General features: G+C 40.4%; 2 protein-coding genes across 2 annotated transcripts; both read right to left on the bottom strand.

The window, feature by feature from the left end:
• Nucleotides 1-15080: 15080 nt before the first annotated feature.
• On the bottom strand, nucleotides 15081-16419 carry LOC147901120 (uncharacterized). The gene is made up of 3 exons (XM_087376368.1): nucleotides 16116-16419; nucleotides 15752-15872; nucleotides 15081-15549 (listed from the first exon to the last, which is right to left on the bottom strand). The coding sequence occupies exons 1-3, from the start codon at nucleotides 16209-16211 to the stop codon at nucleotides 15446-15448; spliced, it is 321 nt and encodes a 106-aa protein (XP_087232494.1). The 5' UTR covers nucleotides 16212-16419; the 3' UTR covers nucleotides 15081-15445.
• A 5601-nt stretch (nucleotides 16420-22020) lies between these two features.
• Nucleotides 22021-23580, bottom strand: LOC147901121 (uncharacterized). The gene is made up of 3 exons (XM_087376349.1): nucleotides 23186-23580; nucleotides 22824-22944; nucleotides 22021-22621 (listed from the first exon to the last, which is right to left on the bottom strand). The coding sequence occupies exons 1-3, from the start codon at nucleotides 23279-23281 to the stop codon at nucleotides 22518-22520; spliced, it is 321 nt and encodes a 106-aa protein (XP_087232475.1). The 5' UTR covers nucleotides 23282-23580; the 3' UTR covers nucleotides 22021-22517.
• Nucleotides 23581-72089: the final 48509 nt, after the last annotated feature.

Genomic DNA, 72089 nt, shown 5'->3' on the forward strand with positions numbered 1-72089 from the left:
AATCTAGTCAGTGGAACTAACTTGTCATCCATGAAATATTTAGGGAATATTTCCTATACCGTTGCTTGCAAGGATCGCGCCCCCGAACCCCCACTAGGGGGGCCGTCGGCCCCCCTAGGACGCCCTCAGCTGGGGGCTAGCCGTCATCCGAAACCCCAACAAGAGCAAGGGGCTCCCATACAATCAAGATAATGTGCCTCGTTGTGCTACCATCTTACCTACCCTACCTAGCCCATATGCTAGACTCACATAGATCACCTTTCTACCATCAACGGTCTCATTGATAGACCTCATCTGACATGCAAGTCAAGATCCATCCAGTGTCTCAGGCTCAAACATGGATTCTCCTCATATGGGGGCCTTACAACTTGAGCACCTTGGACCACTAGTGGTTACCAGGAGGGTGGGGCATTGAGCATATCTAACAGCTACTCCATGGAATAGGGAGCTACATGCTATCCACCACATGGTGGATAGATGGCTACAACATAGTGGTAGCTACCTCATGGGGGATACATAGCTATGACTTGACGTCTAGTACCTTCCACATGGTGCATAGATAGCTAAAACTTAAGGAGTAATGGTCACCATGGTAGCTACCTCATGGTGGCTACAACACCATGGAAGGCACTACATGGTGGATACATAGCTACAACACAATGGTAGCTACTCCATGGAGTAGGGAACTACCTACTGTCCACCACATGGTGGATAGATGGCTACAACATAGTGGTAGCTACCTCATGGTGGATACATAGCTATGACTTGACGTCTGGTAGTGGTAGCTACTCTATGGAATAGGGAGCTACCTATTGTCCACCACATGTGGATAGATGGCTATAATAAAATGGTAGCTACCTCATGGTGGATACATAGCTATGACTTGATCTCTGGTACCTTCCACACGGTGCATAGATAGCTACAACTTAAGGTAGTGATAGCTACCTCATGGTGGATACATAGCTATGAATTGATGTCTGGTACCTTCCACATGGTGCATAGATCATAGCTACAACTTAAGGAGTAGTGGTCACCATGGTAGCTACCTCATGGTGGATAGATAGATATGTCACAATGGTAGCTACTCCATGGAATAGGTAGCTACCTATTGTCCACCACATGGTGGTAGGTACTACATGGTGGATAGATAGCTATGTCATAGTGGTAGCTACTCCATGGAATAGGTAGCTACATAATGTCCACAACATGGCAGATAGATGGCTACAACACAGTGGTGGCTAAAATTCCTTTTGTAGGTACCTCTTCATGGTGTTGGATTCCGTATCTAGTTGTAGCTACCTATACTTCTGATTTGATTGGCAAGTAGATTTGTGTCTAACTGGTACCTTGTGTGATACTTTGCCATTCCATATCTCACAACTATCTTCATGATTGCAGAATTGCAGACACCTAAAAAAGAAAGCTATGAGCTGAAAATAGCTGTTGTTGATGAGGGTCCTCAAAATGGTATAAGACATGACTGGTTATTCCTTCTTCCCTTTTGACAACATGATTGAATGTATATAGATGTTACTTGAAGTAGTTCATATATCTTTTGATTTTGGCTGTATGGAAGTGGGTGAATCGGTCAATACTACTACTATTGATGGAGATTCGCTTGATTTTCTCAAAAACTTGAGAAATTACATCGCTTAAATTGAGCTGGATTCTCTAAACAAGGCAGATGCCAATCATACTTCTAGTGAAATGGAGCGAGTAGAAGCAGGTGTACCAAATCCAATTTCTCCTACCAATAGCATGGGGGTGTTGGGAGACAATGTGAGAAAGACACTTGGTGGTTCAAATTTGGGAGATATAAGTGATGGGGTCCCTCATATTTTTTAGAAGACACCTGCTGGTTCAAAATCAAGAAATGGAAGTGAGGGGAGCCCTACACTTGCAGAGACCTTAACGCTGTTATGAAAAACAACGAAATGAAAGTTTGGAAGAGGTCAATTCAGTTGGCTTTTCTTTGGTAATGATGGACGCGTCTTCTCTTCAATTACTAATTGATTGTTCTTGCAAGAGAAATTACCATGACAATTGAACCTACCACGAAGAATGACACTGGTCAAGATGCAAGGAAGGTGGTGCTACTTCCAAGGCCAAAAAATGCTTGCCTTCCTAGTTGTTTCTGCCAAAAGCTAGCATTGTAACCAAAAATCTCTATCAAAAGACTATGGCTACTTTTGGCTTTGTAATATCCCACCAACAATCATTTTCAATGGAATTTTGTGTTCTTCAATTTCTTTTCTCCTAGCCCATTATCTAGTAAAGTTGTCTTGCGCATTGTAATGTAGCACTTTGACATATGTTCCTTGTACTCCCTATCTTGTACATCATGAATATATAACCTTGATTGTACAAGTAGTTGTAAAATAATGTCGTGTGTCCTAATACATAGATTTATGTTATAAACTATTGCTAGAAATGGCCATGGGGAGTGAAGGGCATGGCAATGCTTCTGGACACTTGCAAGGACAATGGTTTTGTTGGCTTGGACTTGCATCGTGTAGCCAGCAGAGATGTACTGTGTGCCATAAAATCTGCAGCAATAGGGTGTGATACACATGGCTCACGAGAGGAAGGAAGGGATGCATATCAGCACACCAAAGCAATGAACAAGAGGGGAGTGTTGAGGATTGCTCAGAAGGCACAGAGTTTTTTGCAACAAAATTTTCTTGGAAGTTGCCATGGGGAGTGAAGGGCATGGCAGTGCTCATGGACGCTTGCAAGGACAATGGTTTTGGCTTGGACTTGCATCGTGCAACCAGAGATGTACTATGTGCCATAAAAGCTGCAGCAATAGGGTGTGATACACATGGTTCACAAGAGGAAGGCAGGGATGCATATCAGCAAAGCAATGAACAAGAGGGGAGTGTTGAGGATTGCTCAGAAGGCGCATAGTTTTTTGTAATAAAATTTTCCTGGAAGTTGCCATGGGAACAGAGAGGCATGGCAGTGGTCCTAGACTCTTGCAAGGACCAAGGTTTTGGCATACACATGCTACATGTATGTGCGGATGTACTCAATGCCATAAAAGCTGTGGCTATTGGGTGTGATCCACCATGCACACAAGAGGGAGGCACAGCTACATTTCAGCCAAAGAATGAACTTGAAGAAATTTTTGTGGATTCCCCTAAAATATCACCAAGGAGTAAACGAGAAGCAAGTGATCAGGATTCCACACAAGGAACACTTGCAGTTGTGGAAAGTAGACTTGCTCATATTGCAAATGCTAGTGGCTCTGTTTGAAGGCAAGAAAGAACAGAAAGAACTCCACCTACATTAAACATATTAGTTTGTTAGTACTAGTTAAAGTTATTGGAAAACATTAATAGATAGGGAGTTTCAAGTTTGCCTATGACAAGCAAAAGGATGAAAGGGATAGTTGTTTTGTTGTTGTATGTACTGGCAAAAGAATATATACCATTGTTTTATTAGTGGCAAGCAGTTGCAGTTGGAAAGTACCACTATGCTAGTGCCTCCAACAAGCACATGAGTAGCTACTATTCTATCATGCAAATTGAATATCTATAACCTGAATTAAGTGCCACCTATTGAGTGAAAACACGTACTCAATCAATGTAGCTGATGAAAGCATCTCGTAAGTTATTTTTTTAAATAAGCATTGAATCTTGAGTGCACTGTGTTCCATCCAATGATGTTTAATTTGGTCACCTTTCGAGATGTACAGATAAACCCTTTAGTAACAAGCAGTTGCAGTTGTGGGAAGTATCACTATGCTAGTGCCTCCAACAAGCATGTGAGTGGCTACTGTTCCATCATGCAAATTGAATATCTGTAACCTGAATTAAGTGCCATGAACTGAGTGAAAACACGTACTCAATCAATGTAGCTAATGAAAGCATCTCGTAAGTTATTTTTTTAAATAAGCATTGAATCTTGAGTGCACCGTGGTCCATCCAATGATGTTTAATCGGGTCACCTTTGGAGATGTATAGATAAACCCTTTAGTGGCAAGTAGTTACAATTGGGAAGTACCACTATGCTAGTGCCTCCAACAAGTGGTGGCTTCCACTAAAAAAATTGGCTCACTTATTGGCAACAAGTGGTAGCTTCCACTAAAAGAATTGCCTACTACATGGTAGCTACCACACAATCAAGCGGTAGCTACCACATATGGATTCAATGGACTGGTAGCTCTCTTGGCATTGTCACTAGTGGTAGCAACTGATAGCTACTGATGGCAATTTCTACTGGTAGCTCTTGGTAGCTAAACACATCATTCAGTAAGTAGTCATAGCAAGTCATAGCAATTTATGCAATCATAGCCACCATGTAGCTACCGAAAGGTAGAGCAGTGATTGTCTAACAAAACAACAATAATGAACAAGTACTTATTCGCAACAAGTCATAATGATAGCTACCATGTAGCCAATGGTAGCCAACATGTAGCTAACAAAAATAGAACCTAAAAGCCACCATCAACTTGTTAACAACATACCATAGAGAACTAAGAAATGACCTTATGATTCTTGAAGGGATACAACCTGGCGGAATATCACCAACCTGAGGCTGCTCAAGAAAATGCACTGGGTGTTTCATGCAAGTCTTTCTCCCTGTACGCTTTTGATAGACATCCTTCTTATTGGGCAAGATACGTGTACTACTGGTCTAAAATGATAGCACTAACTCCTTCACCTCTTTTGTAATTGCACCCTTTCTACGTGGCTTTCATTCACACAAATGCAGTGCTATCATCTCTTGACACATTCGAGATCTAGCAGCATAGAAGTTCCTACAATGCACACCTAGAAGTCTTGATGCATCCACAATATTTGGTTTCCTGGCTTGGGCATTGGTATTCATAACCATCATCATGCTCACCCTCTTCAAAAACAACTCTTTAGAGCTTTTGGGATTTTTCATGTACTTGAGGGTGTTTTGAAGGCTACTTATAAAAAATAAACCTTTTTCATGATCCGCAACCTCCTATGAACATGAACCTTGTAGCTCTCAAAATACTAGGTGCTCAATAACACTCCTGGCAATTTCAACCTTTGCCTCCTCATGTAGACCTTGTGTACGTTGCTTGAAGTACCTCACAACATCAAGAGAAATCTTCCAGCGCTTTGCAACATTCAAGTCCATAGAGTTTGCTTGCAGCTTCACCTTAAGTCGGTATTTGCGCTTTCTCTTTGCCTCATACTCCTTGGATAAGAGCCTGTTTGCATGTCCCACATTCTAGTGAGCCACCAAAATGACACACAGTGCATAGGTTCATCTCGATATGCATTTTTGCAAGGAAAATAGCCAAAGCGGAAACAAGCTCCCCACGATTGTATAGTTGCAATAGTTTTTGAGCAGTCCTTTTTTCTTTTGCTAAGAAATTATGGTATTTGTATTTATAATTCATGAATGGTCATAACATTTAGCACACAAGCCATACAGGGTAGTCTTCCAAGAGAACTAGAAAACCAAAATAGTAGAAGCAGCCTGAATTGTAGCAATTTTGAGTCACATGGTCTAATATCTTTAGATGAGCACAAGCCAAGCCACATCTAGCTCGAGGTTCTCAGTAATCTTGTTGATGGACTCGACACACTCTCATAATTTTTGCAGTCTATTGAGCCACCATTCTCTTAATTTTCACAATGTTTGTGCCTTCAACCATAAGCTTTTAGGTGCTTTTAGTTGCACCCAAATTCATTTGGCATCAGAAGCGCACTGCTATGTTAGAAAGAGCCAAATACAAACAAAGATTCCAAGAAATGCTGTCACTTCTCGATGCACTGAACACTCTCTTACCACATTTTTTGCATGCCTGCATTTTCAGCATTTTCTGTCAAAATGCCTTCAAAGCTTAGCTCTTTAGCATGGAGTTTCATACACAAGGAAATAGCGGTAAGCTGAATAGAAAGCGAGAGGTTTGAAAACATATAAAAACTAAGAGGTCTATGTCATAGAGTTTCACCACATAAGGAAATAATGGTAAGCTGAATAGAAAGGTGCAAACATCTCATTTTGATGATGTCCTGAGAGAATGCTAGTAATGATGCTGCCGTGCACACCGATTCACAGTGGAGAGGTCTTGGAGACAGAACAGTGTGTGGAGAGGGAACAACGTGATGTGGATGTGGAGAGAGAATAGATAGATCTGAGAGACAAATCACGTCTAAGAGAGAGCTTGTGTGTGAGAGCGAGATATTTGAGCTATAAACTAAGCAAAATTCAAACCATGGGGCGGGAGAATTTAGACCTGCTGCCAAGTAGCTTTCCACGTGGTCATTGCTATACATAGTAGATTCCCTTTTCCAATTTCATGGCTTTCCCTGTACCAAGTAGCATCACGGTGGCTACCACTTTGCTAGTGATGTCCGAGACATAGCTATCAAGTCCACCTAATCATGCACACACCCTTATGCTCTAGTAGCAAAGATGGATTCCATACGGTTCTTGAAATCACTCGCGACACTTAGCAGATGGAATGTGTACTAGCTTGATGTCAAGAATGCATTTCTCAATGGTTACCTAGATGAGGAAGTCTACATGCAATAACCAATAGGTTATGTTGAACCAGTAAAGGAGAATCAGGTTTGCCATCTCAAGAAGAGTCTCTACGGCTTAAAGCAAGTACCAAAAAGTTGGTACAGCAGAATCAACAAGTATTTTTCTAATCTAGGATACATGAAATCCAATGCATATCATACTCTCTACTACAAGGTTCAAGGGGAAGACATCACTATTGCACTTTTGTATGTAGATGATCTAATTATGACTGGAAGCAAGGATATCTTCATCAAGAAATTGAAACAAGACTTATCTGTAGAGTTCGACATGAAAGATCTTGGACTTATGCACTATTGTCTTGGAATTAAGTTTGGAATTAAGTTCTGGAGAGATTTAGAAAACACCTTTATGAGTCAACTCAAATATGTTGACAGTCTCCTGAAGAAGTTTCGTATGGTAGATTGCAAGATTGCAGCCACACTCCCATGGAACAGATTTTGAAACTTACAAAAGATTCATAAAATCCTACAGTCAATGATAGGTACTACAGGTAGCTCATTGGATCTCTTATATATCTGACTATCACACAGCCATATATTTGTTATGTAGTAAGTTCACTAGCACATTTTATGGCAAAAATCCGAAATAGTCTCACTGGAATGCAGCCAAAAAAGTCTTGAGATACATCAGAGGTACAAGATAGCTTGGGATAGAATATAGAGGAAGTCATCCAACTTTGCATGGATATTATGACATTGATTATGCCGAAGATCATGAGACCATGAGATCGACACAAGGATATGCATTTTTCCTTGGTCAAGGTGCTATATCATGGTTGTCAAACAAACAACCAACTATTTCTTTGTCTTTGACTAAAGAAAAATATAGGGCACTCATTATAGGTGCATGTGAGGCTATATGGCTCAGAAGACTATTGTCAGAAATAGATTACATTGATGAATCAAAGCCAACAACAATATACTGTGATAATCAATCAGCTCAAGAATTGGCCAAGAATCCAGTATATCACTCTAGGACAAAGCACATTGATGTCAGAGAGCACTTCATCAGAGAAAGAGTGACATCACATAGCAGCATTATGATAGCAAAGAGAATGTTCCAAACATCTTTACCAAACCACTCGGTAAAGAACTTTTCAAGAAACACCGGCGAGCTCTGGGTTTGGATGTAGAGGAAGGACATTCCCATTAAAGGGGTGTGATGGAACGTAATGCTCAGTCCTTCTTCGATTCCACAGAATCATCATCTTGAGAGAAGGCCTACTTCATGATGTTGATCTTGAGGGAAGGTGTTGGGAGACCATGCTCAGCATCATGTGATTACATGTGCATAGCACTAACACATATAGAGTGCTATAAAGGAAAGGGTCAGATGTCCTAACCCTAACCCTAAATGGGTTTGTATATATTCTACATTTTCAACTAAATCTAGTGTACCATTAGTCATTTGTGGTGTGCTCTCTAGCTATGCCCTCTCTCCTCATCTCCACTCTTCTCCTCTCCCCTCTTCATATTTTGTTAGGTGCTCTAAGCTAATGTATGTTTTTCTTTATTAGCAGTGTGGTTGGAAAAGAACCTCCTTGCCTTTCCTTCCCCCATGGACACTCTAGCAGGAAGATTTTGTGTCTTTCTTGACTATTTCTTCTCCTACTTGAGTTTCACATTGCCTCCATGAAGGCCCGTAAGTGAGACTAGTTCTTCATCTTTTGCAATGCATTGTGCAGATACTTGCTGTGGCCTCAAATTCTAAGCATAAACTAGATGGAGATAGAGTAACTTGTCAAGTATATGCAAATTAGCATACAAAGTACACACATGTACCTATTCCAATGGAATCAACAAAATGGGGTACCACTTAGGATACCTTTTGTTGACGATCAAGAAAGGATTTTCCTACTGGAGGCTTTCCTTTTGCATCTTCTAGGAGTGGGTGAAATACAAGCATGTCCATTTTGCATTTGCACATATATCACAACCATACAAGCACTTGAGGGTCTTCAAATCACTAGCTAGATGCCATTCAACCTAAAACATTCCATGCCCATCCACTGTTAATGTTTGCCCTACCTCTTGTCTTTGAATAATCGATCGCATGCCGGTTCTCTCCAAAACCCACTTCAATTTCTCGTGGCACTCCTTTGGGGTCTCAAATGCTACAAGCCACCATATGTCCTCCTCAGATTGGACTAAGAAACTCTGCTCAGCTTCCAGGCATTGTCATAATACAAACGGTCACCCTGTCTAGCTTGTGCTCTTTTACCAAACTGAGCTTCATCCATTTTTACTTTTCATCTACACAATGAAAGAGAAATACAGTAAGGATAAAGAAATGAGAAGAAGTTGAATGTGCATAGGGAATTTCTCTTACCTTCTTCTCTAATCTCATAGAATTAGACCATGTCTCTCTGCAAACTCTCTACATCCATGCAAAGATTATTGAAAGCATTCATCTTGAACATTTGGATGCCATATTTCATTTTACTCTTCCAATTCATTGTGCTACTTACACAATGGTATCCTCCAAGCTTTTCTCTAGCGCATTGGTTTGTTTCTTGACATGCAATCCTTATAGTCCAGGGTGTTGGCAATGGCATCGTGTAGATGTCTTATACTTTTCCTCCATAGCAGACTTGAAATTTTTAAAACAAAGTTTTAAGTTTCATGATTTACACCAGCAACATCACAAGATCCAAGCACCTCCTTTGCTTGCACGAGGTCCCTGAAGTCCACCATCTCTGTAGCAACTTGTTCATGCAAGCAACCCTTTTTGTCTAGGGTCCTTCAACAATTCAATGACATCACTTGGCTTTATTAAACTTCTTAAAACATATGAAGGGTCTCTTTCAACGAGCTTATGGATTGATTCTTCCAATTCCTATCGCTCCAAGTTCAGTGTATAGGCTTTGTCATTGATTTCCTTATTTTGCAATTGGAGATCTTGCATACTACTATGCATTACCACAATAGTAATATTTCCCAAATGTGCTAGTTCTTCTGCTTGGGCTCTCTCCACCTCGTTTTCTTGCATAGAGAATGTATGAGCATGGTTCAATCAATTTCAATAACTAAGCAATCCAGCATGCCCCTCACCAACAAACTAAACAACAGCATGTACAAAATGGTAGACTCTTTTGGGTGGCAGGGTCTAAAGGATACAAGGTTCCATCCACCGAAAGGTCAAGATTCTTCTGTGGAGTACACTTTGGGGAGTTCCCCTAAATTCCAAATGGTGTGTGATTGCATATTCAGCCTCCAGTTTTAAGTTCACATGGTACTTGTTGGATATGTCCTCAGATGGTGCCATGAGTACTCAGAGAGAGGTATTAGTACTGCAGGCTGAAATGTAGGGGAGAGCAAGCAAAGGAGAAGCTGGCAAAGTGGGAGCAGTAAGAGGGAGGGAGTAGCAAGGAAGAGGGAGGAGGAGAAGTACGTCAGGAAAGATGAAGAGGAGGAGGAAAGTAGGGGGGCTGGTGGTGCACAAGGGAGGGAAGGAGCTAGCTATAGGAGGGAGGAGGGCAGTAGAGCTACTGCAAGAGGGAGGAGGGTGTAACAGGTGGCCCATTGACAAGGGATTGAGTCTCAGTCCGCCCCTCCTTCATCATCACCTTTGGATTCGACATCGGCAGCAAGGAGGAAGTCCTTGCCCTCTTTTGGGTCAAGGGGGAGCAACCCTTTGACTTCCCTAGAACCTAACCAAGGGGAGCAGCCCATGGTAAGGTTGGACTCCCAACTTTGGCTCTAAAGGGCTCAATTCAAATGGGAGGATTTGAATTGATTGGCCTTTCAAAGTAACTATTGGAAAAAAAGGTACCAAGGAGGAATGAGGCCTTAATGAAGGTGGCTGGAAGTTGGAGCCAAGGGAGACTCCCTCCAAAATTCAAACACACACACACAGGGATTCAAGGAAGTCCAGGACCAGAACTGGAAGAGAATACGAGAGTTGTGAACTCCTGCTGTAATCCTGAGAGAGTGTGAGGCTTTTTGCTTCTGCATCAAATAGATGCTTACAATGTAATCTTTACCCTATGGCGTTTTCACCACAGGGTCCCTTCTTTTTGGAATACAAAGCATTCGTGTCTGCTCTAAGTGTTTTGGTTCTGAGAATGGAGGTAGATAGATTGCAAGCTCATTTTTCCTTGCCTTCATTGAGTACTGAGTGTGCAAGTCATTTCAGAAGCTCTCCTTCGAGCCAAGGCTTCCCCTTGGCCTAAGGAAGAAACCTACCAAAGGGCAGACCGAGCAATAGTTTGTGGAGGACGTGGTGATCGTCGAAGTGCTGCAGCAGAGCTATTTTCGTCCAATGCAAAGAGCAGTGTGACCTGTGTACTACTCCGTTCGATCCAAGCTTTAGTGAGGGCCAAGAGGCCCCCTTGGATATCACACCTACCAAGTGGCAGGACCCATGAAGCTTGGACCTCAGAGAATTGAAGCTCTGAGATCCCACCATCGACGGACAAAGACGGATGGAACTGCAGTTCCATCGCGCCAAAGTCCTGGACGCTTCGTACAGGCCCATCACAGCTCCTTTGATCAAGCCTTTGAGTACAAGGAGGTGCCCCACCATTGAGATCACAGGGACGGGCCTGTGATTATAGCAGTGCTTCGGATTAGGCACACGAGATCGGTGGACTTCTAGACCATTGACGAACTCCCTCGATGGAAGACGATGGAAAGATCGAGAAGAGCTCTCACGGCCGAACCAGAGCACCATTGCCAATACCCTTGTACATACACATCCCCACAGGCCTGAGGAACCCGGGCGATGGCAGAAGCCTACCTTTTGACGTGTGCATGGGATGGGGAGGTTGCCATAGCTCCAACTACCCAAGTCTTCTATAAAAGCATATGGGCAGGAATGGATCACAAGCAAGGCTACGGCCCCGGTAGTTAGCCGGGCCGTGAGGTATTCTGAGCATCTTCGCAGAGGTTCTGGGTTCAAGTCCGAGCAAGGAAGCGCAGAGCACAAGCCGACGAGGGGGTCGATCTTCTTTTGCTAGTTATCAGAGGATACAATATAGCCAAGGAGCCGCGGTTGGTTACACTAACCAAGTCTTGGCTCTGTGGCCAGCCCAACGACAGGCACTGCCGGTTAGTTCCTAGGGGTTCTGAGTTCGAGTCCTGAGCGCGGTGGTGCACGACCTTTTTGCGAGCACCCGTGTTCGGGCAAGGATAGAATATAGCTCGAAGGCACCCTCGGTTACACTAATGAAGAGTTGGCTCACTGGTTGGCATTCCAAGTCTGTGCAAGGAGGTCGAGGGTTCGAATACCCTATTCGGCGGTGCAAGGTGTTTGGGATGCCTGCGTGGAAACAAGCACACTATGTATATAAGTGGGTGGTTTAACTAACAATAACTAAGACCAAGCTACTTGGCTAGCTCAACGACAGGTCCTGCGTGTAGTTACTTTGAAGTCCTGAGTTCGATTCCCAGCGGTTGGCCATCCTTTTGGCATAGTCCGCTAGATCTAGAGGTACTACCAGTTTATTTTGGCGGTTTGGATAGTTTAGTCCCGACTAAATTTGGTTAGTTCAACTAGCTAGACAAGGGGTTTTTGGGAACAAACTTCACAGGTGTATTCCCCCTTATGTACTAAGTTTTTGGAGTAAGCCTCGGGCATTACTTTTGCTACACAGAGATTCGGCAAGCGTTAGATGAAGGAGAGGTTCTCCAAAGCCATAGCTCTCAGAAGGAGTTCTATTCCATTCCTCTGAGCGTCTGAAGAAACAAGAAATCCTTGTGAAGGTGAAGGACAGTCAGTCAGGTGGAAGTTCACATCAGCAAGACAGTTGCACATCTAGAGTTCAAGCAGGTACTTTGGGATCCTGATAGGGGACTAAATCGGGGAGCAAAGGAAAAGAGAAAAGAGAAAAAAAAAAATTAGGGAAAACTTTGCCCTCGTGACAGAGGGGAGAGAAAGGAGGGAGGGGGAGCAAGGTGGCTAGAGGAGGGGAGAGGGAGTAGGGCGGCTGGAAAAGGAGGGGAGATGAAGGAGAAAGGAGGAGGAGCCAGAAGGAGCAGGAGGAGGGGAGAGGGAGGAGGGAGGAGGAGCAAGAAGGAGGAGGGTTGAGGTAGAGGCAAGGGAGGGAGGGAGAGGGAGAGGGAGATGGAGGGAGGGAGAAGGAGGGTGAGAAGGAGGGAGGAAGGTCGAGAGAGAGGAGTGAGGGGGAGGGAGCGAGGGAGATTCAAAATTTGAAAATTAAAATTTCAAAAGATGTCCTTGTCCCCTCATTGATGGGGGAGTGGTGGGCTCAATTTTGGGCTTAACCCACCTAAGTTGGGCTGGTTAGACCTCCTTGGGACCCTTTAAGTCCCTTGCATTTTTGAGACCCCAATTCTCCCCTAATATTCTCCCCAATCCTAGTTTGTGCTTCAAAAGCACACTCCATGTGACCATGGGTATGCAAGGGCTATGCATAGCACACAACCCTTCAAATATGTATTTAACTAGTGGAGTTTTTCACTCCCTTACGGTTTGGTTCTTCCTAAACACTTTCATGTGACCACGAGTGTGTAGGTGTGTGCCTAGCACAACTCTAAGATTTGTATTTTCTGTATCTTTCTGAAGTGACACTCTCATCACAATCACATTATCCAGTTCACATTTATTGTGACCATGATTCCCTATGTCTACTTGTTTTCCCTCCTCCAACAAAACATTCCTTTAGAGAGGGTACAACTTACACCTTTGCTCTTCCCTTTACAAATGAGCTAAGTAAATGCCATTGATCTGGAAAGTAACAAAAATTTTGTGTCATTCTTGGTCGACGTTTGAAAAGAACAATGCAAGATATGGTGATTAGTACTAGAGGATAGTAGAAACTCTACATCAACATTTTCAAAGACCGAAGAGAGAAACGGTTGTTTAAGTTCACCCTTGTTCCAAAGAGCTAAGAGAGAAAGTGTTATGTGGTTTAATATCTACAAACACTTGAGAGAGAAAGGATTGTTTGCATCTCCTCTCCTCAACATTTCAAAGACATTTTAAAAAGGGTGGTTTCCATTCACTGTTCCATCGCCATGATAAGTGTGTAACTGTGCCACATGAGAACACAAAAAGCTAACAGCACGTGTTACTCCCAGTTTGTTTCTAGATTCTTGATTAACTATCCAATTCACCTAGGATAACAACTAGATAACAAACTTCTATTCACTATTAACACATGCATATTCAAAACCACTTCTTAAAGCTTCATACAACCCTCACATAACCGGTTAAAAGGGCACCACCTAACCATGCATATAGCCTTCGGTGATACACTCATGCGTGATCAGATCCAAGAAATAAACTTTGTTGATAGCTAATCCATTTGAAGATAAAGGACTTAAACAATGTGACAAGCTCAATTTCCTATACAATAGACATAGCAGTCTAAAGGTGAAGGATGATAATCAAATATAGATATTTCATCTAAGAGACATCTAGGGCGATAACCACGACCACAAAAGGTTGGAACTAGTGGTCTAGCTTCATCATCAACAACCATGGTATAACAAGAAATTTCTACAACAATATCATTTAGGTGTTGTTAAGAACAAGAAGGTTAATACACCCACACATCAAGAAATCCAATCCAAAGGGAGTCTGTAAACACACTTCCATTCCTTACAATTGTGATGTTGATCTTGAGGGTAGGGGTTGCAGATGACAAACTCAACATCATTTTATGTAAATTGTGTGCATACACTTGAGAGTGCTGAAAAGGCACACAGGGATGATGACATTAACATCAAATCGACCCTAATAAGAAGTTAGAGCATGTATATAAAACCATTTCAATTAGAAAGCATGCACGCACGCACGCAAACACACACACACACAAACAAACACAAACACGCACATGAGCACGCACGTGCATGTGAACACACACACACACACTCTCTCTCTCTCTCTCTCTCTCTCTCTCTCTCTCTCTCTCTCTCTCTCTCTCTCCCTCTCCCAAATTCGCGTAGGAAGGAAATACAACATTGGATGACATGTACTACGAGATGCCTGAATTTTTTCAAATGTTTTATTTAAAAATCTTTAACTTTCCCTGAGTAAGCAATGTTCATTCTATGTGAAAAGCATCAGGCATTCTCATTAAGCTCGCACTTAATACAAGTATTTTTTGAGCGGACATACACAAACTGGTGGTTGTGACTCAGTGCATGTAGTCATGCTGGAAGAGATATACAAATTCTTCAATAATTTTTTTGAGAAATTGTGTGTATATAACATCGAGAAAAGGAATCTCTAATCACTCTCATGATGTGCAGATATATAGATTCATTCTAAAGCTGTACTTTAGCACATGATGTTGTTGAAGTCTTTCACTTGAGCCTTTTTAATAGTGGGATAAGAAAATACATAATAATTTGAATTTTTTACATGCTTTAGTATTGAGAGTTAATCAATAGCCAAAACGTTTCGGGGATTCCCACTAAATCATCATTTTTAATGGCAAATACATTCCCACACCAATGTTGCATGACACATTCCATAGACCTTTACTATACTTCCCTATGAGGCTAAGAGTCATTGGAATCCCATGACGCTTCTTAACCTTTTCATGGTACAATGCATCATTTATGCATAATGATTGCCACCTTCCCACCAATGTTGCATAACACATTCCACAAGACCTTCACTATACCTTCACTATATTTCCCTCGTGGGGCTAGAATATTCCATGAGCCATTGGAATTCAAGTATATTATTTTATGTGTCATAGCACAATGAATCATTTTTGCATTGTATGCCTTCTCTTCATCCTTCTCACATGCTGAACCTGTGTAGAACACCAAGTAAGTGATTGCCGAAGTACAAACCGTTCATGTACACAGCTGTGCTTCTATGCTCATTGCGATTCTACGGCCTTTGGCATGCCACTTCGGAACTCAGATAGGAAGAGTTCATGAATTGTCTGAGAGAGGGATGTAGTGAACTAGTTCAATAATTGGCATGCAATAATCTAAGCTAAGGAGAGATCCATAGCACGCTGCGTCGATCTTGTTGCCACACAATCGTTGATTGGACCCCCTTCCATGTCCTTCACTCTATCTTCGTTGTTACCGCCTGCGCATACCACACAAAATTCTGGCATCAGCCCAGATTTATTTCTGTACAGAAGCTCACCGGCCAGCCAAAGTGGCTTGAAATATACAATTTATCGACCAGCGTCAAGCGAGGTGTACGATAAAACCTGTCGCGGCTGCACACGGGGTTTGGATCGATCCAATTGCAGTGTCTAAATTCAAAGAGGTCAGTAAATACGCACCAGAGCAAAAGGCTTGATCCGCTCCAAATGGGCGGAACGGCAAGGCTGCGACGTGGGGCTCGTGCTGGTCTTCGGTTTCAAGCTCGGACATAGCCATGTTTGGGTCTTCCACGTTACCGACCTGGAGAATATCCAAGTTCTTCGATCAGTTATAATGAAATTGAGAACTCTAGCCGCTAATCGGTTATTTTGAACAATCGATCCTAAGGATTTGAAACATCTCGCATCTAAATTGAGCATCGAAAGAAGCAAACAACAGAAACATGCACTTGCAGGCTCATTGCCTTCAACAGCAAACTCTATAAAAACGAGCTTTGCTAAGAAGAGAGTCTGTTTCGATAAAGGCATCGCCTAGTAACGGTACCTTTAACTGATAATCTGCCACGAGATTTTGTGAAGAAAAACACATTTTGGCGACGAGGAGACCGATGATGACGAGGGAGTAGGAAGGAGACCACATTTGAGATTGCAATCTCTTTTGGTCCAGCTATAAGTAAAACTACAGGCTTAAGCAAAGGTTTGAAGGTACCCAAAGATTTCTCTGGTTCCTCCAAGGAAGAGTACAGGGTTAAGCAAAGATTTGAAGGTACGCAAAGCGTGAGGGGAATGGAGATTCGATGGGAACAAGGAAGAGAATCGGAGACGAGAGGAGACGGATTAGTGAGGAAGGGAATGCAAAGATACAATTAAAGGAAGGCAAGGCAAGAAGCAATTGCCATATAGATATGGAATTCAAGGCGAGGCGGTCATCATAAGGAGCTGGAGCGATGGCGAGATTCTATCCGCAAGAGCGCAGTCAATGGTATGACATTGCTCACAGAGTCGGACTAACGTGAGATGCTATAACACTTTAACAAAGAAGACGTCTCCACGGCATGAAATTAAGCAGCATCATCTATGGCATATTCCGTCCTCTCATGTTTGAATATGCTCCTCTTGGTGCTCCTTCTCATTAGCTTTAATCTCAATCCACGCCTCCAATCCAATCCGCAATTTTTATTAATTCTTCAACTCTACTTTCATATCGCTATTGGCTTTTCAGCTTTTAGCTTGTGTGTGGCTGTTGGCTTTTTAGCTTTAAGCTTGTGTGCGCTTTCTACCCCCCTCCAACACGGCCACTCTCCCTCCATGCTTGAGCTCTCCCTCTTTGCTTTCTCCAGCGACAACTCTTCAAGTCACTTCAAGCCACGTGTTCATTTGTGAGCATGGCGCGCTTGTTAACTGCTCAAGCCATTGCTTGAAAAAAAAATTGCATCTAGAAATCTGTTTCCCAAAAAAGCAGGTTCGTTGTTTAAAAAAATCAGATTTCCTGTTGACAGGGCTTTATGCCTGCCGGTGTAGAGATTTTCGTCTATTGGATTTGTTTATAAAAATAAAGCAAAAAAAAACCCAAGACAGTTGACATCAAAACTTTGCAGGTATCATTTGCAAATAACAATAGAACCTTGGCAAAGCCTAATGGATCTTGCGAGTCCTCAAAGTGCTTCTTTTTTATTATTTCTTACTAAATAATCAATAGTGTCTAAAGACCCGTAAAACCCACAAGTTGGAGCCAAGTGCTTTTGTACATACATGCACCCTTGTTAACGTAGTCGGAGTCATGAATAGAATGGAAACACGACAGAGAAAATATCACTGCCACCAACCATCAGAGAACATCACTAAGTGCAAGAATCTTCACATACCCCATATACAATAGGCAACCAGACTCGAGAACAACAGAGAATTATGAAGAGCATGAGGCTAAGATGATCTCGATAGGATGAAGAGAAGGATAGTGGAGACGTCTACTAACATACTAACGGACAAATCTAAACTAACACTAACAACAATCCTAAAAATAAAATCACTGAGAACTAACTAAACTTACTCAGCACTCTAACTACAATTAGCATCCACTACTAACCAAGACAATGATAATGGAAGGAACCGATCCTCCTTACCAAATTTCAACCTCCTTTGCTTGTCTCTTACACATGTTAAAATAGTTAGTACTCCAACTTTTTGCCATCCTCAACTGTCAAATGGTATGCATAATCAGCACTTCACATGTAACAGTGTACCAATGTAAGTCGTAATGAAATTTCTAATCAACTCAACATGATAGATCATAGATGTGAACCAACAAACCTCTATTTCTAGTGAAACTTGAACTTTCATGAAACACATGCAAGTTTCTTAGTTTAGACTTTTACCAAGAGTAGTAAGTCTTCTTACATAAATATGTGCTTGCTTGATCACACCCAATGTCACATCAATGATCAATGCAATGATGACATCCAAAAACTTGGCGTTTTATGGTTTGGGAAAGGGGAATTTTTTTATTGATCATTGAGAGAGAATTTAAGTAATAATGCTATCACTAATCAGTACCTCTCTCTCTCTCTCTCTCTCTCTCTCTCTCTCTCTCTCTCTCTCTCTCTCCACACACACACACACACACATTTCACCCTTGGTCGGCTCTAAATTATGGAATCAATTTTATCTTACAGGACCTTGGTTAGGGTCATCTTCTTCTTCTTTTTTGATGGAAACTTACAATAAAACTTTAAATTAGGGGAGAAAAGGGCCTCTTGCTTTGGGAGCTTAAGAAACATCTAATCTTAAGATTAGGAAACTATTCAATAGGAAGGCTTAGGTATTAAAAGCATGGAGGATTCCATATTTGTCTCTCATTGGTAGAGAAACCTCCCTTGGTCCACACTCCCTACCACTAACCCACTCTTGTTTCCATCACTTAACTTGGGGCATTTACTCATGTGGTAGGTACCCACTTGCCTTTTCTGTGCCCCCCCTAACTCTCCTTGCTCTCTTGGTAGGCCTCAACCTTTTCCCCTAACAAAGTCTTAAGTTTCATGATTTACACTAGCAACATCACAAGATCCAAGCACCTCCTTTGCTTGCATGAGGTCCCTGAAGTCCTTCATCACCTCTGTAGCAACTTGTTCAGGCAAGCAACCCTTTTTGTCTAGGATCCTTGAACAATTCAAAGACATCACTTGGCTTTACTAAACCTCTTATAACATATGAAGGGTCTCTTTCAACGAGCTTATGGATTGATTCTTCCAATTCCTATCACTCCAAGTTCAGTGTACAAGCTTTGTCACTGATTTCCTTGTTTTGCAATTGGAGATCTTGCATACTACTATGCATTACCACAATAGTAATATTTCCCAAATGTGCTAGTTCTTCTGCTTGGGCTCTCTCCACCTCGCTTTCTTGCATAGATAATGTATGAGCATGGTTCAATCAATTGTAATAAGTGAGCAATCCAGCATGCCCCTCACCAACAAACTGTACAACATCATGTACAAAATGGTAGGCTCTTTTGGGTGGTAGGGTCTAAAGGATACAAGGTTCCATCCACCCAAAGGTCAAAATTCTTCTGTGGAGTATACTTTAGGGAGTTTCCCTAAATTCCAAATGGTGTGTGATTTCATATTCAGCCTCTAGTTTTAAGCTCACATGGTACTTGTTGGATATGTCCTCAAATGATGCCATGAGTACTCAGAGAGAGGTATTAGTACTGCAGGCTAAAATGTAGGGGAGAGCAAGCAAAGGAGAAGCTGGCAAAGTGGGAGCAGTAAGAGGGAGGGAGTAGCGAGGAAGAGGGAGGAGGAGAAGTACGCCAGGAAAGATGAAGAGGAGGAGGACAGTAGGGGGGCTAGTGGTGCAGAACGGAGGGAAGGAGCTAGCTACAGGAGGGAGGAGGGCAGTAGAGCTACTACAAGAGGGAGGAGGGGAGAGGAAGGAGGGAGGGGGAGCAAGACGACTAGAGGAGGGGAGAGGGAGTAGGGCGGCTAGAAAAGGAGGAGAGATGAATAAGGGAGGATGAGGAGCGAGAAGGAGCAGGAGGAGGGGAGAGGGAGGAGGGAGGAGGAGCAAGAAGGAGGAGGGGCAAGGCAGAGGGAGGGGGAGGGAGGGAGACGGAGAGGGAGATGGAGGGAGGGAGGAGGAGGGTGAGGAGGAGGGAGGAAGGTGGAGAGAGAGGAGTGAGGGGGAGGGAGATTCAAAATTTGAAAATTAAAATTTCAAAAGATGGCCTTGTCCCCTCATTGATGGGGGGAGTGGTGGGCTCAATTGTGGGCTTAACCCACCTAAGTTGGGCTGGTTAGACCTCCTTAGGACCCTCCAAGTCCCTTGCATTTTTGAGACCCCAATTCTCCCCTAATGTTCTCCCCAATCCTATTTTGTGCTTCAAAAGCACACTCCATGTGACCATGGGTATGCAAGCATTGTGCATAGCAGACAACCCTTCGAATATGTATTTAACTAGTGGAGTTTTTCACTCCCTTACGATTTGGTTCTTCCTAAACACTTTCATGTGACCATGGGTGTGTAGGTGTGTGCCTAGCACACAACCCTAAGATTTGTATTTTTTGTATCTTTCTGAAGTGACACTCTCGTCACAATCACATTATCCAGTTCACATTTCTTGTGCCCATGATTCTCTATGTCTACTTGTTTTCCCTCCTCCAATAAAACATTCCTTGCAACTTCAACACATTTGCTCTTCCCTTTACAAATGAGCTAAGTAAATGCCATTCAGCTAGAAAGTGACAAAAACTTTGTGTCATTCTTCGTCAACGTTTGGAAAGAACAATGCAAGATATGGTGATTAGTACTAGAGGATAGTAGAAACTCTACATCAACATTTTCAAAGACCGAAGAGAGAAACGGCTGTTTAAGTTCACCCTTGTTCCAAAGAGCTAAGCGAGAAAGTGTTATGTGGTTTAATATCTACAAACAGTTGAGAGAGAAAGGATTGTTTGCATCTCGTCTCCTCAACATTTCAAAGACATTTTAAAAAGGGTGGTTTCCATTCATTGTTCCATCGCCATGATAAGTGTGTAACTGTGCCACATGAGAACACAAAAAGCTACCAGCACGTGTTACTCCCAGTTTGTTTCGTGATTCTTGATTAACTATCTAGATCACCTAGGATAATAAGTACATAACAAACTTCTATTCACTATTAACACATGCACATTCAAAACCACTTCTTAAAGCTTCATACAACCCTCACATAACCGGTTAAAGGGGCACCACCTAACCATGCATATAGCCTTGGGTGATACACTCATGCATGATCAGATCAAAGAAACAAACTTTGTTGATAGCTAATCCATTTGAAGATACAAGGACTTAAACAATGTGACAAGCTCATTTTTCCTATACAATAGACATAGCGGTCTAAAGGTGAAGGATGATAATCAAATATGGATATTTCATCTAAGAGACATCTAGGGCAATAACCACGACCACAAAAGGTTGGAACTAGTGGTCTAGCTTCATCAACAACAACCATGGTATAACAAGAAATTTCTACGACAATATCATTTAGGTATTGTTAAGAACAAGAAGGTTAATACACCCACACATCAAGAAATCCAATCCAAGGGGAGTCTGAAAACACACTTCCATTCCTTCAAATTGTGATGTTGATCTTCAGGGCAGGGGTTGCAGATGACAAACTCAACATCATTTTATGTAAATTGTGTGCATACACTAGAGAGTGCTGAAAAGGCACAAGGGGATGATGACATTAACATCAAATCGACCCTAATAAGAAGTTGGAGCATGTATATAAAACCATTTCAATTAGAGAGCACGCACGCACGCATGCAAACACACACACACAAAAACAAACACAAACACGCACGCGAGCATGCACGTGCGTGTGAACTCTCTCTCTCTCTCTCTCTCTCTCTCTCTCTCTTTCTCTCTCTCTCTCTCTCTCTCTCCCAAATTCGCATAGGAAATACAACATTGGATGACGTGTACTACGAGATCCCTGAATTTTTTCAAATGTTTTATTTAAAAATCTTTAACTTTCCCTGAGTCAGCAATGTTCATTCTATGTGAAAAGCATTCGGCCTTCTCATTAAGCTCGCATTTAATACACGTATTTTTTGAGCGGACATACACAAACCGGTGGTTGTCACTCAATGCATATAGTCATGCTGAAAGAGGTATACAAAGTCTTCAATAAGAAGTCTATAATTTTTTTGAGAAATTGTGTGTATATAAGCTCAAGAAAAGGAATCTCTAATCACTCTCATGATGTGCACATATATAGATTCATTCTAAAGCTATACTTTAGCACATGATGTTGTTGAAGTCTTTCACTTGAGCCTTTTTATTAGTGGGATAAGAAAATACATAATAATTTGAATTTTTACATGCTTTAGTATTGGGAGTTAATCAATAGGCAAACCGTTTCGGGGATTCCCACTAAATCATCATTCTTAATGGCAGATACATTCCCACACCAATGTTGCATGACACATTCCATAGACCTTTACTATACTTCCCTATGAGGCTAAGAGTCATTGGAATCCCATGACGTTTCTTGAACCTTTTCATGGTACAATGCATCATTTATGCATAATGATTGCCACCTTCCCACCAATGTTGCATGACACATTCCACAAGACCTTCACTATACCTTCACTATATTTCCCTCGTGGGGCTAGAATATTCCATGAGCCATTGGAATTCAAGTATATTATTTTATGTGTCATAGCACAATGAATCATTTTTGCATTGTATGCCTTCTCTTCATCCTTCTCACATGCTGAACCTGTGTAGAACACCGAGTAAGTGATTGCCAAAGTACAAATCGTTCATGTACACACCTGTGCTTCTATGCTCATTGCGATTCTACGGCCTCTGGCATGCCACTTCGGAACTCAGATAGGAAGAGTTCATGAATTGTCTGAGAGAGGGATGTAGTGAACTAGTTCAATAATTGGCATGCAATAATCTAAGCTAAGGAGAGATCCATAGCACGCTGCGTCGACCTTGTTGCCACACAATCGTTGATTGGACCCCCTTCCATGTCCTTCACTCTATCTTCGTTGTTACCTCCTGCGCACACCACACAAAATTCTGGCATCAGCCCAGATTTATTTCTGTACAGAAGCTCACCGGCCAGCCAAAGTGGCTTGAAATATACAATTTATCGACCAGCGTCAAGCGAGGTGTACGCTAAAACCTGTCGCGGCTGCACACGGGGTTTGGATCGATCCAATTGCAGTGTCTAAATTCAAAGAGGCCAGTAAATACGCACCAGAGCAAAAGGCTTGATCTGCTCCAAATGGGCGGAACGGCAACGCTGCGACGTGGGGCTCGTGCTGGTCTTCGGTTTCAAGCTCGGACATAGCCATGTTTGGGTCTTCCACGTTACCGACCTGGAGAATATCCAAGTTCTTCGATCAGTTATAATGAAATTGGGAACTCTAGCCTCTAATCGGTTATTTTGAACAATCGATCCTAAGGATTTGAGACAGCTCGCATCTAAATTGAGCATCGAAAGAAGCAAACAACAGAAACATGCACTTGCAGGCTTATTGCCTTCAACAGCAAACTCTATAAAAACGAGCTTTGCTGAGAAGAGTCTGTTTCGATAAAGGCATCGCCTAGTAACGGTACCTTTAACTGATAATCTGCCACGAGATTTTGAGAAGAAAAACACATTTTGGCGACGAGGAGACCGATGATGACGAGGGAGTAGGAAGGAGACCACATTTGAGATTCCAAGCGAGGATGCCACTGTTCAATGTCTGCTTCCTCACCAATATCCGATCTCTTTTGGTCCAGCTCCAAGTAAAACTACAGGCTTAAGCAAAGGTTTGAAGGTACCCAAAGATTTCTCTGCTTCCTCCAAGGAAAAGTACAGGGTTAAGCAAAGATTTGAAGGTACGCAAAGCGTGAGGGCAATGGAGATTCGATGGGAACAAGAAAGAGAATCGGTCAAGAGAGGAGACGGATTAGTGAGGAAGGGAATCGGCAAGGATACAATTAAAGGAAGGCAAGGCAAGAAGCAATTGATGGATATGGAATTCAAGGCGAGGCAATTGATGGATATGGAATTGAAGGCGAGGCGGTGATCATAAGGAGCTGGAGCGATGGCGAGATTCTATCCGCAAGAGAGCAGTCAATGGTATGAAATTGCTCACAGAGTCGGACTAACGTGAGATGCTATAACACTTTAAAACAAAGAAGACGTCTCCACAGCATGAAATTATGCAGCATCATCTATGGCATATTCCATCCTCTCATGTTTGAATATGCTGCTCTTGGTGCTCCTCGTTAGCTTTAATCTCAATCCACGCGTCCAATCCAATCCGCAATTTTTATTAATTCTTCACCTTACTTTCATATGGCTATTGGCTTTTCAGCTTTTAGCTTGTGTGTGGCCGTTGGCTTTTTAGCTTTAAGCTTCTGTGTGCTTTCTACCCCCCTCCAACACGGCCACTCTCCCTCCATGCTTGAGCTCTCCCTCTTTGCTTTCTCCAGCTACAAGTCTTCAAGTCACTTCAAGCTTTCCGATCGCTCATCCAGGTCTCACGTGTTCATTTGTGAGCAAGGCGCTAAATCCGATTCGCTTATTAATTGCTCAAGCCATTGCTTGAAAAAAAAATTGCATCCAGAAATCTGTTTGCCAGAAAAGCAGGTTCGTTGTTTAAAAAAATCAGTTTTCCTGTCGATAGGGCTTTATGCCTGCGGGTGAAGAGATTTTCGTCTATTGGATTTGTTTATAAAAATAAAGCAAAAAAAAACCCAAGAAAATTGACATCAAAACTTTGCAGGTATCATTTGTAAATAACTATAGAACCTTGGCAAAGCCTAATGGATCTTGCGAGTCCTCAAAGTGCTTCTTTTTTATTATTTCTTACTAAATAATCAACAGTGTCTAAAGACCCATAAAACCCACAAGTTGGAGCCAAGTGCTTTTGTACATACATACACCCTTGTTAATGTAGTTGGAGTCATGAATAGAATGGAAACACGACAGAGAAAATATCGCCGCCACCGACCATCAAAGAACATCACTAAGTGCAAGAATCTTCACACACCCCATATACAATAGGCAACCAAACTCGAGAACAACAGAGAATTATGAAGAGCTTGAAGCTAAGATGATCTCGAGAGATGAAGAGAAGGATGGCGGAGACGTCTACTAACATACTAATAGATAAATCTAAACTAACACTAACAACAATCCTAAAAATAAAATCACTGAGAACTAACTAAACTTACTCAGCACTCTAACTACAATTAGCATCCATTACTAACCAAGACAATGACAATGGAAGGAACCGATCCTCCTTACTAATTTTCAACCTCCTTTGTTTGTCCCTTACACATGTTAAAATAGTTAGTACTCTAACTTTTTGCCATGCTCAACTGTTAAATGGTATGTGTAATCAGCATTTCACATGTAATAGTGTACCAATGTAAGTCGAATGAAAGTTCTAATCAACTCAACATGATAGATGATAGATGTGAACCAACAAACTTCTATTTCTAGTAAAACTTGAACTTTCATGAAACACATGTAAGTTTCTTAGTTTAGACTTTTACCAAGAGTAGTACATCTCCTTACATAAATATGTGCTTGCTTGATCACACCCAATGTCACATCAATGATCAATGCAATGATGACATCCAAAAACTTGGCATTTTATGGTTTAGGAAAGGGGAATTTTTTTATTGATCATTGAGAGAGAATTTAAGTAATAATGCTATCACTAATTAGTACCTCTCTCTCTCTCTCTCTCTCTCTCTCTCTCTCTCTCTCTCTCTCTCTCTCTCTCTCTCTCTCTCTCTCTCTACACACACACACACACACATACATCTCACCCTTGGTCGGCTCTAAATTATGGAAACGGTTTTATCTTATGGGACCTTGGTTAGGGTCATCTTCTTCTTCTTTTTCGATGGAAACTTACAATAAAGCTTTAAATTAGGGGAGAAAAGGGCCTCTTGCTTTAGGAGCTTACGAAACATCTAATCTTAAGATTAGGAAACTAGCCAATAGGAAGGCTTAGGTATTAAAAGCATGGAGGATTCCATATTTGTCTCTCATTGGTAGAGAAACCTCCCTTGGTCCACACTCCCTACCACTAACCCACTCTTGTTTCCATCACTTGACCTAGGGCATTTACTCATGTGGTAGGTACCCACTTGCCTTTTCTGTGCCCTCCCTTACTCTCCTTGCTCTCTTGATAGGCCTCAACCTTTTCCCTTTGAAAATATGAAAATCCAAAAGTCTCCCACACACCCAAACACCTCCCAAAAGTCCTCTCAAACTATTCCATTAACCCATGCCCTTAGCTTGTGTGAAAAGGGTTCTTTCTTCTAGTGTAAGAATCCCGATCCTCTTCCTGCTCTCAAGCCATCTCTATGTGTCCAAGTCCTTTGTGTAAGTGAAACGTGCACCTTGTGTTGGTATTAACATCTTCTTCCTCGTTGCTTACTCCCATTGTTTCTAAGATGGTGAAGAGGTCACCTTCTTTGAGCCTTCTTCAATGTTGTATATGTTACATTTTGAAGGAAAAAAGAGATCTTTGGATTGATTAAGAGTTTGTACTAATGTCTTTGGTTATAGTGCAACTTATTTAATGGGTCCTTATGTAAGGATAGAGCCAAGAAAGAGAAGCATTAGCTTAGCAATGGAAGCGACACATTGTAGGTTTTAAAAGGAAAAACGGTCTTAGGGTGAGGGTTTAGCACGTGTATATGGCTTGATATGTGAACTTGGATCTTGCAAATCAAGCATGATTTTCTTCACATTGTATGCATATTTATCTATCATAACACTATATTGTTTTTTACTTTTGAATTTTTAGTTTTGTATTATTGCAATTTATTTGTCCATTCTAGTGTGCATGTGTGTGTGTGTGTGTGTGTGTGTGTGTGTGTGTGTGTGTGTGTGTGTGTGCAATAGGGAGAGAAAGTGAGATTGTTAGGAGGGGTGTGTGAGGGAGAGGGTAGTTTCGAACACACACACACAGATTTTGGGGCCTTTTGGAAAATTCCCTCTCCACCAATCGCAAGAGGGACAACATAACGTTAAAAAGTTTAAGAAAATACCAAATAATTTCACATAATAAGAGAAAGAAACAAAAATTTATGGATGTACAATTGTATAAACTTGACAAGGAATCATTTTAAAAAAGATCACGGACTCAAATGTGACTTCCCTCCTAATCTAGTTTACTCCCTTGTACGAATCAAAGATTCAAATGTGCTTTCTCGAGTCTAGGATTCTCGTACTTTTCCCCCCAGTTCTCTTGCTTGCACTTTCCATCAATGGCAATAGGAAACCCAAGGCATCTTTCTTGCCTAAATGGGGTTTGTTGTTTGCGTTCCTACTTTTCTTCCTAGTTCAACTCACTTGCATTTCACCCATTTGCAAGTTTGGTTCTCTTTCATAGATCATACATGGAAATGGGAAACCCAGGGCATCCTAATGCGAAGCGGTGTGTAATTCAGAATGCATGAGACCTTAACATAGAGGTAAGAGTATTTTCTCGACGACCTACAACATGCATATCATCTATAGAGTTCACCAATAGGGTGAATGCAGATGGCCACTAGCAAAAGACGGTTGTGTCAAAAGGCATATGGGAGCTAATGCAACCAACAAGGAGGAAAAAGCCACGGTCGAATAACATATTTCTGGCCTCTTGGAAAGGTAGGGTCAAAGATTTCAGAACAATAGATGGTAAGAAAGGTATTAAGAAAATACTAGTCGAGCATGTATATATGCACAATGAACTTATGCTACGTGATTATTCCGATTATCTTCCATAGCATAGGCCCAATTGTGAGTTTTCAAACCTTTCAGTTTTGGAATGGAAGTTTCTAATGTTACTATTTCCTATGTAAACTAAAACATGTTTTGGTTTTCAGACCTGTATCCATCATCATATGAAGAATGGCAGCGCGTGGAGTGCATTTTGGGATTCTTGGATGTCTTGCATGGAGCAATAGGAGAATTACAATATCAAGATAGATCTACAACTCAACTAGCTCAAACATGTGTCTTCTTCTATGCCCATTTTTATGAATTATTGGACATGTGCTGAACAAATAAGATCTTCTGCCATGGAATATGATACACTGGCCAGTGACTTCTAGTAGTGTGACAAAGACATATAGGGCCAAGCTATTTGCAGAAGTCCAATGATCTTTACATCCAAGCATTGCTACAAGAATTGTAAAAATTAATGTATTCAAGCAAATTACTATTTTTGTTGACCTATTTACAATGCTCACCTACATAGCAATTGAAAATGAAGAGGACCTTGACTTCTTGGATGATGGTTGGGATAAATCATGCCTAACTAGGTCTACTATGAGGTGGTGCCAAAAAGTATGGTTACCATTAAGTATACGATTGCAAGCCATAATTTCATATTTTCTTTCTATAAATGTGGTAGGTTCATTGTGGATAAATTGGTTTCAATGGACAAAGACCTTAACTCGTTTGTCCCTGAAAATGAAGTATTGGAGATCATGTTCTCTGAAGATGGAATACTAGTATGTATAATCTCAATAAGACAGTGATGTACGCTAGCCCAATTACCTCACAACATTCATGTGGAGATAGAGGATAGTAATTTGAAAGGATTATCATTCATTATCAACAAGAAAAAGGTACATAGAATGTTTACAAATTGGTTCTTTATTATCTTCATTTGTTATATTTACATGATTCAATCATTGTCTTCATTTGTTGCTAGCAAAACATTGCAACATCTATTGCGTAGAAGAGAGAGCACAATTCAATGCAAAAGCATTGCTAGAGAGAGTGCTTATAATACTTCTCAATAATAATGTATTATACTTCTCATGATTTTTGTATATGTATAGTACTTCTCAATGATTTAGTGACCAACAGCCATATTGATCTTAGTAATTCTATACATGTGTAGATATGTACTACGGTCCTACTCATAGAGGAGGCTGATCCCCATTCACAAGCTAGTGCTTTTCTGAATCTTGTTCTAAATGCAATTTCTATTGTTGTGGTGGAAACTTTTAGCTTTCGCTATATTGGACACTCCTCAGGAGGACTCTAATGCACTTGCATGATCCTCTATCTTCTCCTTGTGAACCAGCTCCTCCTGTACCATTTTCTCAGCTAACATCCACTCCAACACCTCATTGTCATCTCTTCTTGAGCTTTTGCTTCTGTACTCTAAACTATTGGAGAAGCATACTAGATAACCTCTCCTACTAGTCTAGCTATGTACTCTAAACTATTGGGGAAACATAGTTGAGAAGCTATGCTACTAGTCTAGCTCTAAAGCTATATACATATTTTGAATTGTAACAATCCTCCTTCAATTGTAAATAAAAATAATGCAAACTGAATGTTTAAATCCTATATGAAACTTTTGTACATGAATTATTCATAATGCAAAGCTTATGGTTTTTACAAGTGATAAGGTCTCCATCTTTACTGATTTTACTAATTTTCCATATGCTTAGTGCTATCTTTATAGCCTCATAAAAAGGTACCCTTGAGTATTAATTTGAATTCAATGTTTCTTCCATTGAATAATGCTACATGTTATATGTATTGCAAAGAAGAGAAAGAATAATTCTATGTAAAGATATCCCAAATGGGATTAATCGTTGAGAGAAGTCAAAACCCATATTATAGGTCAATTGTATCAATACAAAAATCAGTGAGACAAGCAAAGACATCCGAAAATAGGATTGTTGAGATAAATGAAAACTCATATTACAGGTATTGTATCAATACAATGAGTGAGTCATAATCAAAACCAAAAGTACAACGATGATGACAGTATCTACTCCTATGCAGATGAAGTTAGAGGCTACTGTGAAGGCTACTCATCTGATTGTTGTGAAGGCTGCTCATCAGGGTGAGGCTGCTCATCATCAAGCTACTATGGATCCTCCTTATGTGGATGATGGCCCTCATTGGAAAGCTTCTCATACACTTTGTGACCGTCCTCAGCTACTATAATGGTTTCCTCACCCCCTTGCTCCTTTAAATCACATGTGGCAGTAGGCTCCTTCCCTTCAGCAACAACAAACAGGCTCCATGATATTAGTAGCCTCCATGACAGTGGGCTCCTTGGTGCTAGAAGCACTACCTCAAGATCTCTCTCTGCATCTCCCTCGGGATGCTTCATGAGCATAACCCATGAGCTTTTCTATGACCATGGATCTATATCCATTCACATACACTGATGTAAAACTATCCTATGTAGCCTACAATCAAGAATAATAATAAGAAAGATTAGGTTATATTTTTTTCACAATGGCATTTGTACAAGAGTCATTATGAATATATAGATTTATATACTTATCTAGTCTGGTTGTAGATGTGCAAAGTATATTGTTGTGAGACCTGCACAAACTTAACAACCTTAAGATATGGTTTAAAACTCAGGAGGCCAAAAATATCATTAAACATTTAGAAATGTCCTTACCTTGAAGTCAATAAGAACAGTATCTAGCAGGTCTATATTTGGAGGACAATGATCTAAGACATCCAATAACCTTTTCATGCCTCTAAAAGATAAAATCCTATTGTTAACAATCATGAAGTAACAACTCTGAGCTTTATTTATATAGGGCTATAGTAAAGAAAGAAAGCATACAAATCAAGCTCTTATGTGTTCCATAGAGAGAGTTCATACAAAAGGGTTGTTTTTGTTGAAGATCAATACACACTAGGCTCCAATGGTTACTGCAAAAAAAATATAGATACATCAGTTAACATTACAATAACAAATGATCGAAGGTATAAAGTAAAATGTCTTATTCAATTACTCGGAGTGATAAGGTAAGAGGATGAGAGTGGTCTTGGTGAAGTCACAATGTTTAAATACTTAACAAGATCTAGAAACCTTTGGATTTCTTAGTAAGGGAGAGATGCAGGGATCAAGTACATGAACCTCAATTTGATGCTTCTCTTTTAACCCTGCTCTGTACATGCTGGTAAAAATATTGTTATCAGTGCATTGTATAAGAAACTCAGTCCATATCATCAATTAATCAAGAAACTCAACCCATATTCATCACCTAAGCATGAAGATCAACTACTTGAGAATAGACAAAAGAATTGTATCAATCACCCACTCTCCTCATGACCTTAAAGCTCACAAACAATCTTGGGTTAGTTTTATATCTCTTATAGAAGTGGCATCTTGCAACTTGATGACAATATTTGACCCCATCTCAGTAGCCTTTGATTATTTCTAAGGTCCCTTAGGAAGTTTCTTGGATGAATTTCATGTTGAAAGCATCCCTCTTCTCTCTCATGGCCTGCTCATAAGCAGCCTTGCCCCTTGTGTCCAACTGTGTGTTACCTCCTCTATTTGTTTTACTTCATCCTTTGGTTTCCTTTCTAGTGGCACAAAGAGAATATCCCTCATTTTTTAGGTCCACCCAATTGCATGGATGAAGGAATTTGTTGTATCTATAACAAAATCACTTGAGTGTATCAAAATCCTTTACTATCAAGGTGACTCTCTGAGTATGATCAACAATAATCATGCTGTCATGGAAGAATTCTATCATCCAATCTTCAACTAACTCTTGTTGGGTAAACATTGTAGAGCTATGCTATCTATATCCTAACTAATTATCATCGTCACAAATCTCCCTCATAAGAATTTGAAAGGGAGCATTTGGAATTGCATATCCCATGGCCTTTTGTGCCTTCCTTATCTCCCTAAGTGTTGATACCTTTTGGGAAAACCTCTTCTTCTTTTAGTTGAGGGTGAACTATTTTCCCCTTCCTCTTATGAGAACCTTTGACACTAGTAGTGGTAGCAATGCTAGCTTGAGAAATGGAAGGCCCCTTACTAACCTTTGTCATACTCCCAATATCTACTTCATCTCTACTTCACTATCAACAACGCATGCTCTTTAATGATAAGTCTTTGGATTCCAAACTTGAGGCATACCTTGAGATATTGACGCAAAGCTGAATACTTTACTTCATTGTTACTTTTGGCATCAAGTGGAAATCCCTACCTGTACATCTCCCCCCCATAAAGATCATAGAATACCACCCCCCCAGTGGCTTGGTTGTAACTCCTCTTGAAAGAACCATCAAGCCAAAGAACATGAGCATTTGTGAGTTGGTTTACCACCTTGCTTCCACTTGGTCATCCCACCTCCTTCACAAAGATTGGGTATTTATTATATATGAGAAGATCAGCCAAGGAAGCTCGAGTGGACTCCTCAACCAAGAATGTGAAGTCCAAGTACTACAACTCAATTATTTACTTTATCATACTTTTGGAAAGATTAGTGCTATTGTGTAGTAGGGGTAAAAGTGTGTAGCTAGTCAACACACCAAATGGTTTGGGCAACAAATAAGCTATAAATCTCCTCCATACAAATTGATAAAAAGGTCATGTAATTTTTCAAACATCTTGAGATATTCATACCTTTCTTATGAAGTCAGGCTGGTACTTAGCATTCTCTCCATAGGTTCTTAATTTTGGGTTGTGGAACTCCTTAGTTCCATCAATTTCTAGGCTTCCCTCCTCCTTAGCATCAAATATAGCCAACTTCAACCACAAAACCCCCCGCCACCCAAAAATCCACAATCTCAAAACCCTCCACCACCAAACTCACCACACCCATAGAATCCACCACCATAAAATCTACTTCCACTACCAATAGATCTACTTTCACAAACATATAATTTGCTTCCACTACCAAATCCTTCTCCACCACTGAACCCACCTAGTATATCCAATGAATCCCAATGTAGCTAGTTAGACATGCTCCTGGTCATCCGTAAAAAACATCACCTTGGTTGAATGGTTGTAATGTCCACAAATTGAGTGAATAATTTCAAATCTAAGTAATAGCATAGGTGATCAACTAGGGACATGAGTTTTAGGGCTTCCAAGTAGGGCTTGACTTCTAAATCATGGCATGGCTATTAACATTGGTAGTTGGGATAGGAGATGTGGAGGTCAAAAAGAGTGGATGGATAGGTCATTGAGGGCATCGAGCCAGTGGTGGCCCAATGGAGTTGAATGATGCAGTGAAGAAGGAATAGTTTTTTGCTACAATGGAGGGGAAGGCAATGAGTTGGTTCATACAATATGGGCTGGAACATTTTCTAACTTATGATGAATTGAAGAAGTCATTCTTGAGTAGATCTCAAAAGGAAAAGACATCGGAAGTAGTGCTTAAACGATTGTTTTAGTGGAGGACTATGCTCAGAAGTTTAGGAATTTGAACTAGAGATTATCTGCCCCACAGAGGCCTTTTGAAGAACAATTAGATGATTATTTTTGCCAAGGCCTGAACAAGAAATTGCATACCGCAGTAGTAGGCCATGATCAGTTGATTGAAGCCAATGATTTGAACAACATGGTTGGAGAAATCCAGAGAGTTAAAGAGGATGAGGAAAGTGAGGAATCTGAGTCAGATTATTTTGACAAAGACTCCGATGATGAGAAACCAAGAAAGAAGAGAAAGAAGAAGGCTAAAGACAAAAATTCTAAGTCAAAGACAAAGCTAAGCACAAAAATCATGTGAAAAAGATCTCTAAAGGAGACTCAAAGTTGGAGTAGCTCATTAGGGAGCAATTGCAAAACTTGGGAGTTTCACCATCATAAAAGGATAACTATGAAATTTGTGGATGCATCGGATGTAGATGTGGGAGTAGTTTTAATGCAACAAAAACATAAGAAACGGTTCTGACCAGTCTACTATGCTAGTAGAGTCTTATCAAAAGTAGAAAAGAGCTACATTGTCACATTGAAAGGGAGACATTTGGAATGATTTATGCTTTGCACAAATGCAAGCATTACATTCTTGGAAGCAAGGTGCTCTTTCATGTAGATCACCAAGTATTGATTTATTTGGTGAGTAAGCCCCAAATAATAGGTAGGCTTGCTAGATGGATGCTTCTCTCATAGGATTTTGATTACATTGTGATGGGAAATGCTCATGAAACCTGCAAATCCTTGAAAAACACAGCAACACTCTTCAAAAATATGCACAAACTCTCAAAACTCACAAACGAAAGAGATAGAACAAGCGTGCTAGGTACAATCTCCCCCCATAGGAGTGGTGCTCTCTTTCCACCTCCTATGTATTTATGTATATTCCTCCAAAAAGCTTCCGAGTAAAAATCATACAAAAGCCCCTGTGCTTTCGTCCATGCACCTTTTACAAAAAGCCCATCCACCTTCTAGAATAGCTGGATTTTTCAGCAAATACAAAGGCATGGTCATTATATTGAGTTCCAAGAGTACATGGCGGATCAGGAGGCATACATGTATTCTCATCTTATTAAAGCGACGTCCACTCCATGATGGCGCCTTGCGGTGGAGGATCACAACAGCATACTTGCAACTATTGGGATGAGAGCCACGATCCTAAGGAGTAGCACATTACATATCATAGTTCTGGGATCATCAGTTGATCAGATAGATTTTTATTCGGTATCACTAGTTGATTACATGTTTTTGTATTTGATATGTATAGGCTCATTGTGTGACCGTACCATTGTAATTTTCATTGACTCATATTTTGTATTTCACTATGATGGTTTTATACATGTTCATACACATCATTGTATTAGATTCTATTTCGTACATAATGTCCATTGTCTTCTCAATGGGATTTGTTGTTTCTGTAAAACAAAAAAATTTTTATTAGTAGTAATGTTGTAATTGTGTTTTGTGCTTTAGGACATTTTAAAAATGTGACTAAGAAAATTCGTGCACGTACTAACCAAATATGCATGTGGACTTATCTGTTGGGGATGAAACTCTGCACGGCTCTTAGGCTACCCTAGACCTACATCCATGCAAGATTTCATCTCCAAATGGTCTGTTATGTGGCCATGTGGAAGGTATAATGCATACATTTTTGCAAGCACTCCCTACTAGGGACTACGTATGGAAAATGGCGCACGTACTAACCAAATATGCATGTGGACTTATCTGTTGGGGATGAAACTTTGCACGGCTCTTAGGCTACCCTAGACCTACATCCATGCAAGATTCGGTCTCAAACTAATTTGGTATGTGCCACATGGAAGGTATAATGCGTACATTTTTGCAAGCACTCCCTACTAGTGACTACGTATGGAAAATGGCACACATACTAACCAAATACACATGTGGACTTATGTATTGGGGATGAAACTTTGCATCGCTCTTAGGCTACCTTAGACCTACATCCATGCAAGATTTGGTCTCCAACTGATTTGCTATGTGCCACGTGGAAGGTATAATGTGTACATTTTTACAATCCCTACTAGTGACTACGTATGAAAAATGGCACACGTACTAACCAAATACGCATGTGGACTTATCTATTTGGGATGAAACTTTGCATGGATCTTATGCTACCCTAGACCTACATCCATGCAAGATTTGGTCTCCAACTGATTTGGTATATGCCACGTGGAAGGTATAATGCGTACATTTTTGCAAGCACTCCCTACTAGTGACTACATATGGAAAATGGCACATGTACTAACTAAATACGTACTAACCAAATGTGGACTTATCTATTGGGGATGAAACTCTGCACGGCTCTTAGGCTACCCTAGACCTATATCCATGTAAGATTTGGTCTCTAACTGATTCGGTATGTGCCACATGGAAGGTATAATGCGTACATTTTTGCATGCACTCCCTACTAGTGACTACATATGGAAAATGGTGCATGTACTAACCAAATATGCATGTGCACTTATCTATTGGGGATGAAACTTTGCCCCACTCTTAGGCTACCTTAGACCTACATCCATGCAAGATTTGGTCTCCAACTGATTTGGTATGTGCCACGTGGAAGGTATAATGCATACATTTTTACAATTCCTACTAGTGATTACGTATAAAAAATGGCACATGTACTAACTAAATATGCTTGTGGTCTCCAACTGATTTGGTATGTGCCACATTGAAGGTATAATGTGTATATTTTTACAAATCCTACTAGTGTAGTACGTATGAAAAATGGCACACATACTAACCAAATACGCATGTGGACTTATCTGTTGGGGATGAAACTTTGCACAGCTCTTACATTATCCTAGACATACATTCACACAAGATTTGGTCTCCAACTAATTTGGTACGTGCCACGTGGAAGGTATAATGCGTACATTTTTGCAAGCACTCCCTACTAGTGACTACATATGGAAAATGGTGCATGTACTAACCAAATATGCATGTGGACTTATCTGTTGGGGATGAAACTTTGCATGGCTCTTAGGCTACCCTAGACCTACATCTCTCCAAATGATTTGGTATGTGCCACATGGAAGGTATAATGCGTACATTTTTGCATGCACTCCCTACTAGTGACTATGTATGAAAAATGGCACACGTACTAACCAAATACGCATGTGGACTTATCTGTTGGGGATGAAACTTTGCACGGCTCTTAGCCTACCCTAGACCTACATCCATGCAAGATTTGGTCTCCAAATGATTTGGTATATGCCACGTGGAAGGTATAATGCATACATTTTTTCAATCCCTACTAGTGACTACGTATGAAAAATGGTGCACGTACTAACCAAATACGCATGTGGACTTATCTGTTGGGGATGAAACTTTGAACAGCTCTTAGGCTACCCTAGACCTACATCCTTGCAATATTTGGTCTCCAAATTATTTTGGTATGTGCCACATGGGAGGTATAATGTGTACATTTTTGCATGCACTCACTACTAGTGATGACTACGTATTAAAAATAATCAAATATGCATGTGGACTTATCTGTTGGGGATGAAACTTTGTATGACTCTTAGGCTACCCTAGACCTACATCCATACAAGATTTGATCTCTAACTGATTTAGTATGTGCCACGTGGAAGGTATAATGTGTACATTTTTGCAAGCACTCTCTACTAGTGACTATGTATGGAAAATGGCGCACGTACTAACCAAATATGCATGTGGACTTATCTGTTGGTGACGAAACTTTGCACAGCACTTAGACTACCCTAGACCTACATCCATGCAAGATTCGGTCTCCAACTGATTTGGTATGTGCCACATGGAAGGCGTACGTTTTTACAAGCACTCCCTACTAGTGACTACGTATGGAAAATGGCGCACGTACTAACCAAATACGCATGTGGACTTATCTGTTGGGGATAAAACTTTGCACAACTCTTAGGCTACCCTAGACCTACATCCATGCAATATTTGGTCTCTAAATTATTTGGTATGTGCCAGGTGGAAGGTATAATGCGTACATTTTTGCATGCATCCTACTAGTGACTACATATGAAAAATGGCACACGTACTAACCAAATACGCATGTGGACTTATCTGTTGGGAATGAAACTTTGCACGGCTCTTAGGCTACCCTAGACCTACATCCATGCAAGATTTGGTCTCCAAATGATTTGGTATGTGCCACGTGGAAGGTATAATGCGTACATTTTTACAATCCGTACTAGTGACTACATATGAAAAATGGCGCACGCACTAACCAAAAGCGCATGTGGACTTATCTGTTGGGGATGGGGATGAAACTTTGCATGGCTCTTAAGCTACCCTAGACCTACATCCATGTAAGATTTGGTCTCCAACTGATTTGGTATGTGCCACGTGGAAGGTATAATGCGTATATTTTTGCAAGCACTCCCTACTATTGACTACGTATGGAAAATGGTGCACGTACTAATCAAAAACGCATGTGGATTTATCTGTTAGTGATGAAACTTTGCATGGCTCTTAGGCTACCCTAGACCTACATCCATGCAAGATTCGGTCTCCAACGGATTTGGTATGTGCCACATGGAAGGTATAGTGCGTATATTTTTGCAAGCACTCTTTGATATTGTGGGGGGAGGGGGGAGTGGGAGAGATACAACATGTGGTAGACTTAGTTGTTCCAAAAATATTTTACTAACTAAGAGCTCTCATTTTACTTTATAGGCATCATGGGTGAAGAAATACAATGTGAAGATATGGTCAACTTGATGATTGACCATGAATTTGTGGCTGTGGTGATGGTACATTCAATACATCCATCTAATACTTGCCATGGGAAACTTCTTAGTGTTAGATTCCTATCGGTGTCAGTGAAGAAATGTCTCAATAGTAATGCACTTTTGCCATTTCCAATTGATGATGCATGCATAGTTTTTGATGTTGTTGGTAATTTTGTCAAGTGGACTAGTGAAAATGTAACAAAGGTACTACAAAACTAGGATGGTACACAACACAATGCTTTTGAACATGAAAATGGCAGGATTAACCTATGCAATGGTGATGGCATAGAAATGCAATGTGAGGGCATGCTTGAATATTATGATTACATTAGTTTATGTTGGAGAGAAAGGAGAGTGGTCCTATGGTCAAAGGAAAAAACACAGAACCTTGGCACAAGGATCATCATTTTGGCATTCCCATATGAGGCTATTGATTTTGAACTCCTAGGAGACCTTAATATAGGTGTAGTGGTGGATAGGACATACAATGCCACTGCATCATCAACTGTGAGTGATGATCTAAATTCTGTCAATGTGGTGAGGTGGCCGACCAAGAGACTCACATTTGAGGATGGAAGACCATTGCTAGACAAAGTTGATGAACCAGACAAAGTTGATGAACCAGACAAAGTTGATGAAATAGAGGGTTTTACGGAGGATTTAATCCCAAGCAAGATTCAATCTATGTTAAAAAGATATCGTGTTATATGGTGAATTAAAAGGCCAGGGTTGTCGCTCAAAAGGCTTCTACATTGAGGTTGTGTATGGACAATATTTTACAAGTGGCTACAACTGATTGCTGTGCTAAAAACGTCACCAACTCACTAGCCGGGAAGCAATAAAAGAGATTCGCAACTACTTTTGGAGCTTGTACTTGGAAGCACATACTAACTATGTGTATGATATTTTTGACTCATCGAATTGTGTTGATAGTGTGGGTACACAAAGATATAATTTTTTGGTTGATGGGAAGGATGTGTGTTCAATGGCATGGTATAAGATATATGGCATCCCAAAGACCTCATTTTAAGGTACAGAGGGCAGTACGAGTAGGGTGTGCATAGAGCCATCCATGGAAACAAAGGGCTTTTAAGGAAAGCTTGGGACCATACAAAAATTGGAAGAGTAACTATGAGAGACTTTGTGGAGAAGAATGCCGAGCAAATGCCACACAAAATCCAAATAGGAGAAGATGAGTTAAGAAACACACAATTAGTAATTTCAGACATGTACAAGCAAGTAGACATCTTCAACAAAGTAAATACAACCTTGGGACAACTAGGATATAAGAAGATGTCTATGTCTACATTCAATCGAATATGGAGTGTAGAATTCAAGCATGTAAGTATTGGAAAGACTATTAAGCTCTCCAAGTGTAGTAAAAGAATAGTTGGGGGCAAAAAAATGTATACAAGAATGTGATAAACTCTTGAGGTGATGTCAATGTCACATGCTACAACAAAGCTATAGAAACCTTTACTATGCATGGCTCTTGGCATCGCAATTGAATCCACATAAAAATTTGTGCATCATACATGACAAGATGGATCAACAAAATATAGCAATACCAAGATTGAGGGTGTGATCAAAAGAGACGTACAAATGCCCTCAATTGTTAGTTTCACTAACAAGAGTTATTACACACGGGCATGGGGAAGGGCATTATTGTCACTTTGCTTTGGGATTATGGCCTCATGATCCAAACTTTACTATTGCATCATTGTCCATGTGTTTACAAAACTTAGAGAGGTTGGAGAGACATGAGAAGGGTAATCTAGGAGAGGATGGTATACTGAGATCAAGCAATGCAATTTTGTAGGCACTAAATTCATGGAAGGCACTAGATCATCACCAAGGTAATCTCAATCAACACATGTGTGTGGATAAGATGGTGGCATCGGATGGTCAAATGGCATTCAAATGATTTCCTCAAAACTTGCCACTACAACTTGACTGGATCAGAGAATAAAAATTGCTACTTATTTACATTTTTTCACTCTTAGTTGTCCTCTAGAGATGTATTGTTGTGATGTAACAAGCATATGCAAGCCTTGTAAATGGTGTTTTATAAACACCATCATATTGAGTATTTAAAAATAGTGTTTTATAAACACCACCAATGTGAGTATTTTCAATTCTATACCAAGTGGATGCATATTGCTAGTGCTATTAAAACTACAAACACACTGGCATGCAAGTTCCATACTATCTCATGGCAAGTTCCATGCAACTATAAAGACATACTATCTCATGGCCAGTTCCATATTAACAAAATTCCCAAATTTAATGGGATTTTTCTCATTTGGGGATTCCCAAGATATCTGAAAATTTGCAAATTCCCTAATACAAAGTTATTTGCCATCCATGCAATTATTTAGGTTGGTTATCATGCTCTTGGAGATCTCCCTTGAGGAAGATACATCACGTCCTTTCAGTTGCTCTACTACTACTTGAACTTGCCAGAACTTCATGGCTCCTCTCATAGCAGGAAAGACTCGGGGGGGTCACTCATCATATGTAATCCTATCACGTGAGTTCAACAGAAGGATATTTTTTATTTCTAAAATTTACAGAAATAAATATACATAAGGGACTATTTAAAATAGTTTTGGAAAAAATTTACAGATTTGTATAGAAAAGGGGTACATTTTATTAAATGAAAAATTTATAGATAAGGGATTTTAGAAATAGGCCTTGAATGCACGTGATATAGAGGGTTTATACATAGTGACCTCCCCGAGAGGAAAGAAGAATAAAAAGCAATGGGCCTCTAAACTTGCAAAGATAGATCAAACTAAGGCACTGAATAGGGATGCTCCAAGGAAAGATCCAATGATGATGGAGCCCAATTCTTGAAATTCCTCTTGAACAAGTACACATTTGTGCACTTCATGCTATTGTGAGAATAATTTAAAAGTTGATGCATCTGTACATCATTGATGCATATAACTTGAAGCCCCAACAAGAGAGTGAGAGGATGATTGCAAGAATTAAAAAGGTTCTTTCAGATATCAAACTACACTCTGGGCAAGTAAAGATTACAAAAGATGAGAAAAGATCTAGAAAGACAAGCAATGTTCCTTGTAAGCCAAGATTTGGTGGTGTCAAGGCTTTAAAATTCCTTTCTGCAAAGAAGAAGAATGACAAGCTCAAACGTGCTAATGAGTTTGATGTATGGAGAAAGTTACACAATGCCTATTGTGAACGAGGGGGGAAGGGACAAAAAAGATTGAAAAAGGATCGAGTATGGTTAGCTCTTGATAGCTTGGTACTTTACTACAAAAGAAAAGACTCGAAGATGATGATGCACAGTTTTTCACCAATGCTGTGAATTATTTTATCTAGAATATGGAGATAGCTTGGGGAAAGAATGATTTCACACAGTATACTAGTAATCTCTAACTTGGACATTGAGATGTGCATATTGAATGGTCCTATATTTACTAATTTGTTTTTCTATTTGGCAACACATTTTATATGCTCATGCACCATACATGGCATGGAATTATGGCATCGGAGTGTGGTCCACTCAGGGCATGGAAAGATCGCATTGGCAAGCACATTGTGCATATAATAGATCGACCCAACACGGGGGTGGTAGAACTAAGTCAAGCCCAATGGTTCAATTGGTTCAATGGTGGTATAGGCATATCAAAATAAGAGCAACTATGCAACAATAGCATTCAAAGAGTCCTTAGTGTCCCATGCAATGCAAGATGTTAACACGGAACATCAAAGAAGAATATACAACTCATCAAATGCAAGATAGAATCATGCAAGGTGGCGTGCAACCCGTCATAGACAAGGGCACATATGGGTGGAGATAGATAAAAATGATGGTGTAGACTCTTCCAATGGATGCCCATCCAAAAGTTTTAGAATTTCTTTGTAATTTTAGTTATGTGATTTGCAATAAAGCCAACGTATAATGGCCATGAGTTATAGTACAAATGAGAAAATTTGAGTAATTGGAAGTTAATTATAAGTATTTAGCTCAAGGTTGCACCAATTTTACTTTTTTTAGAGTTTTTATTAAAAACAAGTATTTTTAAAAATTAGGATTTTGGGCCCTATATAAAATAATGGGCCCTCATTTTCATTTCATTATTTGAAGAGCTCTCCACTCCCACACCACCTCCCACTTGCCCCCGACATTTCCATGCTTTTTCTCGCACCTCACCCTTTCTCTCGCACACTCTCTTCATCCCCCATGGCCAAGCCCAAGATCAAGGCACCAAGGAGACTAGCACAGCAGGACCCACCTCCAGACTCAGAGACAGAGAGTGATAGTCTCCCCCCCCTCCTCCTAATGATCCCCATCGAAGGGAGAAAATGCCATTCTGGAGGGCAGAGAGGGAGCTAGGAGAAGCCCGCAGACAGAGGGATAGAGGAAGGCACAAGAGGATCACGATGTAGAGGCCGATGACTCAAAGAGCATAGAGGAGGAGTGCAAGGAAGAGCAATAGTGAAGGATCGAGCAGAGGACTAAGTTAAGAGCAAAGAATCAGCATATATGCCCATGGGGGAGAGGACACCCAACTCTAGGTCTAGGGTAAAGAGGCCCTCCTCTAGTGAGGTGATACAGATTCAAGCCAGGATTGTGGCACTCCCGAAATCAAAAATCTTCAAAAATCCATCGACCTACTCATCCCGATGGGAAGCTTTGCAAGGGTGGAGTTGTGGAAGCTCCATGGAGTATTTCTAGAGATGCCTTGCTTGCCATGCAGCATGCACCTAAGGCCTACCTAGTAGACCTCATGGATGACACCTAGCTAGCTACTATCCATAGGAAAGGGGTCATTGTGACCACCAAAGACGTGCATTTTAGTGTCCATCTTTGAAAGTCCAAGGGCACTTAGGGATCTTGTATATACACCTTGGGCAATAGTTAGAGTTCATGTACTCTACCTTTGGGCATCAGTCTTGTATCAGCTTCTTTTCAATATAATAAAGTGTCTTTTTTTGCATTGTCTTTGTATGTGCAATCTCAAATTTATTTGCATTGTATTTGCAATCTATTAATTTACTTACATGCAATCTCAATTTACTTACATGCAAAATGAAATAATAAACATCAAATCTTAATGGAACATGCAAAAGGAAATAATACTCAATTTTACTTAACATGGAAATGGAAACAATGTTCCGTAGCAGGATGAGAAAATAATTTGAAATGGTATTCTTTAATGACATAGATTGGTATTACAAAGAGCACCCACTTTAATGCACAAACTACTCTAGTCTATGTTTCTTCTTGCTTGGTTCAGATCCCTTTTTTGCTTGTTGAAGAAGAGAGGGTTACACAATTTCATTCTCTATAGCCTGGGGATCTGTAACGCCAGCTACCCCTGCAATAGCTATGATACTATGGAGAGGACTGGATTGTGTGCCTGAGAACAAAGATAAAGGTACACTACACCTAACCAAAACAACACGATCTATAGTAGGACTAATGGACCTCACCTTCACCATCCAACTAAGGACCCTGAACTTCATGATATTCAGCTTTCCATCTGGCGATAATTGTCGATGGAAGACCAAAATGTGTTGAGCCACTCTATTGATGTAGTGGCCAATCAAAGCCATCCCTCCACCAGAAGACCCTCTGGTTCCACCCTTGCGTCCAGCATATTCATCAACCCATAGGATATCCTACAACCAACATATCACATCAAAACCCGAAGATTATATAAATTAAGAAAACATCATTTTTCACAAATTAATAGGAATTAGGGTTTTCTTAGAAAAAAATAATCTGTTAAAACAATAATTTAAGGAGGCCATTGAGACATAAGGAACCATGTGCATGATTTTTATGCAAAAAAAACCCCTACAAACCCTAAATCTGACATCGTGCAAAAACTGGCCTTTGGTTGCACGATGTCGATAAAGAAACTGGGCTCTAGTCACACAATGTTAGATTTAGGGTTTGCAAGGGGTTTTTTTGCATGAAAATCATGCACATGGTTCCTTATGTCTCAATGGCCTCCCAAAAATTATTGTTTTAATAGAGTATTTTTCATCTGTGAGAAAACCCTAAAACTAATTGTATTCCCTATGGGCTGAATAAAAACCATAAACCTGTTATTTTTTGTATGTTAGAAAACCATAACCCTAATGTTTTCCACAAATGGAGTGGCAGGGGCAAGTTGGAAGGCGTTGTGGGACTGGAGAGTCAAATTTATTCAATTTCAAGTGTAGGAATAAAAAATATAATGTAGGGTATAAACCCCAACCAAATTTTTTGATTTTAAACTCAGGCTATCTTGCATGCATACTAGGCATGTACATGGATTTTCAACCCAAAATATGGTCACATGATGTTAGATATCATGCTTCCATGGCATATTTTAGGCTGAAAATCCATCTACATGCTTGGTATGCATGCAGGATAGCCTGGGTTTAAAATCAAAAATTTTGGTTAGGGTTTCTACCCTAAACCCTATTTTTTATTCCCTACTAGTTGAAGACAAAGCAATGATTTTTGTTGCTAAAATGGAACCTAGAATTATACTAATGATTTTGAATCACATAATAGTTGCACAGTAGACTAGCCTCAAGAGCTGGGAGATGCTTGCTATAGAGAGGTTGATAAGATAGTTGGGAGTCTGGAATTTCCTTGAAAAAGTAAAATGTCGTCGTGTTTTGAAATAATAAAAATCTTGCAGACATTTCTTGAACTTGTGGGTGGATATTCTCATGGTGCTCATAATACCTGATTTTGTATCGACCTGCTCCCATGTTAGTACTTAAATGTTTTAAGTAGCCCGGTGGTTGAAATCTGATGATTAACTATAACCAATCTAAAGGGCACTAGCACTATGCAATAACTTTTAGGATAGCATGGTAGAAGTGTAGGGATATCACAGTAGTAGTGCAGGATTAGTGTAGGACTGAGTTATTGCTAGTGCAATGGTTGGTTGCACTAGGATATGAACAGCCACCAGTGCGATGATTTGCTTCTATTATTACAAGATTAATGGATTCGTTATGGGAAACCAGTGCGGTGGTTGTTGAGATATACTAAAAGCAAGCATGGGATGAAATCTGACGGCTAACAAAATGATAAATAGTCTAAAGGGCATTGTTTTTGTATAGCACTATGCAACAAATTTTAGGATAGCATCGCAGTAGTGTAGGGATATCATGGTAGTAGTGCAGGATTAGTGTAGGATAAGTTATCACCAATGTGATGGTTGGTTTGCACTAGGATATGACTAGCCACCAGCGTGGTGGTTTGCTTCTATTATTATAAGATGAATGGATTTGTAGGATGTGTGGATTCATTATGGAAAACCAGCACGGTGGTTGTTGGGATATACTAAAAACAAGCATGGGTTTTACCATTTGCGATTTACAAAAACAATAGAATGAAACTAGCATGGTGGTTGTTTGGGATATACTAAAAATGAAGCAGTCTCAATATAAACTCCATTTTATAGGACAAGTGGACAAATTGTTTCCTTCAATGAGACTACATACATTTTCTTAGTATTATCTCAGTCGTCCTCGTCCACTACCCCAAGACACCCCAAGATGTGCTCACGATTGTCTAAATCCAATTTGAAGACACTCTTGCCCTTCTTTTGTTGTGGGGCACAGGTTGCATCTGGAACTTAATAGCTCTTACTAGATGAGAGTACACAAATGTTTGTGGACTCTTATGTAGCAGTTCATAATTGTGGCCTATCTTGGATGTTTTTTTATACCAAAAAGCTCCGACTACTACATCCCACTTCTCATAGGTTGTTCCCCAATTATCCTTAAATGTTTCCTCAACCTTGTACTTAGGTTTTGTGCACTACAATAGAAAGCATGGGTCATCTTCCTCGTTCTCCCCAGAATCTACAACAACTGCAAAGTTATCCCCCTCTTCCAAACAGTCAGTGAGGTCATCAAAACTCTCCCCAAATTGTGGTGAGTCGTTTGTCTCTCCATTGTTTGTCACTCCATCTGAACGTAGAGGAAAAACTTGAACTCGCTCCCATGTCTTAACAGTTGCAATGTTCTCACAATCGTCATAATCCCCTATGATGCACACACACTGCAAAAACAAGAAAGTTTTCTCATTTTAATCAGTTGGTTGTTTGGAAAGCCCCATATGCTATGCAGACCACGAACTTCTTTAATTTTCTCACAATCATGTCAGCTTCTCCTTTGCACTTCCTCCACTTTCACTTCATGGAACTCTGTGCGTACTACAGTATTCTTAAGGCTTTGTTTACTGTATGTTGAATGCACGCCTGTGGAGAGGTTGGATTTAAGCCATGTTACAGCATCATGGGCATCATTGAGTTTTTCTTGAGGGCATGCTAATTGGTGTTTAAACATAGCTTGCTCCATAATAGCACCGCATCCATAATGTTCACACTTGCCATGGCTAGACCCAAAGAAATTCCCATCATGTCTAGACCCGGTCAAGGATTTGAACCTTGAGACAAGCATGGGGATTTTCCTTTTTCAGCCATTTCTAATGCAATAGAAAAGCATGCTGCACAAATAGGGTGTCATGTTCCCTATCATCTGGAATGTAGAAATGGTAAGTGCATTGCATTGACCTAGACCCCTGTGAGTCAGCAACAAGATTGGTATCAAGTGTGGAAGAATCAAGCAAATGATTGTACGTGATATTGACCTACAAGCTCCCTTGGCTGGGTGCTCTTATATGACAATAGCCATCTCTTTTTATCAGATCCTTCAACATTGACATTTTCAAATCTCCTCCATTTTGGAGCAACGTGTATGTCTTCCCTCATTTCATTTGGATAGACATTGAATGTCTTCTTCTTCAGCTTCAAAATGCAATTCTTGCATGTGCCACAAATGCATTCAATCCTGTGCCACTCACGGTCTCCCTTTGGACAAACCACTAGCTCCCAGAGAGACCTCAAGCTGCAAAACTTGCCCTCCCTTGCAACACATGATGAGGATCCAGGTGGCCTACAGACTACAGATTCATTGGGGAGACATGGGCATCAATCCCCCATGGAGCAATGCTCCAACACGACCAATTCTCAAGTCATTCATAGCTTGCCAGGCCAAGTCAAAGTCTACATTTCTATCTTTGAGTTTCCTGATGTACCAGGGCTTACAATGCTCAAAGCTCCTCTACCCAATTGAAATGTCTGGATTCTGATCCACAAACTTGAGATACAACTCCGTCTGCTGACCCCCAACATGTGGGAACAACAGAACAATGAGCTTGCTTTTTGCTACTACTAAAAGAATACAAAACACAATCTAATTAGAGTATATAATGAAGCAAAACAATTTTCAACCATCGCGCTGGTTTAGGACACTCACAATTTCAATCACTAGGCTAGTTTAGGACATGTTTAGGACAATCAACCACCGGTGTGGTTTAGGACACATTTAGGACAATCACAATTTCAACCACCGAGATGGTTTGGCCTAATGGTCTCAACTTCACATATTAGACAATAACAAGTATATTGCTTTTCATTTCTAAATTTCACCATTAGAAAATAATAATATATTGCTTTTCAATTCTGAATTCCACAATTTAACAGTGGTATATGACCTGAATAGCAGGAAATTAAATTTATCAAATTTAAGTACTAAGAAACATAATAATTTCAACAATTGGGCTGGTCAATAACGAATGTCTGTTCAACCACACTGGTTCAAGACAATCACGTAACTGGTGATTGAGCCGAAGCAGCCACGGTTGCATGATGTTCCAACCACCGGGCTGGTTTAGTAAAATAACAATATATTGCAAAATATATTGCTGTTAATTCCTGGTCAACCATGCCACTGGTCTGGAAAACAACTAATGTCTATTCAACCACGCTGGTTTAGGACAATCACATAACTAGCAATTGAGTTGAACCAGCCTATGGTTACATGATGTTCCAACCACTGGGCTGGTTTAGGACAATCACATTTAGTCCAAGCCTAGTTTAAGAAATGAAACAAGTAAACTATCCCAAAGCTCAATCACAAACAACCACCAAGCTGGTTTAGGCACCACTAACCTGCCTTGTATCTAGCATGTGTATGATGTGCTCCTCAAACACCTTGCATTTTGTCTTCTTCTTACAAATGTCCTTTCTATTTGGAGAAACTCTCGTATTTTCATGCCAAAATGTTGTCATTGTAGCAATGACTTCCGCACTTAGGCTGTCTCTCCTTTTCTTGCATTCTGTTGAAGCCCACAAGCTTCTCGGATCGGGATGATCGTGCATTGCTTCTACTCTATGTTCAACTGATGGAGCCACGTTTGTCCTTCTGATTGACAACATCCTCGACATTGTGCCCCCAAGCAGTTTATAATTTGTCTCAAGGGGCACCAACATAGCTAATGTCGCCCTCTTTGCAGCTAGTTGATCTAAGCTGTGCACCCCTTTCACTTTTTGTGGGTCATTTCTCATGTTAGAGAGCATCGCCTCTTGGGCATGCATCTCTTGAGGTGTTGGTAGGGTTGTTACTCTACGAGCTTTAGGGTGCAAGCTAAATCTTGTGAAGACTCGAGAGTGGTAATCACCTAAATGGCCTGATGTTGTTGCTGCCTTGAATGCTTCATCATCCATTGCTTCCCATTGCGGGTTCTTCCATCTAAACCTTCTATATGTGAAAGTCATGCAAAGATTTTGCCTTCCAATGAAATAACTGCAAAATTTGGGATCTATTAATACATACTATACTGATCATTTTTTATACAAACAAGAATTGTAAAATGTGCTTACCAAAATGTCACATCTGAAGTGTTCAATCAACATTGCACTAAATCTTCAGCATGCTAATGTTCTTGTTTTCCATCCATTGTCAAATAGCTCAGACAACCAGTTCAATTCTAAGCTCTTCCAAGTGTAACTAATCTTTGTTTTACTTAATTGCCTACAACTTGCAAAGAAATCAAAAAATCATGGAAATGGAAGAAACCAGCTCAACCTAGCATTTCTTCCATGAGTAGATGTCTTCATAGCATTTCTCACATCATTAAACATTCTATTTCTATATGATTCACTTATCTCCACATCCTTGGAAGCGGCCATTTTGGACTATCAAAAGAAGGCAAGGGAAGAGATTCTAATCTACCATACTATCCTTCTTCATCTGGCACAATGAACATTGAGTCATATAAAAAGATCCCATCTATTTTTAATTCTAATGGTGTGTGCACATATATGTTTGCATGGGTAAAGACATGCTGAATATATATCTGTGGCGCTGTGTTACTGCCAAGAGACACTTTAAAATCTAAGAGCCTTACCTTCCAATGTTTGGAGATGTCCAATGCATCCTTCAAACCCACTTTGTAGCACCCACAATTAGTGGGTTGCATTATGATCCAAGCATATTTCCTATAGAGGTGAGGAATCCATTCCCCATGCTCATCCTTAACATTCTTCAATACAATAGACTGTAAACTACTTCTATATCTATCATTTTCTACTTCCATAGTTTCTGCTCCTGTACCATATGATTAAAGTTAGCTCTTTGTACCTCTTTCTACTTCCATAGACCCTCAAAATTTATGTCTTCTCTTCTCTCTCTCTCTCTCTCTCTCTCTCTCTCTCTCTCTCTCTCTCTCTCTCTCTCTCTCTTTCTCTCTTTCTCTCTCTCTCTCTCTCCTTTAACTAAATCTCTCACAAAAAAAAACAAAAAAATCATTTCAAAAAACATAGAATACTTCTCTCTCTCTCATTCTATCTTCCAAGGTACGAGGTATTCATCCCCTACAATATTTCCCCATTAGAGCTTCTCCTATTCCCTTCGTTGAGCACATCCCCTCACACAAACAAACAGCAAATTATTTTGAAATACTTCGTTTAAGATATGCTCTCTTCCTGCTCTATTGCTCCACAAACGAAGAAAACATTATCAAGATCATATCACTCTCTCTGTCCCTCCCAAAATTCTTTGATTAGGATCTATTTTTCTTCCTTCTTTCTCAAATACTTCTAAAATCTAGTAGTTTGAAATACTATCTCTGTCTCTCTCCCTCAATCATCCCCTCAAACGGAAGAAAACATAGCAGTTCGAAATATAGTCTCTCTCTCTCTCTCTCTCTCTCTCTCTCTCTTCGCTTCCTCTAGCTACCCCTCCTATACTAGTGAAGAAACAAATGACTATTTTATGTCTCTCTCCCTCACTCATCCCCTCAAACAGATTAAAAAACATAGTAGTTTCAAATATAATCTCTCTCTCTCTCTCTCTCTCTCTCTCTCTCTCTCTCTCCCCCCCTTCCTCTATTGATCCCTCCTATACTAATGAAGAAACAAATGACTATTTTCTGTCTCTCTCACTCACTCATCCTGACAAAACTTTCAAGGTGAAATCACTTCATTACCTAGAAAGTATGTGTTCCTTCTTTCGAATTCGACTCTCTATACTCCAAAAAGGTAGAGAAAGAGCCGAAAACAATAGAACACCCATTTTTCTCACTCCTTCCAAGCAAATTTAGGTCACAACTTCAGGAGTTGACTCTTTATACTCCAAAAAGGTAGGGAAAGAATAAAAAATGAGCGAACACCCATTTTTCTCACTCCTTTCGAGTAGATTTAGGTCACAACTTTGGTTTCTAAGAGAGAGTGAAATAAGTAGAGACTGAATGGAAGAGAAGAGGGATGAACATAGGTTGGGTAGAAGTTTCTTTGAGAGATTTTATAATGTGGAAGAAAAACAACGTGAGCAAAGAGGAGAGAGGATGACTAATCAATAGTGGAATGAAGATATTTTGAAACCAACTGCTAGAAAGTGGGGAGGAATGAATGTTTGAAACATTTTGGAAGAGAGAGAATAGGTAGAGAGTTGGTTAGGAAGTCAAAGTTTGGGCCAAATGGTTGAACCATATGGAAAAAGTGAGCATAGTTCTAGCTAGGGGATAGTTTACCATGGGAGGAAAACAAGGAGGCATGCCAAAGATAATTTTTTATTGTGAAGCACCAATGACATTTTTTGGGGTATTTTGAAAAAAAACTGAAATTTCCCCTAGATTTGGGGAGCCTATGTTACAGAGAAGTCAACATGGCATAATCTCCTTCATGGATACCATATTCCCTTATCCAAGCCTCTAATATTTTAGTAATTCTCCAAAGGGACCCTTTTTTAGTCCAAATCTTATGTAATGCGCTTACAATCCTTTTGGACCACTATGGCTCCAAGGAAATTCCTAACAGAATCCATAAGCGAATTGCCCTATGTAGAATGGCCTCTTCTTGATCCATTCATTGTAAATAAATTTAGGATGAAGAGAGGCCTACTGTTCAATCATTAACGAAATTTCCTTTTGGTTCAAAATTTATGTGTATGAGTTGATTTACACCCTCCATTGTATTTATACATTGATTCAAGTTAGTCTTCATTCACAAAACAACATCCATGTGAAGCACCAATGACGTTTTTTGGGGTATTTTGAAAAAAAACTAAAATTTCCCCTATATTTGGGGAGCCTATGTTACAGAGAAGTCAACATGGCATAATCTCCTTCATGGATACCATATTCCCTTATCCAAGCCTCTAATATTTTAGTAATTCTCCAAAGGGCCCCTTTTTTAGTCCAAATTTTATGTAATGCATTTACAATCCTTTTGGACCACTATGGCTCCAAGGAAATTCCTAACAGAATCCATAAGCGAATTGCCCTATGTAGAATGGCCTCTTCTTGATCCATTCATTGTAAATAAATTTACGATGAAGATAGGCCTACTGTTCAATCATTAACGAAATTTCCTTTTGGTTCAAAATTTATGGGTATGAGTTGATTTACACCCTCCATTGTATTTATACATTGAAATTAGTCTTCATTCACAAAACAACATCCATGTGGGTATGCAAGGAGGTGGTGGAAAAGTTTCTTCATAATCTCCTGTACCTAGTATCAAATGTTAAAGATGATTTTGAGAAGGTATACCATTTTAGATGCATAGTTAGTCAGGAAAGTTTAATAACAAGGTACCAAGTTATGCCTGGAATTTGTTAGATGGGATATGCTTATATGTGATGAAAAAATAATCATGGCGCATGGATTCCTACAGGTTTGATGTAATGGACACAATTGAGATAGAGATACATATGCAAAAGCTCCATCAACCTCTGCAAAAGAATATCTGATGAAAAAGATGCAAAAAAGATTGTAATTTAAAGTTAATTTGCTACTTATTTGATTGAATGTTCATAAAGTAATGATTTTTAATAAAGACTAATGATCTGCTTATTGCAATTGTGAGGATGGTATCAAAATTGATCATTTTGGGATGTGAACTTTGGGTCTAGAACAATGTTCTTGGCATTCTAATATGTGAAATGAACCAATGTTTAAATTCTCAATTGATGACGTACAAGTAGAGATGCATTGAAAAATAGTGACAAAATCTTGGTGGGGTCACCAAGAAAAAATGTGACTATTAGGTGAAGGGCATTTTGAAAAAAATTATAGATTCATATAGAAAAAACATGTCTTTTAATCATATAATATTCATAGATAAGGTATTAATAGGCCACGGGTTTACAATATTTATATATAGTTCCTAAATCATTGTTTTACTAGTATGCCCATCTTGCATAGCCACTCCAAATAGCCTTAAGGAACCTTTTGGACAATATTTTACGTGTTTCTATGGGATGTAATTTTATAGACATGTAGATGGCATTGTTTTCAAGGGAAGAAAATGTAATCTTAGAGTAGTTTGAGATGTGGGGACATAATCCCTTGCCTAGAATCCTAGGAAGCGATGTACTCTCAAACAATAGAAGAGTAATCTTAGATGCTCGCCATTGATGCACATACTTCTAGGAGGGGTTATAGCTCATAGACAAGTAGAGAATGTGGATAGAGATGGAGGACATTTTGGATGTTGATGGACATGGGGGGGTATGCCTACATATTTATGAGTGACCCCCCTCAAGACATGATAGGGCTTAAGTTTGCTTGAAGAGGAGTCCTCCAGATAGGGAGGGAGTGTGCTTTGATGGCAAGAGTGGCAATTACTACCACCTTTCTACATGCACATGATATTTTCATGTTTGACATTGCTCTCTATGCAACTACCCTTTTTTTTTCTATGCAAGCAATGTTGAACCTACTGTAAGACAAAGAATTTGGTTTCATTGGTTGCTAACTCCGATCATGATCAAGAGACCAGAGCACAAGTGGATACTAATGTTATAAGTTCATGTTTTTACTTTAAGATATCCAAAAGGTGGCCATATTGCTCCAATATTGTCTTTTTCTACTTTCTGCTGCCACCGATCATATTATATCTTGCTTGAAGTTTAGGCACTTTGTTAACTGCATACATAAGTGGGGAAGACCTTGTTCCTATTATTTTAGTTGAAGAGAACATGTTTCTTTGACCTTTTATTCGACACTGAATCTGGATGGAGCTTGAGATTGGTAAGAACTTTTAATCTTTTGGAAATTCCTCCAAAATATGGTAATCACCTTATTGCAGTTAGTTCTCATCAAATGCACATTTAATGACCTAAACCATGGTTTCAACAAATAATTAAATATTGATGCTTCTGTCTTACACTTTGAATTTGAGTATGAAAGAATGATCTTGTATGTGTATTGTGATCACTAATTGTGATCATTATTTCAGGTAACATTAACATTATTCCTTCCTTTTGAATGTGTATTGTGATCACTAATTGTGATCATTATTTCAACAGAAGGGATTTTCAGATCTTTGTTTTGCACAATTTTTACATACAGAAGCGTACCCATTTAAAGGGGGTATTCACAGATTGCATAGGATTAAAAGGGTGCATTTTATTCATGAAAATTTCATAGATAAGGGACTTTTAAATTAGGCCTTGAATACACATGATAATATAGAGGATTTACATGTAGTGAAACCCCTGAGTATCACATTGTGCACTCTCCCCCAAGGGGCTCTCAAGCCTCCACATAGCAAACCAAGACAACCATGTGTCATCTGTGTTTGCTTCTCATGCAAAATGCATCCTTTTAATCTATAATAGATAGATGTGCAATGAAATAGATACAAAACTTGAGTTCTATCATGGCCGAGTCTGGACTCTCCCCCAAGGCTCTCTCAAGTCTTCATGTAGCAAACCAAGACAACCAAGTGTCATCTATGTTAGCTTCTCATGCAAAATGCTTCCTTTTAATCTATAATAGATTGATGTGCAATGAAATAGATACAAATTTGTCAAAATCCTGTAATAACCCAGAATCCTGTAATAGATACAAATTTGTCAAAATCCTGTAATAACCCAGAAATTGCGACTACATCAATTTTTGATGAACACAATACCTTAAAATAATCTCAGTTGGGCCTCTGCCTAGATATAAACCATTTTGATAATTTGCTTGCTTTCAATGAAACGAAATACACATTTGCGCGATATAGTTTAGTTAGTTGGCAGTAAACCTATACAAGTTAAAGAAACTGGGTAATCCATTGGCCGGGGACTTGTCTCCTGCAAAAGCGCTAGACTGCCCAGAATACACTGGGGTAAAGATTTGTAACGAGACAAAGATCTGCGCCCAGACTGTTGTTTCGAGTAGATCATGTTCAGATTGGATTTGCATGGGATAGGACATCCAAGGGAGGAAATTCTTCCATTATATATTCATCCAAGCCTGGCGAGAATAGTTCCGTTAAAGATGGCGAAAAATTCTCGTGCCAGCAAAATATGATGTTCTCTCCACTGGCGACGTTCATTCCCTGATCATCAACTGCAGGCAACTCCAATCCAGTTGCATCGATTTGGGTTGGCTTCCCTGGCGGTGGATCTTCTTGCTGTCGCTCGTTAGTACTTGGGCGTGCCTTCTTCACCGCCAGGCCAGCCGATGACGCCGGCCCAGGCCCTTGCTGCCCTCGGCTCAGCTTGATCAAGCAATAATCTTTCCCTTCGTCGCTATCTTCTATCGTGTATGCCACTATACTATACGGAACCTCATCATTAGCTTCGATTCGTCTCCTTTTTCTTGGCCCCCCCATCTGCATGTAGGACAGGTTTCGACACACTACCCCATTGCTCTGAGGTCTCGGTGGACCTTGTTGTTTGTAATGGTAGTTCTGCTTCGTGATCCAAAGTCTCTTCGAATCTTTCCACATACACCTGGCAATCAGCCAGCAAGACTGGATATCTGCACAGACAGTAATTAGCTCGAACATCATTGCAGTGTTACCTTCGTAGTAAGGGAAACTGCGTTATGTCAAGTAGCTACCTGGCCGCTGAAGAATATCCCAAGGATGCTTTTTCAAGAAGTTCTCGTCAACTTGAACATTTTTTGGCATCACACTTTTATCCCGCATGTATTGTCTTAGAGACTCGATCCGAGATTCAAGCGACGGTTCGCCCTGGATGTTCTGCGTGCGAATAACGTAACACAATGACGTGCGGGAAAGGAAAGCTTTTGCAAAGAAGAGCTCTCCATGCAATCAACCAAAAATCTGAGCACTCCGGAGAAAACCAACCCATACTTACATTTCCCACAGATCGACCCGCAAGAGCGTCCTGTATCCAGAACTCCTGGCAGTGCCTCCAGCTACAAAATTCGTGCTCTCTCACAGTCCCGTCGGCCTTCGTTTCGACGAACACATGCCCGAAGCAACCCGGTAGCTTGCATACTTTGTCAGGGTTTATGTTCTGATGCGATTCTTTCAGCCAAAGCAGATGGTGCGACTTGGAGCAGCACTTATCCCCGGGGCCGGGTGCCTGGTCACATCCAGAGTACGCGCATCTATCGCGCCTGGCTCCCGGGGTCTCTTGTACTGAGAAATGCATGGAGTCCGCCATAATCAAACAAATTGTGGGCTCAGTGCAGGCGTGAAAGAAGATGGTGCACGCCAGAGCCTGGCCGCCCTGGTTAGTGGTTAGATTTAGAGCAAGTCGGAAGTCGGAACTTAGGAACCCTTGCCGGACTGTACAAACTTCTTCGGTGGTCGCGCAGAAAGTACTTAGAGATTCTTCAGATTTCACTTGAGTCTTGACAACTTATAGTGAGTTTCCTAAATGACCTGTCAGCTGTTCGACCTGTAGTAGCCTCTACGTACTCAATTCCTTTGGCCTATCAACGTCAAACGGCACCAAAAATCGTTACATTTAAGATTTCACGTCCAATCACTCTCCATTTTCCGCTCGTGGATCCTCAACGAACAACAACAACAACATACAGATCCATGAGAGGAGGCAATTTACTCATCATCCCCAGTGCCGGCCTGAGTCTTAAAGTAGCCTGAGTCTTTGCAATATCACGAGTTAATTCTGATAACACTGAAAATCAATCAAAACAAACCGCCTATGACAATTTATCATTACCTGTGTGAATTAAAACAGAACTGATTGAAAATATATCCCCAAGCGTCGGCTTCAAAGTTCGGCCTTCAAATAGCAATTCAATCATTATCTGTGCGGAGTGGAGTTTAGGACCTATTTAATGAGATTAGCCGCCTTGTAAAGACTCATTCTTTGTTGTCCATGGACGTAGTATTATATCATGCGGGTACATGATCCCAATTCCCCAGAATCTTAAAGCGTATACATCAAACAAACGAGTGCATGCTTGAGTCGTAAGAAGGGTTAGAACCTATACGTGCGTACTTGACAAGGCTTGTTAATTAGTATCGCACTCTTATCGCAGAGCAAGAGTGAACATCCAAGCTTCTAGGGGAAAAGAGGCATCCAAAATTATCTAGATTTTAGCCTCTGGTAGATAATAGATTACATGCGGATTCTTGATTAATCTTGAACTTCATACGTACCAGGCGTAGACGTATTTCTTGTGCTTGTAAGCGATCCCCAAAATCTTAAAATGTACATATGAAACAAACAAACGCGAAAGTTCAAAGAAGTATCAGAGATGTACATGCTTGGTTGACACTCCTCGTTAAGTATCTGCACTTATATGCAGACCAAGCATGGTTATCCAAGAAGTATTAGATACTATACATGCTTGGTTGACACTCCTCGTTAAGTATCTGCCCTTATATGCAGACCAAGCATGGTTATCCAAGCTTGTACTCGAAAAGAGACATCGAGATTGATATGTCTTGTGATAACATTTGGATTCCTGAACTTCACACGTACTCAAAAAGAAGATTTTATCTTGTTTCACCTCCACAATCAAGCATTAGAAATCAATGCAACATGATAATGCAATTCTTGTTGTCAAAAGAAACGAATGGAATCTTAGTAGATGAATTAATCTCTAAGGCAGTGTGAAGAATTATTATAACTAAAGGAGCAAGGCATAGTTTCATCACCTCACTTAATCATCAAGACAATGTAGGGAAATGCAAGGAGCTAGCCAAGCAAGAAATAACACATCATTTTGTTAAAAACTTAAGTGAAAATCAACTTTCCCCTTACCTCTCCATGGAGCAGCTACACACATGTCGCATGACTACACGAGTACTCCTTTTTAATTTAAATTAGTTATTTAGGTTTAAAAGCAATGGTTTAATCATAATTTTGCTAAAGTAGAATAAGTCATAGTTATATGACAATGTATTTATGGTCTATGGTAAGTTGCATCTGACAATATAGTCATGGTATAGGGTCATGAAATTCCTACTAATTGGATACGTCAAAACCTCCAAAGTCTCTTACATCTTTCTTTCTTTTGAGAAGGGATCTTGGCCCCATTACCCTAGCTCATTGTTAGCTCTGATGGTGGCTAGTTTAAAAATCGATCAAATGTAATTGCTAGCTAAACAAATCCTTGATGCATGTGCCACTCTATGACTAAGACAAATGTGTGTGCTAGCAATAGATAATATTCACGACAAGACAAAGCACCTACAGACGCACATACAGAGGCGTTTACTCAACTTTAAAAAAAACTTACGGGCACATTTATTTGCACTCTATTAGCACATCTACATAGCAGAAAGACGTGCCTATAGATGCACATATAGACGCGTAAATAGATGCTCTACTAAAAATTTTTAAAACAGACAGATGCATCCATAAACATGTTTATAGATGCATTTATAGATGCGTTTATAGATGCATCTATAGACACGCAAATAGACACCCCTTGAATAGACAGACGCTTATATAGACACGTTTATAGATGCCCTGATAGAGGCGCTACATAATATTTTTTAAATTTTGTGTGCTTGAATAGAATGCTGTATATGTTGTGTATGCTATGTAGTTACAGGAATCCCATTTCCACATTGTGTTATTCAATTCTTACAGCCAACCACATTTTAATTAGCACTCTTGCAAGCACATCTATAACCGACAATTACAATTTTAAATAAAATATTACAACTCCAAAATGTTTAGTTCACAAGGCATTAATTGATAGAACATTGCACAAGAAAATTGAAAGCCAAAAAAATAAAAAGAGTGTATATTAATTCATAGCTCAAAAAGTGCTTGTATGTACATATAGCACGACGAAGCTAAGCCATGTCCTATGGCTTCAAGTACCAAAAATAAGAGGAGTGTATATACAAGAGGCACGAAGCCAAGCCAGTGGCTTTAAGTACAAAAAAGAGTAGCTAGCACTACTTCTATGACTAATCTAAAATCTCCACATCGTTGCTCCCTTCTACACTCCCTTCTCCGCCTCCTTCTTTCTTGTCTTCTTCCTCATCTTCTTGTGCAGGGTCTTGTAAACAAGGGACAACATATATCAATGTATGAAAAATCAAATCTTTACTTATAATATTGACATTATTTAATTACTTTCAAATACCTCGGGGGGCGCTCCAGTAGCCTAGATATACTGCTCCTCAATAATCAACCCATCATTATAGAAGTGCCTCCATGTATCTCCTCTGCGATGGTGGCGGTGGTAGGTTGTCTCGGCAGGAGTAGGGTACTTGCCCACGATATCAAGCTACAAGATGACACAATTTGCGGAGGGGTTAGTACAAAGAAACAACCTCCTAATAAACTACATAAACAATATAATTTGAGATCGATACTTACAAATTGGGCCTCCCATGATTCAACACCCCCTGCTCCAAAATGCACGCTTTCATATTGCTCCATTTGGATTCTTCATGCCTCCACGTGCTACAGACTGGGTTTCTCCTTCATTGACTTCATTGCTTTCTTTCACTCACACTTGTGAGTGGTGTGGGGCGGGCCCCTTGGTGGTTGACCTCCCTCGAGCCTAGCAAGCTCCACTAGTGCTTGCCTCTTAAGCGAAGATCTTTTATTGCTAAGTATCATAACAATCTTTGACTTTGCCCATTTATCTGTGAACTGAACATTGGGAGGGTTAGGATACCTAGAGCGAACAGCAGCCAGGGTCTCATCAGCCAACCTCTTTGGATGGTCTTTGTAGTGAATAAAGCAATCTTTGTAATTGTTAGCAATTATAGAGTGCATGAAGGCCATGATGTCCTTCCCCCGTGCATCCATCAAGATGCCTCCTGTCTGAGTGATGTAATAGTAGATCGTACCATCACTCGAAGGCATGTCTAAATCATCTGAATCATCCTCGTCCTCACCACCACCCCTCCCAAAGCATTGTGCCATGCATCCCCCACCGCTTTGCCTACTACTATGTCTGCTACTATGTCGTGTCGAGCTAGTACGTTGGCTACTCATAGCCGGAGAAGCGACTCTCGACTACATGGGACTACATCGACCACTCGTAGCTAGAGAACTGAGTCTCGACTGCACGGGAGTATGCCAATAGCTCTACGAGGTAGAAGGGCCTCCTGATAACATGGGGGAAGGGGCATAGGACGGCATGGGAAAAGGGGCTCGGCTCTGTAGCCGACTGGACTATGTTGACTCCACTGGGGTAATCTTAGCTGGTGTGGGGTTGGGGTGGTTTGGAGTCTGTAGTGCTGACTCTTGGGGGGTGTTTAGAGTACCCGTCATGTAGCTGTATAACTCCCCAGGACTGGGAGGGTGCCCCAAAAGGTTATATAACTCCTAAAAGATGGTTTCTCGAAGATCAGGTGAGCCTGAAGAGCTTCTTGGCCACATGATGAACCAGAAAAAAAGAAAAAAAGAAGATTAGTGATGAACTGAGAAGAGAAAAAGAAGAGAAAAAGAGAGAAAAAGAGAGCAGAAAAGAGAGTAGAAAAGAGAGGAAAAGTGGGGATAAAAGAGAGAAGAAAGGAGAGGAAAAGAGAGGAGAAAAAGAGAGAAAAAGTGGGGATAAAAGAGAGGAGAAAGGAGAGGAAAAGAGAGGAGAAAAAGAGAGAAAAAGTGGGGATAAAAGAGAGGAGAAAGGAGAGGAAAAGAAAGGAGAAAAAGAGAGAAAAAGTGGGAATAAAAGATCAGAGGAGAAAGGAGAGGAAAAGAGAGGAGAGAAAAAGAGAGAAAAAGAGAGGAGATAAGAGAGAAAAATTACCATGAAAAGAGAAGGAAAGAGGATAAAAAAGAGAAGGAAAGAGAGAAAAGAGAGGAAAAGAGAGGAGAAAAAAAGAGAGAAAAAGAGAGGAGATAAGAGAGAAAAAGAGAGACGAAAAGAGAAGGAAAGAGAGGATAAAAGAGAGAAGGAAAAAGAGAGAAAAATATAGAGTGCAATCCCTTTTTTCAATCATGCTTTCCCTTTTCATCAATCATGCAATCCCCTTCTTCAATCATGCAATCCCTTTCCATCATTCATGCAATCCCTTTCTTCATCCATGCAATCACTTATTTCCATCATTCTATATGCAATCCTTTTCTTGGAAGTGGAAGTGGAAAGGAAAGAGGAAAGAGAAAGGAAAGGGAAGGGAAGGGAAGGGAAGGGAAGGCTAGGTCAGGGAAAAATAACAAAGCGCATCTATCTTCGCGTATAATAGTGCGTCTATAGACGCGGCTATTTATTTCCAAAAATAGAGTAGACACATCTATAGATGCGCTCTTAGACATGCTCTCAGATGCATCTATAGACATGCTCCGACAGACAAACTATTCTAAAAACTTGAAAAGAACATGTGCCCAACACAAAAGCACAACACTAGTACTAAAAACATTCATTTCTTGGATATGACAAAGGGCGAATCCAAAGAGAGCAACTTTCAAAGAAGATCAACCATAAAGAGACTTACCTTGGATAGAGGTATGGAAGCTTCTTGTCCTTCTTCAAAGTTGCTTCTCTTTCTTCTCTTCCTTGTTCACCCTTTGCTTCTCTTTCTTCTCTTCCTTGTTCACCCTCTTCTCTTGTGTGCTTGGAGATGATTGTGTAAGCTTGGAGATAAGTGTGGGTGCTTAGAGATAAGTGTGGATGCTCGAAACTATGTCTATTAATAGCAAAGCAAGCTGTGTGATGCTAAAAGTATGTGAAGAAAAGCAAGCACGCTAAAAGTAGGTCTGAAAATCGCATCTATAAGCGCGTCTAATTGCACGTCTATATACATCTGAATGCACATTTAACTATGCATCTAAAACACGGTTTAGATGCACCTATAGATGCATACCACAGAACAGACACAGTATTAGACGTGCCACAGAGTTTTAAGATTAAATATTTGATACAAGAGCAAATTTTTTGGGTTATTTATTTGTAGGATGTCTTCATCTTCAACAAGTAGCTCCAGTGAGGATGAATCCTTCCGTATCCACCATCGTAAAATGTGGTTGGAGCAAAAAATCAAATGTATGTGTGATCGATGTCAAGGAAACATGTATCGTGCACACAAGATTACACTCAATCACATCTCAAAGTATGGAGAATGGGATGCGACCGTAAACATGGTAAGTGTTAAAGAGTTAATGTTGATTGAGATACCTATGGGTGTTCATTTGTTTGAGTAATGATCCCGCTTTAATTTGATACAGGATGCAGTGCCACACCCACATATGTTGCCCTATGCTCATCATGAGGAGGCGAAGCATCGGCGATATAAGGTGGGATCTTTTGGAGAGACCGTTACAGATGCATGGAGTGATGGTGATGGTAGCCCTCCGCCATTACCTCATGAAGCCGTGGAGGAGGAAGTGTTTGATGATATGGTGTGGGATTTATATGTCCATCAATCCGAAGGGAGGGATGATAGCGTCCACCCTCTATGGCGATTAAGAAAGGACATGTTATGTTATCCCTTCTAATTCCACGGAAACATAAAGTCAAAAATCCTTATGTTCATTTGGAGCCTTTAATTGGCGAGCTAGAGATACTTTGGAGACCAATCGAGGTGCATGATGTGAGCAGGCCTCCCTCATCATGAGACTTCAACTGCAAAGCAGTCTTGATGTGGATGATGCATGACTTCCCAAGCTATGGCGAGTGTTCAGGTAAGCATTGCACTTCTAATTATGAGTAGGCAAAGGATGTGGCACCCTAAACCCACCTTCAACTCTTAATTGTGTCTATTGTTCAAGTCTCACTACATCGGGTTACCATGCATGTTCTATTTGTGGTCCTTTGCTTGTTGCCTCACGGCAGACGCATTGACTAAGGTCATCTATGAGAATCACCATCGATTTTTCCCACCTGATCATCTTAGATATGTTGCCCCTTGGAATGAAGTCCTCCCACAATCACTCACTGCGAGAGATTGGATGAGAATTTGGGATGGTTCCATGACTCCTCCACCACTTGGCATGAGCCGGTAAGGGTTTGTAACTATTGTATGCTATATTGGCTAGAAATAAAGATTGCTTACTAACACCAGCTTTTGTTTAGATACTCCATCTTTTATCATTTACCATATTGGTCCCACCTCAAGATCACAATCACCTGCTCAAACCCATGCATATCTTCAAGAATGTGGCATCTACCATTTGGGAACATTTGAATGGGACACGAGATTCCTTAGGCATAAGGGAGGATTTACGTACCACAGGGAGGATGCGTGAAGCTTGGCCACAAGAGAGACCAAATGGCCATGTTTTTTTACCTCGTGCACTATGGAGGTTATCAAAGCTAGAGATGGTGGCAGTGAAGCGTGCTATTACTACAATTCGTACTCCCACTGGATGCATGAGGTGTTTGAAGGGGGCCTTTACAAAGAGCAAGAAAAGAGGTGTGAAGCAATTATATGGCTTGAAATCTCATGATTGGCACAAGATGCTCCAAGTAAGTATTTTATGTGCATAATATCTTTTTCCTTTCAAATTTGTGAGTGAATTAGAAGCAACTAATCAACCATTCCTCGTGTGTTCAATTCGTACTACCTACTAGCATTTCTTGTAGTGCATCGAAGGATGTGAAGGATTGTACTTACAAGATGGGCGAGCTTGTGAGGTACTTTACATGATACAATGTGATATGTATAAATGCTCCATGCAACGTGTTCATATTGCTAATATGGTGTACTTTTTCATTTCTAGGTATGTGGGCTCAAAGGAAATAGATCCCACCACGCTTGAGAATGCTCGAGTTATGTCAGTGGAGGTGGTTTGTTTAGTGGAGGAGAGATTTCCACATTCTATTCTCACAAGCCAACTACATCTCATAGTGCATTTGGTGGATGAGATTGCTATATGCGGTACTATACATGCACGATGGTTGTTCTTCCTCGAGCGCTTCATGAAGACCTTGAAGGGTTTCATGAGACAAAATGCAAGACCCAAAGGTAGCATGGCCGAGGGTTGGTTGGTACAAGAGTCACTTGTATACATTTTTGAGTTTCTTGTTGATGTGGATAGCTCTCTCCCATGACTATGGAGAGATGATGAAGACATAAGGATGACCTCTATCGTGCCTCAAGGGAAAGGACACAACAAAGTAATAGACACAGAGTTGCTTAATAATATCAACCTCTATTGCGTGCTTAATAGTGATGTGATGAAAAGATGGGTGACAAGATATGAGGATGCAAAGGCAAGAAGACAAGAAGAAAGGGCCCTCTTTTGTACACACCACGGATCTCGTGTGCCATACCCTCAATATCTAAGAGTACTTCCAAAGGATATTCATGTGGATTGGCTACTTGACGAAATGGAGAAAGCAAAGAAAGATGAGGGGATGCATATCACAATGGAAGAATGGGCGTATACTAGGGGATGCATGAGCAAGGTCGGTATATAGAATGTTATGCATAAGTTAGGAGCTTTCAATAATTTAGATTGCTTATTTAATTGATTTTGTCTTGATGTAGTGCACTATGTTCAATGCTATATGGTGTGAGGGCAAGCATTTTCGAACACAACGGATTGATGATAGGAGAAACACACAAGATTGCAGTGTCATTGCTAACTTTGAGGGAGCCAATGGAGCCATGGATGATTATTATGGCATAATCCAAGATATTATTAAGCTTGACTTTCGACGCTTCTTTGTGTATGTTTTGGATGTAAAGTGGTTTAAGGACATGGTGGAAAGAGGCCCTAATGCAACAATCAAACGCCATGCAAGTGGCTTTGTAACTATTGACTCCACAAAGTTTTGGCAAAGTAAGAAGGACACACTAGTACTACCACAACAATGTGAGCAGGTACTGTACACACATATAAAAATACTCACTTTTAAATATTTGATACCTTTGATGCAAGAAAAATAACATGATTGTATTTGTGTTTGAATTAGGTTGTCTATCAACCACTGGTGGATAATAATAGATGGTGGCATGTCATATAACCTATTATGCCATGTTCCAAAGTGATGTATAGTACATTTATTAATATGGAGCGTATGGAGGATGATCATGGCTATGGAGGTGATGATGATTGTGATACAAGAGAGGAGGATGATCATGAGATAGGAGATACAGATATTGAGGCCATTACCCATGAGGACGAGCCTACCATTGGTGATGCTGATTTCGATGAGCACATGAGTAGCACAAGTAGTAGTGGGTTGAATGTATTTGTAGATCTAAACATTTGAAGTAGATAGTTTGGCAAGGGTTGATCTCATTGAGGATGAGATTGAACCGTAGCCCCCAACATTGATATTGGCAAAACTATTTTACATATTGTCTCATTTGCCTCACCTCACTTAATTTTTGTATATGTGGGTTTGCAAAAAAGCATTGATGTTTTTGTTAAAATTATGTGCTTTGGTAATCACGGGCAATGTTTGGAAAGCTGTGATGTACATTTACCAGCCTACACCAAAATCTCACTTTCTGTATTCTTTGTTTTGCATCTAAATACACATCTGATTCTCAGTGTAGATGCACTAATAGACGCACTAATACACATGCAAATAGATGCGATGTTAGACGCAGTGTTAAATGCACCCATATTTTCTCAGTGTAGATGCACTAATAGATGCGTCACATGCAAATAGACGTGCTATTAGATGCGATGTTAGATGTGCCCGTAAATTCTCTATTCAAGCAATGCCTATAGATGTGCTCGCTATTTTGTGCATCTATCAAGCGCATCTATAGTTGCTTTGTGTTGTTGTGATTATATGGTATACAATGTACTGAAAATTTCCACCAAACCTTTAAAATTAGTGGCTACTTGAGTAAAAAGAAAAGTGGGTCTTTTTTCCTTCATAGTTACTCAAAAATGAGGACTCTAGACACAAGTTCTTCAAATCAAAGGTCAATGAATAGTTTAAATGTACAGATACCAATTACACTAACATATCTTGATATAGGTCACAAGTCCTTCAAAGCTCTCTCTCTCTCTCTCTCTCTCTCTCTCTCTCTCTCTCTCTCTCTCTCAGTGTGTGTGCTTGTCCTATCAACTATACTACTGAATCAATTCTCAATGTACCGGTAAACCAAATACAACCATATATGATTGCCCTTAACACCACATAAGTGAGACTAATCCATTATCACATCATCCTTTCTAACAAAGTGTCACAGTGGGAGTCAACTAACATACTCACATTCATGTCAGTAGATTGCAAAAAGTACAATAATATTCATGACTAGTCTCCAATAGAAAGTCGAATCCTATTTATGAGTAGTTGGAGATAATCCATCGTAGAGTACTCCTCAAAGTTGCCAACACTGTATCTTCATGCCTTAGATTTTTCAATGCAAACCTGATGGAGAGGTATGCGGACTCACCTAGCACCATCACAACCAAATGAAAGCTAAAACAATCCATTCAAGATGTGGTAGCCAAGATTCAATGCTGGCACATGGTTGTTATCCATGTCACTCTATCTAGATCGCATAATTAAATCTTGGCATTATAGTAATAGAGAATAATCAAAGATTGCCATTTAAACATTTAATGAAATGCTTATAAAATGTTGGGGAAATTCCCAAGGGACTATATGGATTCATCAAAGGCCTCATTGGCCTTTAATCAGTTATCAACCAATCATTATGATGAACATATTAGGCCTATAAAATAAGAACCATTATACATGCCTAACATGTCCATGAGGAACTTGTAAGATAATCCCCATGTGCAATAGAAGGAAATTCTTTCTATCTTTGTACTCTTCTATTCAAGCAATGGAGTTTAGATAGTCAAATCTCCAAAAGAAAATCCTTGAAATAATTAAACTATGAATGTTTCTTAATTCAGTAGATTAAAAAACTCTCCATCTATATAAAGTATCTAATAAGATAAAAGAAGACTCCGAAGGTAATTCTCTCCCCAGTCACATTAGGAGAAGTTCTTAAGAAATGCAACACAATGTAAAAAACACTACTGCCAATTTCTATTCTATTTTGATCCAAAGAAATGATCATAAAATGCAAATAGGCCAAGAACATCCTAAATGTAAATAAATATAATGAAATTATACAAAAATTCCCCTACAATATTCATAAGTAAGTATCCGGCAATGAAATTTTAGTATATTCAAGATAAGGATAAAATAACGACATATCCATTACTTTGAAAGAGTCTACCGAAGAGTTTTCTTTTTTGCAGGGAGTAAGGGAGTGATAGTATAGTGGTCCATGGGTATTTTCCTTGTTCCAAAAAAGGTCATGAATTTCAATGCCAATGTCACTATCTACTAATGTTGGCATTTACCATTTACACAATCATGGTCATGAATCATTCTTTCCTCTTTATATAATAAAGTGTCCAATCGAAGATAAATTCCAAAAATGAAAAGTAATCCTTGTTATCCAAGTATAGAGAACTCTTAGACCAATTTCAAAGGGGGCTCCTTTAAGGAAACTAGATCGATGAAAAATATATCCAATTCTTGCATCATCAGACCATTAGAACAGGCATGTCACACCATGTCATAGGGAAAAATTCATCATATATGTGGGTGCTCTAACCAAATCTCAAGATAAGCCTAACATATTAAGAAATTTTTGAAGCCCAAGAAATTTTTTATTCCTTAGGGGTCTCTCCCAATAGTCATGAAATAGTAATTTAAAATTTTTTCTTAAAAAATTCCATTCCTAGTTTCATTGTGTTATCACAAAAGATAATGAAAGCATAAGAGAATAGTTCTTTATAATCCAATTTGCTATCCCAAAAAAAGTGGCAATGGGTAAGTGTAATGGATGGTCTCGGAGGCAAGGAGAGTCATTCCTTCAATAAACTATTCCTCAAGCTATAGCTATCTTGAATGAAAGTAAGAGAGGTCATAACAATATGGCATGTGGTGAGGTGGCAGGTTAAGGTCACATGCAGAAATGCATTGTGACTATATACAGGCAAGTTTTCCTAGAAGGCACATGCTGAATGGACCACAGTGACATGGTACTACCACGTCCTGATGACATGACAGGCTAATGTGGCATATACTAGTGATGTGGCAAACACATGTTGATTGCCACATGGAATGTTGACTAGGAGTCAAAGATGATGTGTAGTTGTGGATGAAACTGCCACATGGCATAAGAGTGGCCTGTCAATTTGACCTAACTCAAGTGTATCTTGACCTAACCCAAGTGTAGCTTGAGCAAAGTTTATGGGGTGAGTTGACCTTACCCTCATCTACCATGTGTCAATACATAGACCAAGTGTGGCTATGGGTAAGGTAACTGAGATAAGGTGCCAAGTGTTTTGATGAGCTTCATCGAAATCTCAGAGATTCTAATAGAATCTTGTGGATTCTGTCTGCGTTTTCGTCGATGCTCGTGGAAGGTAGTTGTGTCGTGAGTATGTCACACAATGCATTGCCATTTGCTTAATCTTGTTGCAACCATTTGAGAATTTGTTGAAGCATGGGCTGCTGAAGGCTTGGAGTCACTAGTGGGCTATGGAGAAGGTTGCCTCATAGGGTACCATTTTGCTGATTTGCCACCCATGCTAGCTATGGTGGGTAGCTAGTTATTTGAAGCTGTGCGAGCTTGTAGGTCCATCGGTCTAAAGGTAGGCAGTGTATGGAGAAGAAGGTGGTTACTGCTCATTAAGTACTGTGAAGGTCATTGAAGGAGCATTGTGGACTAAGCTGGGGAGCCTTGCATTAGGCCGATCCATCAATCTCTACATAGACCCGTGTATGCTGCTAGAATCATGGTTGGAGATGTCAAAGGATCCGCTGCCTACTATTGTAGTGCCTTCGAGAAGACTTTAGAGAAGAAGTGCTAGTTTGTTTTGTCATCACTGCTAGCCATGGAGGTTGCCTTGCATGTGTAGAGTGGAGCCTAGCTGCCAATCATTGGAGCTATTTGAGGTCATCAATTGTCATCTGCCAGTCTAGGATATGAAGGCATTGGAGCTCGTGGGTGAAGCAAGGGTCACCTGAGTCATCTGGGCCATGAGGGAGTGTTGTGCATTAGAGCTAGCTTTGGATCCCGAGGAGGCTATTTTGCATGGCACATTGGAGCCCCGTAGCCTCAGATAAAGTTGTTGGGAGTCAAATGAAGGAAAGCTAGAAGATTGTACTAACTACTAGAGGGTCACTTACTTAAAGGAGAAGAGCCCGTGTCGTAAACTTGTGGCTTGTTGTTGCTAAAGCTAAGCCTACTATCAGCTAGATGCAGTTGCTCACAAGAGATGCAGTTAAAGAGCCAGGTTTGCAGTCAGGTTGAAAGCATGAGGTGGATGGGTGCTCAAGGAGAGGCTTGAAGGAGCTTTAGTCCTTCTCTATCTTACAAAAGTAAACGCAAAAGTCCTCCTTGAATATGGAAATCAACTAGTGGTGGCCATCCACAAAGATAATGAAGGGAAGTAAGAATCAATGGTGTTGCACAAAGATTTGAATAAGCTCAAGCATCAAAATAAGAAAAGGAAAAGTTAAGTAACGGAACCACAACTACATGATGATCGAGTAGACAAGGAGAACATTGAATTACAAACCTATGTCAACATCATTGAAGTGCAAGTGTGTCAGTCTCTACAACCCCAAGAACATTGTCAAAGATGACCCCTATGGAAAACACACCAAGTAAAAATATGAGAAATGGTGGGTTTCAATAGTAGTATCTATTAACCACATTGGTTAGCAAGGCCACTTTAATCAGTTTGATAAATTGTAGCAATTTTTGGGTGCTGTAACCACTGACAAATTGTAACAATTGTAGCAATTGTTGGGTGTTGTGACCACAAACAAATCGGGTGTTGTATCCACAAATAAATTGGGTGTTGTGACCACAAATTAAGTGGCATAATTTGCTGACATGCTTGAAAGGAAATTGAATTCTCAAATTGTCCCTAACCCATATTCAATACCATTTATAGATGGGACCTTAGATCGAGTTGCAGGACATGAAATGTATTCATTTATGGATATTTATAGTGGCTATGATCAAATCACTGTAGCTCAAGAAGATCAATCTAAGATTGCATTCATAACAGAGTGGGGTGCTCATGCAACTCAAGTTATGCCTTTTGGTTTGAGAAGTGCACCATCAACATTTCAAAAGTCTATGGTGGAAACTTTCTAGGACTATTTGACTGAGTTCATAGCCAATAATTTGGATGATTTTTGTGTATACTCTATAGACAAGGATCTGTAAGAAAACAATACGTCTATGCCCAACAGATAACAGGATCTCGTATGCAAGATAGAAAAGCAGATAGTATGGAGAATCAAAATTTTGATTATTGTAAAACTGATACAATAGATGGCACTGCCTCCCAGCCATGCGCTCCTATGAAAGAAGCTTCGATGGCGTGCTAGAAACAGTAGAGGATGGAGGCTGGATGCTAAGGAATCAGGATTGCTGTAGCCAGTGATGATAATGGGCTTCACGGGCTTGCTCTCATATAGCCACCAGTCGGTTAGGCTCCGACCTAGTCTACCCAAACCGGCCGACTAGAGCTCAGTCCTGAAATAGGCCACCGACCACATGATAGAACTGTGGCGCTAAATAGAGCAACTTACCTATGATCTCCATTCGACCCATAACCTTGGGATCGTCTGGGGCTCCAAACGGGCCCCGCAACCTGAGAGTGGGCTGACCCGAGAAATGCTCCATCTACTCTCAATGCGGCTAGTCATGGGATGCCTTCCTGCACTTGCATGTAGCCTAGTTGGTAATATGCCAACTCTATCTAAAGCCGTCCAACCATCAGGCCACACATGGCTCCCATCTAGTATCCAAACCAGGACCTACTGGATAACTGAGCTACTTAAATGCCTTCTCCTCATATGAGGGGCTTACAAGTATAGTTAGCTGGTTCCCACGTAGTTACATGAGAGTGGAGCATTGATATCTAACACCCCCCCTCAATGTCCATCGGCAAGTGAACTTACTTTTTTGGCCCAATTCCAAGTTGATGAAGATGCCTCTCTAGCAAGTCTCTTCCAAGAGCCTTCGTGAAGAAGTCCGCAGCATTCTCTATAGTCAGACAGTAGACCAAGTCAACCTCTCCATCCATGATGAGCTCGCGTACAAAGTGATGTTGAATCTCAATGTGTTTTGTGCGAGCGTGGAACATAGGTTCTTTGCAATCGCCATGCAATCTGATTGTCACATGATAACTGCATAGGCTTGTTCTGCACTGCACCCATGTCCCCTAAAATCCTCCTCAACCACACTGCCTCACAAGAAGCAAAACATGCTGATTTGTACTCAGCCTCGATAGAAGAAAGAGCAACTGTGGGTTGTTTCTTGCTGACCCATGACACAGCTCCAGATCCAAGTGAGAAATAGTAACTTGTCACTGATCTCCTGCTGTCCACGTCTCCTGCCCAATCCGAGTCACAGAATCTAGTCAAGATGTTACCCTTGGTATACGTGATGCCATAATCAAGTGTGCCTTTGATGTATTTTAGCACCCGCATGCCTGCCCTCCAATGGTTCTCTCGGGGCTTATTAGAAAACCTACTTAGTACACTGGTTGCAAAGCTGATGTCCGATCGCATGTTGGACAAGTAAATCAGGCTGCCCACAAGCCTTCTATACTTCGCTTCATCCACCAGTGGTGATGAATTCTCATTTGAGAGCTTCGCATCAACCTCCATAGGGGTGCCAACTATCTTGCACTCAACCATGCCAAATTCCTTTAGTATCTCTCTAGCATACTTCAGCTGTGACTTCAGCTGTGAGATGAAGATTTGTTTTGGCTCTTGCCAAACTTCAATCCCCAAACAGAAATGCATCAGTCCGAGGTCTGTCATTTCAAGCTCTCTTCCTAGCAGATGCTTTGTCTGTGAGATCTTTTCTTCATGGTTCCCTATTATGACAAGGTCGTCCACATAAAAGACCATGATCATACACCTGCCTCCTTCTCTAAAGATATACAAATTTGCATCAGATGGGCTCCTCCTAAACCCATTTTGCAGAAAGTAGGCATCAATCCACTGGTACCACACTCATCGTGGGGCCTATTTCAGCTCGTAAAGTGCCTTCTTCAGTTTACAGACTTTACCTTCTGAACCCAGGATCAACCAGTGATCACAAAACCTGGTGGTTGTTCCACGTATACCTCCTCCTTGAGATCACCATTCAGAAAGGCGGATTTTACATCCATCTGAAACACGGGCCAACTTCCCTGTGCTGCTAAAGCCAAAACACTGCGAATTGTGGTTAGTTGAGTTATGGGAGCAAAAGTATCCTGATAATCAAGACCATGTACCTGTGTGAATCCTTCTGCCATGAGCTGAGCCTTGTACTTATCCAACATGCCATCACACTTGTACTTAGTCTTGTACATCCACTTGGTGCCAATGACCTTGTGTTTTGGTGGTCGATCCATAAGGTCCCAAGTGTTGTTCTTCATTATGAAGCCATACTCCGACTGCATAGCCTCCATCCACCTGTCATCACCCATGTGCTTGTTCAAGACACTTGGGTTCTTCAGCACGGATCACCTCTGTCATCAAAGCATAGTTGACCAAGTGTTCCTACGCCCTTCTTTGCTCCTCTAATCTCTTGGACCGGCAGTGTTCGGATGGTTTCTCCTCAATGGCTGGAGGTTCTCTGCCATCCAAAAGCTACTTTACCCACTTCGGGAATGGATATTGCTATTGTGCTTCTACAGACTCTTCTTCCTCTTCTTTATCTTGAATCCTCCCAAGCACCGTTAGGGGAGTTCGGTCTGCTATTGGTGGTTGTACTGGATGGATATCCTGGTCTTGGTTGTTTGGAAAGGAAGCATCCTCCTCCAATTGATGCGGCTATTCTGAGAAGACCACATTGCGACTTACTATTACCTTCTTGGTAACAGGGTTATAGAGATGGTAACCCTTTGCCTCTTCACTGTAGCCCAAGAAAATATACTTTTGGCTCTTCAGTTCCCATTCGGTCCTGTTAGCATCAAGGACATGCACAAAACAGTCACATTCAAAAACTCTGAAATGTGCAGCTGAAGGTTTCTTACCAGAAAAGGCCTGCAGTGGAGTCATCCCATTCACAGCCTTTGTGTAGCTACGATTCAGAATGTAAACTACCATGTTACATGCTTCAGCCCAGAAAGACTTTGGAAAATCTTTCCCTTTCA

This window comes from Dipteris shenzhenensis, chromosome 6, assembly GCF_047967505.1.
Source record: "Dipteris shenzhenensis isolate YYH24624 ecotype China chromosome 6, Dip_SZ_1.0, whole genome shotgun sequence".
Classification (NCBI taxonomy): Eukaryota; Viridiplantae; Streptophyta; class Polypodiopsida; order Gleicheniales; family Dipteridaceae; genus Dipteris; species Dipteris shenzhenensis.

Excerpts from the sequence above, each read along its gene's own strand:
- LOC147901120 (XM_087376368.1), bottom strand. The coding sequence starts at position 16,211 with ATGTGGTCTCCTTCCTACTCCCTCGTCATCATCGGTCTCCTCGTCGCC. Across the intron at positions 15,873-16,115 it reads TGGCAGATTATCAGTTAAAG|GTCGGTAACGTGGAAGACCC; the intron begins GTACCGTTACTA and ends GATATTCTCCAG. Across the intron at positions 15,550-15,751 it reads GGATCAAGCCTTTTGCTCTG|GCGGTAACAACGAAGATAGA; the intron begins GTGCGTATTTAC and ends TGGTATGCGCAG.
- LOC147901121 (XM_087376349.1), bottom strand. The coding sequence starts at position 23,281 with ATGTGGTCTCCTTCCTACTCCCTCGTCATCATCGGTCTCCTCGTCGCC. Across the intron at positions 22,945-23,185 it reads TGGCAGATTATCAGTTAAAG|GTCGGTAACGTGGAAGACCC; the intron begins GTACCGTTACTA and ends GATATTCTCCAG. Across the intron at positions 22,622-22,823 it reads AGATCAAGCCTTTTGCTCTG|GAGGTAACAACGAAGATAGA; the intron begins GTGCGTATTTAC and ends TGGTGTGCGCAG.